A 72,089-nucleotide genomic window follows, 5' to 3' on the forward strand; every position below is an offset into this window, starting at 1 on the left:
TACCCCTTTTCTTTACATAACAGTTGCTAAAACTTTTTGTTCACTTCCTGTTCACAATTTATTCACAATAAACTCCATAAGTAATCACAATAAAAATAAATAAATAAATAATAGTAATAATTTAATAATAATAATTGGTGAAGTAAGTCATATTTCATATGATGAGATAAGTAAGATTACTTTAAGAATGAATGAATGAATGGATGAAATAAATTGAGAATGTTTGTCATGGTTCTTCTTCTTTGTACTTTGTAAACACTTTAAGTTTGAAGAGTTTCTTGAAGTGGATCATATTAGTACATTGTTTGATTGCTTTGCTTAATCCATTCCATAATTTAATTCCACATACTGATATACTGAAGGTCTTAAGTGTTGTACGTGCATACAAATGTTTTAAATTACGTTTTTCTCCCAAGATTATATTTCTCCTCTTTTTTTGAGAAGAATTGTTGTATATTCTTGGGTAGCAGGTTATAGTTTGCTTTGTGCATAATTTTAGCTGTTTGCAAATTCACTATGTCATGGAATTTCAGTATCTTTGATTCAATAAATAAAGGGTTTGTATGTTCTCTATATCCAACATTATGTATTATTCTAACTGATCTTTTTTGTAACACCGTTAGTGAATGAAGTGTACTTTTGTAGTTATTTCCCCATATTTCTATACAGTAACTCAGATATGGTAACACTAGCGAGCAGAAGAAAATATGAAGTGAACATGTTTTGCTTTATTCATTATTGATGTGTTTCTCGCTACTTTATGTTGTATATTTTTTACATGAGATTTCCAGTTCAATTTATCATCAATCATTATACCTAGAAATGTAGTTTCATTTACTCTTTCAATTTCTACTCCATCTATTTGTATTTGTGTTTGACTTTCTCTTCTACTGTTACCAAATAGCACTATCTTAGTTTTACTGAGATTCAACGATAATCTATTTTTGTCAAATCTTTTTAATTTGTTAATTTCTTCTGTTATTATTTGTATTAGCTTCTGTGTGTTCTCTCCTGAGCAAAACGCTGTTGTATCATCCGCAAATAATACTAACTTTAAATCTTTTGTAAGTAAACTAGATAAGTAAACTATATAGGTGAACTAAGAAACTATGTAAGTAACTATAAGTAAACTATGTAGGTAAACTAAGTAGGTAAACTAGGTAAGTAAACTAGGTAAACTATGTAAGTAAACAATTGAGGTAAACTACTGTAAGTAAAATATGTAAGCAAACTACTGTAAGTAAACTAGTTAAGTAAACTATGTAGACACTAAGTAAACTAGGTAAAAAAAACATATAGGTAATCAATGTAAGACAACTACGGTAAGTAAACTATGTAGGAAAATAATGTAAGTAAAACTATAGACAAACTTTGAAAAGCCATGTGGTGTGAAGACTGTATTATACAATCCATTAGGTGATTATTTTGTGAAAAAAAAAAAAAAAACAGTTAAAAGAAAAAAAAGAACTAAAATAACAAGCCAGTCTTTTGAACGGCTCTTTTAAAAGAACGACTCAAGATCTGGCTCCCTTCAAAGACCCAGAAATCCAATGAGCTTTGTCAACAGAAAACACAGGAATGCATTATTAAAGCAGGGAAGGAAGTTCACAGGATGTACATCTTAACAAAATAAAATGCCAACATAGCTAGAAAAGAAGACAACAAACGCTTGTATGTGACACTACTTACAGGTTGTTAGGGACAGGACACTGGGATGCACAATATCCAATAGATGCATAAAACATTGCTTGAATTTAATACAACTAAAATAATGTTATTTGGGAAAACAATAGATACTACAACACAAATACAAATAAGGTACAAGAAAACAAATTCTTAGGAGTTATAATATGTCATTTAAAAAAGCTGTAAACCCCACATCAGGTACTGTATGTACAACATAAAGTGGGATTAAATATTTTAATATTGAATAAGGCAAACTATATTTTGAATCAAAAGTCACTCCGTTCTGACGTTAGTATGTCTGAGTTACTGTGAAGAGATATGGGGAAATAAATATTATATTACCTTTTGTTCTATAACACTCTGCAGCAGAGATGTGACATTCGCGAACTGATCAAATCTTTTAAAAAGGCAAATTTAGGTGCAAATTGAGAACCGATTCGCAGTTGCAAGCCGTTGGTTCGGGAGACATTTTTCTTGCACATGCATGTGCTACAAAGATTTTTATGTGAGGGGAAACATTAAAGAGTTCTCACAGCACTTCCCCACATGTTATGTTACAGCCCTGTTCCAAAATCAAATACATTCATTTTTGTCCTGAAAAGTCCGCAGACAATACCCGTTTTATGTTTTCTATTTTTTGCATATTTATTAAAAATGTAAACAATTAAAAAGTCACATGTACATTAGTATTCATAGGCTTTACTCAATACTATGTTGATGCAGCCTCAAGTCTTTTTGAATACGATGCCACCAATTGGGTACACCTACCTTTGGGCAGTTCGGCCCATTCCTCTTTGCAACACCTCTCAAGCTCCATCGGGTTGGATGGGAAGCATTTTCATCCAGGATGTCTTTGTACATTGCTGCATTCATCTTTTCCTCTATGCTGACTAGTCTCCCAGTTCCTGCCACTGAAAAACACCCCCAGACCATGATGCTGCCACCACCTTACTTCACTGTAGGGATGGTATTGGCCTTGTTTCCTCCAAACATGACGCCTGGCATTCACGCCAAAGACTTCAATCTTTGTCTCATCAGACCTGATCATTTTGTTTCTCAGAGTCTGAGAGTCTTTCAGGTGCATTTTGGCAAACTTTTACTAAGAAATGGCTTCCGTCTGGCCACTCTACCATACAAGCCTTATTGGTGGATTGCTGCAGAGATGGTTGTTCTTCTGAAAGGTTCTCCTCTCTCCACAGAGGAATGTTGTAGCTCTGACAGAGTGACCATCAGGTTCTCTGTCACCTCCCTGACTAGACTAAGATGGATGTAGCAATGTACAGAGATAACCTGCATGAAAACCAACACTTCTCATCCAACCTGATGGAGCTTGAGAGGTGCTACAAAGGGAAATGGGCCAAACTGCCCAAAGATAGGTGTGCCAAGTTTGTGGCATCGTATTCAAAACAATTGAGACTGTAATTGCTGCCAAAGGTGCATCAACAAAGTATTGAGCAAAGGCTGTGAATACTTTAGAAATGTGGTTTTTAATTTGTTTAATAGATTTGCAAAAAATAAGAAAATATATATATTTTCACATTGTCATTATGGGGTATTGTCTGTAGAAGTTCAAGGAATACTTCCCGGTTGCACTTTACGTCACCTTATGGAATGTTTATAAAGAAATTGCGACAAAAATAAAGTTATAGTAAATATTTCAGACTAAATTAAATACAGTAATATTGGTAAAAAATGTTAATTATTTTGATCCACACCTTATCTCATGACTACTACCCGTGATTATTTCCTTGATTGAAAAAAAAAAAAGTGATAATATTTAAGTTACCGCAAGTTAAGTTAAAGTTCCAATGATTGTCATTTCAGATTGTAGGTGTTTTTTTACCCTTTGCGTTCTTCTTTTGCCGTGTTTGTTGCATGTTTATTGACTTTTGCTTAATTGTAAAAGGTGTTGATGGAGGAGGTGGTCTGAATAGCAAAAGAGGAGTGACGTTAATATGTTGTTAATATTCAGTATTTTATCAGTCATAGTTAATATTGTAAATCCCACAATCTTTATTGAAATGTACGTTCTGGGTGTCTGATTCAGTAAAAAAATCAAAATTCCATTCCGCTTTTTGAGGTTGTCTGTCATAACGTTTTTAGCATTTTATCTGACTATATTGTGAGGTTTTGTATTAGGGTTCTTCAAAAAAGGGACCCAAGCGCACATACTGTAAAGCATATTTTTTTACAGGTATATACAGTCGCGATCAAAAGTTTACATACACTTGTAAAGAACATAATGTAATGGCTGTCTTGAGTTTCCAATAATTTCTACAACTCTTATTTTTTTTGTGATAGAGTGATTGGAGCACATACTTGTTTGTCACAAAATACATTCATGAAGTTTTTTGTTTTTTTTTATGAATTTATTATGGGTCTACCGAAAATGTGACCAAATCTGCTGGGTCAAAAGTATACATACAGCAATGTTAATATTTGGTTACATGTCCTTTGGCAAGTTTCACTGCATTAAGGCGCTTTTGGTAGCCATCCACAAGCTTCTGGCAAGCTTCTGGTTGAATTTTTGACCAATCCTCTTGACAAAATTGGTGCAGTTCAGCTAAATTTGTTGGTTTTCTGACATCAATCAATCAATCAATAAAAGTGTACTTATATAGCCCTTAATCACGAGTGTCTCAAAGGGCTGCACAAGCCACAACGATATCCTCGGCTCAGATCCCACATCAGGGCAAGAAAAAACTCAACCCAATGGGATGACAATTAAAAACTTTGGAGGGGACCCCCCCCCCCCCCCCCTCCTTCGTGGAGAGGGGGGCAGAGCAGAAAAGAAACATGGACTTGTTTCTTCAGCATTGTCCACACGTTTAAGTCAGGACTTTGGAAAAGCCATTCTAAAACCTTAATTGAAGCCTGATTTAGCCATTCCTTTACCACTTTTTATGTGTGTTTGGGGTCATTGTCCTGTTGGAACACCCAACTGCGCCCAAGACCCAACCTCCAGGCTGATGATTTTAGGTTGTCCTGAAGAATTTGGAGGTAATCCTCCTTTTTCATTGTCCCATTTAAAGCACCAGTTCCATTGGCAGCAAAACAAGCCCAGAGCCTTTTCTCCTCCAAACATATTGCTGGGTATTGTGGCCAAACAGCTCAATTTTTGTTTCATCTGTCACATGGACACAGGTAAGACCTTCTTGAGGAAAGTTTTGTGGTCAGATGAAACAAAAATGTAGCTGTTTGGCCACAATACCCAGCAATATGTTTGGAAGAGAAAAGGTGAGGTCTTTAATCCCAGGAACACCATTCCTACCGTCAAGCATGGTGGTGGTAGTAATATGCTCTGGGCCTGTTTTGCTGCCAATAGAACTGGTCCAGAAACAAGAAACAAGTCCATGTCAGAAAACCAACACATTTAGCTGAAGTGCACCAATTTTGTCAAGAGGAGTGGTCAAAAATTCAACCAGAAGCTTGCCAGAAGCTTGTGGATGGCTACCAAAAGCGCCTTAATGCAGTGAAACTTGCCAAAGGACATGTAACCAAATATTAACATTGCTGTATGTATACTTTTGACCCAGCAGATTTGGTCACATTTTCAGTAGGCCCATAATAAATTCATAAAAGAACCAAACTTCATGAATGTTTTTTGTGACCAACAAGTATGTTCTCCAATCACTCTATCACAAAAAAATAAGAGCTGTAGAAAGTTTTGGATACTCAGGACAGTTATGACATTATGTTCTTTACAAGTGTATGTAAATTTTTGATCGTGACTGTACATACAATTATTTATATATTTTTTTTATACACACCGGCCCCCAGGCACATTTTTTTCTCTCAATGTGGCCCCCAAGTCAAAATAATTGCCCTGCTCTGTTATAGAGTGTGCAGCATTGCTTCGTGATAGAAGGAGCATGCAACAGGAGATTTGGTTTGCTCTGTTAGCAGAAAACAGGATGTGGTTCAACTTTTTTTCCTTTCACAGTTTTTAAAAAAGTGCATTTTTCAATACATTATCAACAACTTTATGTTTTTTCATACATTAATTTCATTGTAAATATTATTTATATGTATATATTTCTGCATATAATAATAGGCTTTCTCTTTATGTAAAATACAGAGGATTCCATGCATTCTATTTTATTCCCCACCCCTCTCTGTGCGGGTGTGGTTGTGACCTCTTTGTATCAATTGCATGTTGCAGCTGAAACAACGTCACAAAGTGAATTCTCCCCTAGATCCTTGTGGTTTTATGGTATTTTTCATAACTGATCCTGAGAGAAGCACCTCCTGGCAAGGTTAGGTAAGTTTTATTTTTTATTTTTTACTTTTCTACTTAGTTTTTCATGTAATTTGATGATATGTTGTTGTAGTTCACATGTTTTATAGCCATTGTTTCATTATAGTGTAAAGTTAGTCTGATTTTGAGGAAGTGATAAGCTATTTATTTATTTAGTTGTTTGAGAGCTGACTTAACGTCATTGCGACCGGAAACCAACAATATCTGCAAATACTGCTCACTTCCTGTGCATCTACACAATGTATTTTTACTCTTTAGAATAGTGAAACTAAACAGTTAAAGATATATAATTATTATAAATGAAAATATTACTGTGAACAAAGTCGTAATTACGACAATAGTTATTTTTCAGAAAACTATCTTACAAAAACAAATGAGTCATTTTACAAGTATAAGAAAATGTAAAATGTTACAAAAAAAGACGTAATAAGATGAGCTTTTTTTGTTTACGTTTTTTAACAGATCGTACAAAAATGATGTTAAGTTTTACATAAAAAATACTTTTCTGAAAAATTCATAATCTCAGAAGAACAAATTCATATTTTTAGAGCTGTCAAAATTAACCCGATAATGACATGTTAACACTATTCTTCTTTCATGGCGCTCTTTTTTGACACGTGCGAGTAATATGTGACCGTCATGGGGAAAACGCACTTGCGCCGCGGCCGCAAAGTTCAAGTTAAAGTACCAATGATTGTCACACACACACTAGGTGTGGCGAAATTATTCTCTGCATTTGACCCATCACCCTTGATCAACCCCTGCGAGGTGAGGGGAGCAGTGGGCAGCAGCGGTGGCTGCGCCCGGGAATCTTTTTTGGTGATTTAACCCCCAATTCCAACCCTTGATGCTGAGTGCCAAGCAGGGAGGTAATTGGTCCCATTTTTATAGTCTTTGGTATGACTCGGCCGGGGTTTGAACTCACAACCTACTGATCTCAGGACGGACACTCTAACCACTAGGCCACTGAGCAGGTTAAGCGTCAGCACTGAGCAGAAATGGACAAAAAAAAGGTCCCTAGACCCGCAGGTGGCATCCGCCACAAGCAGAGTCATCACCAGAGTAAGTCAAGTCCCAAATGCTCCCCAACACAGGTAGACCTCGTCGGAGAGCCCACAATGAACAACTACAACCAGCAAACTTTCCACGGCAATTTCCAAATGATTGTCAAGGGTCTTAACAAAACTTAAAAATGATCTGTCTAAAGTACACTTACTAAAGATAAAGGAACGTCTATCTGTAATTATTTGCGATTACTTACAAGCAGTGTTGGGTTAGTTACTGAAAACCAGTAACTAGTTACAGTTACTAATTACTTTATTTCAAAAGTAACTCAGTTACTTACTCAGTTACTTACACCAAAAAGTAATGTGTTACTGTGAAAAGTAACTATTTAGTTACTTCTTTTTTTTTTTTTTAAGGCTCCCAATAATGCCCCTTTAGCTTTCATTTCAGTACTGTTATTGCACTGGAGAATAATACAATCTGTTGATCAACTTGACATGCATTTGCATCACTGAACTCAGAAAGCAATGTGGTCTGCATACAACACACAAAGACAAAGATATGTTTCAAAGGGCCAATTTATTTCAGGCCAGAACAAATTGACAAAACTATTTCAAATAGCTGCAACATAATGGCACTTTAACTTTAACTTTAAGTAGATAGGATCTTTGATCCAAGACACAACTTACATTTAACTAAAAAGTTATGTTCTTTGTGCTCGACAAAAGAAAAGTATTGAGAATGTCTCCATGTTAAGAAACTCGACTTCTGGCTTCGCCATGATGTCTTGTTAGTTGTTATGAGAGTAGCGTATGTGTGTGTGTGGCCCTTTAAGATATGACAGCATGTGAGGTGAGTGACGTCAGTGAGTGAGTGGGCGAGAGCGGTGAGGGAACGGTGACAGTGAGTGCATGCAGCCTGCAGGTGCTCTAGCCTGGTGGATGGCTGCGTCCAATAAAGTCACAAAGTTGCAACAAACCGCCGGCCTCGTCATTCACCCTCAGCTGTAAAGACCCACTTCCGGGTAAAGTGAAGATTGTTTGCCCCGAAGTACATAGGCCCTGGAGCATGGGTGTCAAACTCTGGCCCGCGGGCCAAATTTGGCCCACCGTGTAATTTCCCTTGGCCCTTGAGGCGATATCAAATTAACACTAAAGCTGGCCCGCCGATCTTCCTGGGAGTCTTCCAAACGCCAGCCAGCCAGCCGGCCAGCCGGCCAGCCAGCCAGACGAGTGCTGGCCCAGTCACATAACATGTGCGGCTTATGCACGCACACACATTAGAATGCAACGCATACTTCATCAACAGCAATACAGGTTACACTGAGGGTAGCCGAATAAAAAAACTTTAACACTGTTAGAAATATACGCTACACTGTGAATCCACACCAAACCAGAACCCTTTGCAGCACTAACTCTTCCGGGACGCTACAAGGTGTGTGTGTGAGGGGGGGGGTTGATGGTAGCGGGGGTTTATATTGTAGCGTCCCGGAAGAGTTAGTGCTGCAAAGGATTCTGGATATATGTTCTGTTGTGTTTATGTTGTGTTACGGTGCGGATGTTCTCCCGAAATGTGTTTGTCATTCTTGTTTTGTGTGGATTCACAGTGTGGCGTATATTTCTAACAGTGTTAAAGTTTTTTTATACTGGCACCCTCAGTGTAACCTGTCTCGCTGTTGATGAAGTATGCGTTGCATTCGCTCGTGTGTGAATACAGAAGCCGCACATATCTTGTGACTGGGTCTGAACGATGTTAGAATGGATGAAAAGCGGACGTGACGATAGATCGTAGAGTACATTGAAGATTAATTTGTTCAACCTTGGCCCGTGGCTTTGTTCAGTTTTAAATTTTGGCCCACTCTGTATTTGAGTATGACACCCCTGCCCTGGAGGAACGTCTCCCCTGCGCCCCTGTACTACGGTCTGGGAGCGACCCCCGCCCCCACCCACACAAAGCACGCCTTTTCTTTTACAAAGTAACGCGTTAGTCCCAACACTGTTTACAAGTGAACTATGCACAAAATGCGCCTAATTGTAATGTCATAATTTAAATTGTTTGACAGCCCTAATTTCTTTACAAGAACCGTACTTTTTTTTAAATTTATTTATTTTTTTAAAAAGTTGTACTCTAATGAGAATTAAGTTTTAATTTTCGAACAAAATGTTTTGAGAATAAAAATGGACTTTTACAATGAATCTCATTTTGTAGGAGAAACAAAGCGTACACTTTTGGAAATACATTTAAATTTTTCAAGAAATGTCTTAAAAAAAGAAAAAAGTTGTATTTTTTTCAACTAAAAATGGAAATTTGAATAAAAAAGTCATTTTTTAAAACTCATGAGATTACAGTGTGGTGATATGAGCATTCACACATTTGGTTTTCTACACCAAAATTCATCTATTTCTTCTTCTTCTCCAGATTTTGGCGCGCTCTACCTTCCATATTTTTTATCCGATTCAAACCGTTCCAACTTCAAACTATTCAGCCTATTCGGGAATCGCGGGCTTTCCCTTGACCAATTCCAAAGATTCCCAGATTTCCAGGTTTTCCGGGACATTTTTCCCATTCAAAATGAATTGGCCATTTTTTAAACTTCCACCATTTCCACAGTTTTTAACCGATTCAAACCATTCCACCTATCCTGGAAATTCAATCTATAATTTTTCCAGGTTCAAAAAAATTCCAGGAATCCCCTTTTTTCAAACCCTTTTTTACCCTTTCTTCTGGCGACTACTCCTTCCACATTTTTCAACCCACTTTAACTGTTCCACCGCCCAAACATTCCTCTTAACCAGGATAAAAGTTCCCGGTTTTCCCGAAATTCCCAGATTTCCATGAAATTCCCATTGAAATGAATGGGCCATTTTTCAAAGTTGCACAATTCCCACATTTTTCATAAGATTCAAACCGTTCCAACTCCAAACTTTTCAGCCTGTTCAAAATTGTGTGCTCTCCTTCAACATTTAAAAAAAAATCCCGGATTTCCAAAAATTCCCAGTTTTCAGGAACATTTTCCCCATTTAAAATGAACTGTCCATTTTTTAAACTTCCACAATTCTCACAGTTTTCAGCCTATTCAAACCATTCCAACATCAACACATTCCACTCATTCAACTAATACTTCCCTAAGTTCTAAATAAAATTCAGTTTTTCCTGGAAATTAAAACTCTTCAGCATTCAAACTATTCTTACATTTATACTATTGAATTGAATTATATTTATATAGCGCTTTTCTCTAGTGACTCAAAGCGCTTTTACATAGTGAAACCCAATATCTAAGGTACATTTAAACCAGTGTGGTTGGTACTGGGAGCAGGTATGTCTTGCTCAAGGACACAACAGCAGTGACTAGGATTCCTTTAGGAATTGCCTCATCGAGTTCTATTTAATTTTTCATAAGAAAGGAATTAGGGGGGAAAAAAGTTATGCCTTTTTTTTTTAGACAAATTTCCCCAGATAGTCGTCGGAATCTTGGATGAATAAATACTTTTAAAAGAAATAAAATTTTTCGGGTAAAAAATTGTCTTGCGAGGACAAAAAAGTTTAAATTTTTAGGAAAAAAAGTAACAGGGAAAAGTTGTTTAAGGGCAAAAAGTTTAAAAAAAAAAAAAAAAAAGCAACATTTGTATTCTTGGTGAAAAAACGTGTATTTTTTCCAGAATAAGGACTGGCTTTTCTGAAAAAAAAAAAAAAAGAGTCATGTAATCAGAGCAAAGTTGTATTCTTCGAAGAAAGTAACGTGGCTTGCTGAAGAAAATAATTTAAAAAAAAAGAAGTTATAGTCTAACATAAATACAATTTAAATTCCACAAGAATTATGCAATTTTAGGAAAATCACATTTTTATCTTGAAAAAAGTTGTATTTTTTTGGTCAAAAAACTCTGACACAAAGTTTTATGAGTACAAGGTTGGGTTGTACAGTATACCGGTATTGGTATAGTACCGCGATACTAATGAATCATATTCGGTACTATACCGCCTCCAAAAAGTACCGGTTCCCGGTACAAGTAGATTAATAATTCATTTTCTACCACTTGTCCTTAATAATTTTGACAAAATAATAGAATGATAAATGACACAATATGTTACTGCATATGTCAGCAGCTAAATTAGGAGCCTTTGTTTGTTTACTTACTACTAAAAGACAAGTTGTCTTGCATGTTCACTATTTTATTTAGGGACACTCTTGCAATAAGAAGTATTATGTTTAATGTACCGTAAGATTTTTTTCTTAAAATAAAGCCAATAATGCAATTTTTCGTGGTCCCATTTATTTAGAATAGTATCGAAAAGCAACCGCTACCAATATTTTGGTACCGGTTGCGACAACACTAGTACAAGGTAATGCTAAGAAAAAAAAGTTGAAATCTGAGAAAAAAAATCATACTATTCCAGAGTAAGATTTTGGCACTTATTGCTTTTGCGATTCCTGACTCTAATTGATATTCGGTAGCAAACCTCAAATAACTTGCCATCTCTCCAAAGACTTAGGCAAAAATGTTTCTTGATGTTGTCTTATACTTTCAGGCATGTCTCTCTCCACCACCACCATCTTCATCCTCCTCCTCCTCCTGCTTGTCCTGGTCTTCTTACTCGTCATGTCCTACAAGAAACTGAACCGTGACACGGACGGTAAATACAAGATCCGGCACGTCATCTACAAGAAAGGAGGTATCCGGGACCAGCTGAGAAACACCGTGGCGGTCCTGCAGTCCCGCCTAGGAGTCAGACTGGGTTCTCACAGCGTTAGTTCTGACAAGGACGATCAGGAAATGCAGGTTTTTCCCGCCGTTGAAAGACAGGAAGTGGAGGACCGGAGCGAAAACAGCCGTGAAGAAGCAGAGGACAAAGAATCGGAAAAAAGTATTGGAAAAACTGAATGGTTCGTCAAATTGAATCAGCTCTCCGGGAGTGTTGTCTGTTGTGAGGAGAATGCTAACCAGATATCTGCATTATAGCCCTTGAAAATATCATATTTCTCCAAATACTAGATAGAAACATTCGCTTGAAAAAATAAATGCCGCACCTGAAATAATGCCTCTGTAACTACATGCATTTCAGAAATGTGGTTTTCATCGGAAATATACAGTATATGCATTTTCTAAAAAATAATTGATGTTGCCTTGAATAAATAAATGACACAGCTCAAATAAATGCATGAATAACAGATTGTTACAAATATTGATAAAAGGGGCTGTTTGCAGTCCATCTTTGATGAGCTCGGGCCCAGCGAGGCCGGCGGCGTTTCTGGGTGTTGTTGATAAATGGCTTTTGCTTTGCATAGTAGAGTTTTAGCTCGTAGCGATGAACTGTAGTTACTGACAGGGTTTTTTTTAAGTGTTCCTGAGCCCATGTGGTGATATCCTTTACGCACTGATCTCGCTTTTTGATGCAGTACCGCCTGAGGGATCGAAGGTCACGGGCATTCAATGTTGGTTTCTCCAGATTCTCTGAACCTTTTGATTATATTAAAGACCATAGATGGTGAAATCCCAAAATTCCTTGCTATAGCTCGTTGAGAAATTTTGTTCTTAAACTTTTCAACAATTTGCTCACACATTTATTTATAAAGTGGTGACCCTCGCCCCATTCTTGTTTTTGAATGACTGAGCATTTCATGGAAGCTGCTTTTATACCCAATTATAGCACTCACCTGTTCCCAATTAGCTTGTTCACCTGTTGGATGTTCCAAATAAGTGTTTGATGAGCATTCCTCAACTTTCTCAATCTTTTCTGCCACTTGTGCCAGCATGAATATAATTTTTTTTGCCATACCTGACACGCTTGCAAAATTTGGGGAGTCTCCGTAAATATAAACATGTTCACCATACCTGAAACGCTTGCAACATTTGGGGAGTTTTCGTGAATATAAAATTGTTTGCCATACCTGACACGCTTGCAAAATTTGGGGAATTTTCGTTAATAAAGAATTTTTCACCATACATGACACGCTTGCAAACTTTGGGGAGTTTTCTTGAATATAAAATTTTTTGCCATACATGACACGCTTGCAAAATTTTGGGAGTTTTATGAATATGAAAGTTTCCGCGATAACTGACATGCTTACAAAATTTGGGGAGTTTTCGTGTGTATACATGTTTTCGGCACACCTGACACGCTTGCAAACTTTGGGGAGCTTTCGTGAATATAAATGTTTTCGCCATACCTGACATGCTTGCAAAATTTGGGGAGTTTTTGTGAATAAAAATGTTTTCGCCATACCTGACCCGCTTGCAAAATTTGGGGGGTTTTCGTGAATATAAACTTTTTCGACATATCTGACACGCTTGCAAAATTTGGGGGTTTTTCAGAAAATATAAACTTTTTCGACATATCTGACACGCTTGCAAAATTTGGGGAGTTTTTGTGAATATACATTTTTTTGCCATACCTGACACGCTTGCAAAATTTGGGGAGTTTTCGTGAATATAAAATGTTTCCCCATACCTGACATGCTTGCAAAATTAGGGAATTTTCGTGAGCAAACATTTTTTTGCCATACCTGAAACGCTTGCAAAATTTGGGGAGTTTCCGTGGATATGATAACATTTTTCACCATACCTGACATGCTTGCAAAATTTGGGGAGTTTTCGTGAATATAAATGTTTTCGCCGTACCTGACCTGCTTGCAAAATTTTGGGGGTTTTCGTGAATATAAACTTTTTCGACATATCTGACACGCTTGCAAAATTTGGGGAGTTTTCGTGAATATACAATTTTTTGAAATACCTGACACACTTGCAAAATTAGGGAGTTTTCGTGAATATAACATCTTTTGCCATACCTGAAACGCTTGCAAAATTAAGGGGGTTTTCGTGAATATAAAATGTTTCGCCATACCTGAAACGCTCGCGAAATTTAGGGAATTTTCATGAATATACAATTTTTTGCCATACCTGACGCGCTTGCAAAATTTGGGAAGTTTTCGTGAATATAAAATGTTTCGCCATACCTGACACGCTTGCAAAATTAGGGAGTTTTCGTGAGTATACATTTTTTGCCATACCTGAACACTTGCAAAATTTGGGGAGTTTTCATGGATATAATAAAAATGTTCACCATACCTGACATGCTTGCAAAGTTTGGGGAGTTTTCGTGAATATAAAATGTTTCACCATACCTGACACGCTTGCAAAATTAGGGCGTTTTCGTGAGTATACATTTTTTTTTTGCCATACCTGAAACGCTTGCAAAATTTGGGGAGTTTTCATGGATATAATAACATTTTTCACCATACCTGACATGCTTGCAAAATTGTGGGAGTTTTTGTGAATATAAATGTTTTCGCCATACCTGACCTGCTTGCAAAATTTTGGGGGTTTTCGTGAATATAAACTTTTTAGACATATCTGACACGCTTGCAAAATTTGGGGGAGTTTTCGTGAATATAAAATGTTTTGCCATACCTGATACGCTTGCAAAATTTGGGGAGTTTTCGTGAATATAAATTTTTTCCCCGTACCTGACACACTTGCAAAATTAGGGAGTTTTCGTGAATATAACATCTTTCGCCATACCTGAAACGCTTGCAAAATTTAGGGAATTTTCGTGAATATAACATTTTTCCCCATACCTGACACGCTTGCAAAATTAGTGGGTTTTCGTGAATATAACATTTTTCGCCATACCTGAAATGCTTGCAAAATTTAGGGAGTTTTCGTGAATATAAAATTTTTCGCCATACCTGAAACACTCGCAAAATTTTGGGGGTTTTCGTGAATATAAACTTTTTCGACATATCTGACACGCTTGCAAAATTTGGGGAGTTTTCGTGAATATACAATTTTTTGCCTTACCTGACACGCTTGCAAAATTTGGGGAGTTTTCGTGAATATAAAATGTTTCCCCATACCTGACATGCTTGCAAAATTAGGGAGTTTTCATGAATATAAAATGTTTCGCCATACATGAAACGCTCGCAAAATTTAGGGAATTTTCATGAATATACAATTTTTTGCCATACCTGACACGCTTGCAAAATTAGGGAGTTTTCGTGAGTATACATTTTTTTGCCATACCTGAAACGCTTGCAAAATTTGGGGAGTTTTCATGGATATAATAACATTTTTCACCATACCTTACATGCTTGCAAAATTTGGGGAGTTTTCGTGAATATAACATTTTTCGCCATACCTGAAACGCTTGCAAAATTTAGGGAGTTTTTGTGAATATAAAATTTTTTGCCATACATGAAACGCTCGCAAAATTTAGGGAATTTTTGTGAATATACAATTTTTTGCCATACCTGACACGCTTGCAAAATTTGGGGAGTTTTCTTGAGTATACATTTTTTGCCATACCTGAAATGCTTGCAAAATTTGGGGAGTTTTCGTGGCTATAATAAAAATGTTCCCATACCTGACATCCTGGCAAAATTTGGGGAGTTTTCGTGAATATAAATGTTTTCGCCATACTTAACCCGCTTGCAAAATTTGGGGGGTTTTCGTGGATATAAACTTTTTCTACATATATGACACGCTTGCAAAATTTAGGTAGTTTTCGTGAATATACAAGTTTTTGCCATACCTGACACGCTTGCAAAATTAGGGAGTTTTCGTGAATACAACATTTTTTGCCATACCTGAAACGCTTGCAAAATTTAGGGAGTTTTCGTGAATATAAAATTTTTCGTCATACCTGACACACTCGCAAAATTTAGGGAGTTTTTGTGAATATACAATTTTTTTGCCATACCTGACACGCTTGCAAAATTTGGGGAGTTTTCGTGAATATAAAATGTTTAGCCATTACTGACACACTTGCAAAATTAGGGAGTTTTCGTGAGTAAACATTTTTTTGCCATACCTGAAATGCTTGCAAAATTTGGGGAGTTTTCCTGAATATACAGCCCTTTGAGACACTTGTGATTTAGGGCTATATAAATAAACATTCATTGATTGATTGATTGATACTATTTTTCGCCATACGTGACACGCTTGCAAAATTTGGGGAATTTTCGTGAATATAAATTTTTTTGCCTTACCTGACAAATTTACAAAATTTGGGAAGTTTTGTGAACATAAACATTTTCGCCATACCTGGCAGGCTTGCAAAACTTGGGGGGTTTCTTTTCATACAACATTTTTCACCATACCTGACATGCTTGCAAAATTTGGGGAATAATCGTGAATATAACAATTTTCGCCATACCTGACATGCTTGCAAAATTTGGGGAGTTTTCGTGAATATAACATTTTTCCCCATACCTGACACGCTTGCAAAATTTAGGGCGTTTTCGTGAATATAACATTTTTTGCCATACGTAAAACGCTCGCAAAATTTTGGGAATTTTTGTGAATATGCAATTTTTTTGCCATACCTGACACGCTTGCAAAATTTGGGGAGTTTTCGTGAATATAAGATGTTTCGCCATACTTGACACGCTTGCAAAATTAGGGAGTTTTTGTGAGTATAAATTTTTTTGCCACACCTGAAACGCTTGCAAAATTTGAGGAGTTTTCGTGAATATAGAATTTTTCGCCATACGTGACACGCTTTCAAAATTTGGGGAATTTTCGTGAATATAACATTTTTTGCCTTACCTGACATGCTTGCAAAATTTGGGAAGTTTTTGTGAACATAAACATTTTCGCCATACCTGACAGGCTTGCAAAACTTGGGGGGTTTCTTTTCATATAACATGTTTCGCCATACCTAACATGCTTGCAAAATTTGGGGAATTTTCGTGAATATAACAATTTTCGCCATACCTGAAACGCTTGCAAAATTTGGGGTGTTTTCGTGAGTATAACAATTTTCGCCATACCTGAAACGCTTGCAAAATTTGGGGATTTCGTGCATGTTAAGGGCCCCAAAATGGCGTCCAAACCGGTGGAATAATAATAATAATAATAATATTAATAATAATAATGATAAACAGAGCAATTTCAATAGGGCCCTTGCGGTGCTCTGCATCGCATCTGCGGTGCTTGCTGCGCTGCTCGGGCCCTAAATATCAAGACAATACCAAAATGGGAAAGATCCAAACGTTAAGAGTATATCAAACAAACATTTAACAAAGTGATCACCACAAACTCATGTATTCTGGAGTGTGCGTTTTCTCGTCGTCTTTCGTAAAATCTTGTAGTCTTTAGTCCTTCTTGACAACGTATATCCTTTTCACGATTAAACGGTTCCAACAGCCTGAAACAACGCAAGCTTAGGGCATTTTTCTTTGAGAAAAGCAAAAATGCCGTCCAGAAACGCTATGGCGACAGACTGTCGCTGGCCCACCAAGTCAAGGCTTGCATAGTTAATGAGCCTGACGTGACGTCAGGTGAATACAACCTCATGAAAGTCAGTGTCAAAACCTACCGTTCAAAAGTTTGGGGTCACATTGAAATGTCCTTATTTTTTAAGGAAAAGCACTGTACTTTTCAATGAAGATAACTTTAAACTATTATCGGCCGATAAATGCGTTAAAATGTAATATCGGAAATTATCGGTATCGTTTTTTTTATTATCTGTATCGTTTTTTAAATTTTTTATTTATTATTATTTTTTATTAAATCAACATAAAATTAGTGCACCAACCCAAAAAACCTCCCTCCCCCCATTTCTTTCTGTTATCAATATTCTGGTTCCTACATTATATATCAATACAGTCTGCAAGGGATACAGTCTGTAAGTACACATGATTGTGCGTGCTGCTGGTCCACTAATAGTACTAACCTTTAACAGTTAATTTTACTCATTTTCATTAATTACTAGTTTCTATGTAACTGTTTTTATATTGTTTTACTTTATTTTTTATTCAAGAAAATGTTTTTAATTTAGTTATCTTATTTTATTATTTTTTTTAAAAAGTACCTTATCTTCACCATACATGGTTGTCCAAATTAGGCATAATAATGTGTTAATTCCACGACTGCATATATCGGTTGATATCGGTATCGGTTGATATCGGTATCGGTAATTAAAGAGTTGGACAATATCGGAATATCGGATATCGGCAAAAAGCCATTATCGGACATCCCTACTTTAAACTAGTCTTAACTTTACTAATGTGGTAAATGACTATTCTAGCTGCAAATGTCTGTTTTTTGGTGCAATATCTACATAGGTGTATAGAGGCCCATTTCCAGCAACTATCACTCCAGTGTTCTAATGGTACAATGTGTTTGCTCATTGGCTCAGAAGGCTAATTGATGATTAGAAAACCCTCGTGCAATCATGTTCGCACATCTGAAAACAGTTTAGCTCGTTACAGAAGCTACAAAACTGACCTTCCTTTGAGCAGATTGAGTTTCTGGAGCATCACATTTGTGGGGTCAATTAAACGCTCAAAATGGCCAGAAAAAGAGAACTTTCATCTGAAACTCGACAGTCTATTCTTGTTCTTAGAAATGAAGGCTGTTCCATGCGAGAAATTGCGTGACCCCAAACTTTTGAACGGTAGTGTCACCTCCCGGTATCGGAGGTCTCAAGGTTGGCAAGTATGCGTATTGTACTTTCTTCATGTTTGCAATATTGGAAGGAAACAGGCTTATGGGGATGTAGCTCAGTGGTAGAGCGCGTGCTTCGCATGTATGAGGTCCCGGGTTCAATCCCCGGCATCTCCAAATGCTACTATTATGTTACATAATGCAAGCAGTCAATGTTTTCTAAGAGTTTTAAGTCACATACGTTTATGAGAGCATCTTTTTGATTGGCTAGAACAAGGAAGGGTTTGGATTGGCTATTTTCGTAGGCAAAACAACCCAAAACACACCAGAACTACAAACATGGAAGATTTGCCTCAAAATATGTTAATAACAACATGATTGCAAGATGGATGCAGCACAAGCAACTCTGTGCTATCTGAAATTATAATAACCACTATTATTATTACCAATCACCGCCATGTTGATGGCTTTTGCATTGAGCGACGTTTTTTTTTGTTATTATTATGCCGCCGCCATCATTGCAGGAGGATGCTACTAGCCTCCGCCGTGGTCGTCTGGGAATGGCTGAACGAGCACGGCCGCTGGCGGCCATACAGTCCGGCCGTGTGTCACCACATCGAGGCGGTCATCCGGAGCGACCCTCGGTGTGCTAGTGTGGTCGTCCTCGGCCAAGTGGACTCTCGCCTCTCGCCCTACATTATCGATTTGCAGTCCATGCACCAGTTCCGCCAAGACACAGGTAAAAAGACACCGCGGTGTTGTTATTATTGCTCAGCTTTTTTGAAAGGGGCTGTAAAAACCAAATGACGTCGTTTTGTGCAGTCGTTTTCATTGTAAGCCAGTGTCATTACATGCACAGTCACAATAGATGCACACTTAGTGCACTGAACACGCCCCTGTTTGGAAATACTAGTCAGGTTTTGCTCATGCAAAATCACAATCCTCCCTAAAACTGTTGTTTTACCTCTTAAAAATATGCATCAATGGACAAGTTTGTTTGACCAATACAAACCTTGTTTGTTTCTATAGGCAGCAACCAGAGATGCAAGACAATACACTCAAATTATTTATGCATTATTTTAAATGTATACATTTTCATTTTTTATTGTTATTTCTTTGCAGGAGCGCTTAAAATGTATTAAATATTAGTAGGTTGCATTCAAATATAAAATAAGTACAAAAATGTGCAATAAGATAGGTGTATTTATTTCAATTCAATAGTTCTAATTGATTTATTATAATGCAGGTGTCCCCAAATTACGCCAGCGTCCAAAATCCGGCCCGCGGGAGGTCCAAAGTTTTTGTAATTTTTTTTTTTTACAAATCTGTCCTTTCTAATCAATTTTCTAGTGTCTCCTAGCCGCTCAGGCAAATCATATTGTCTAAAAAAGCATTTTCCCATCGATAACGTGACGTCATCGGTAAGTGCGCGCTCTTTCAGTCCATTAGTGCACGAGGAATATATATATATATATATATATATATATATATATATATATATATATATATATATATATATATATATATATATATATATATATATATATATATATATATATATATATATATATATATATATATATATATATATATATATATATATATATATATATATGTATATATATATATATATATATATACACATACATACATATATATGTATATACACACATATCTGTATGTATATATATATATGTATGTATATATATATATATATATATATATATATATATATACATATATATATATATATATATATACTAGGGCTGCTACTAACGATTAATTTGATAATCGATTAATCTGTCGATTATTACTTCGATTAATTGATTAATAATCGGATAAAAGAGACAAACTACATTTCTATCCTTTCCAGTATTTTATTGGAAAAAAAACAGCATACTGGCACCATATTTATTTTGATTATTGTTTCTCAGCTGTTTGTACATATTGCAGTTTATAAATAAAGGTTTATAAAAAATAAATAAAAACAAAATAAAAAAAATGCCTCTGCGCATGCGCATAGCATAGATCCAACGAATCGATGACTAAATTAATCACCAACTATTTTTATAATTTTGATCGATTAGTTGTTGCAGCCCTAATATATATATATATATATACATATATATATATATATATATATATATATATATATATATATATATATATATATATATATATATATATATATATATATATATATATATACATATATATATGTATATATATATATATATATATACACGTGTGTATCTATCTATCTATCTATCTATCTATCTATCTATCTATCTATCTATCTATCTATCTATCTATCTATCTATCCATCTATCTATCTATCTATCTATCTATCTATCTATCTATCTATATATATATATATATATATATATATATATATATATATATATATATATATATATATATATATATATATATATATATATATATATATATATATATATATATATATATATATATATATATATATATATATATATATATATATATTTATATATACATATATATATATATAATGTATATGTGAATACATGAATACAGTCCGGCCCACGGCCAAATTGTTTTAACCCAATGGGACCCCTGTTATAATGCATTTTACTTGCCCAGTCGTCCTTGCAGGTGTGCTCCAAACGTGTCAGATGGCGAGGGCACTTCTCGTGCGCAGCCTCCCTTTAGGTCACCCCACAGTAGGACTGCAGCTATGGATCATTTTAGTAATTGAGTAATCTATCGATTAGTTTGTTCAATTGATTGAGTAATCGAATAAAACAGATTTTGTTGGTCAATGCGTAGTTTAGGGTAAAAAGTTGGAATAAACAAAAATGTTTCTGCTTTCCGTAACAATTTATTACAACTTTTTTCCTAATAGATGTACACCATAAACATTGAAATTGCAATTTTAACATTTGTGCATTAATCAAAATAAATATAAAAAATGGAGACTACTCTATACTGTTCGCCACCAGACAGATCACAGCCCCCCCGAAACTATGTCTACCTATTTAAAGTTCCCGGCGCTCCATGCGATCTTGATTTTATCCATTTTTATTAGTTACTCATTAAAAGATTAATCGAAGCAATGGAATATAAATCAAAGCTTTTTTTTCTAATCGAATCAATCTATTAATTGTTGCAGCTCTACCCCACAGATTTTTAATTGGATGTTTTGCAGTAAGCAGTCCTATACAAAAGTTCAGACTTACTAATAAGAGAGAAAACGTCAACCAATCACAATTTGGAATTTTGTAGCTAGTCAGACCAAAAAAGAAGATATGTTAAATTTCTTCACATTTTCACTCTACTGGTCACTTGTTGCTAGGCAGGCTTTATAATGTTCAACAATTACAAGAAAGAAGAGCATACAGTAAAACTGTAATATCACTATACAGTGTTTCCCATAAACTGCCAAGATACCTGTGGCGGTGGGGGAGGGGCTATGGGCGTGGCTATGGGCGTGGTCACCATGACATCATCGAGTAATTTGCATAATTTACTACAATGATATGATTTTCTCTAAAAAGGCTCAAAAAATGTATACTTACTAATTAATAATAACAGTTTTGTTTTAAACGTCCATCCATCCATCCATCCATCCATCCATCCATCCATTTTACAATATAATTACAACACTTTATGTACATATTTATATACAGATTTGAACAATAAGTTATTCACTGAAATATATTTATTAATTGTGGTTCTTACAAAAAATATATCTTATAAAAATATGAAAGCTAAAATGTCTCTTAAAGCTCTGCCCCTTTAATTAGTGCATACTAAATAATGTAACTTTAACCTACTACTACAACCATATTATTTACCAGCAACATAAAGTGAAACAGAGGCAGAGGTGTCCTGCCACAGTCAGTAACAAATAAACAGAAAACAGTAGTGGTGGTAGATAGACACAAAGCTTCATCAAACATCTGATCCACTGAACAAAGAGCTCCAAAAATCTTGATCCTACACTTCTCTTTTGTAAAGTAAATCTAAACAGCCGATATGGGCATCTACATCAACTATATGATTTGCCTGAGAAGCTGGACAGGACAAAAAAAAAATAAAAAATTAAAAAATCTTTGCCACAAATAAATGAATGTGTGGGAAACACTGCTATAATGTAGGTATGTAACTGGATCAACATCTCACTATACGATATTATCACGGTATTAAGGCCACAGTACTTTATTATTGTGGTGTACTGTATGTCCCAAAGAAGACTTAAAAATGCCATAGTGTGTCAAATAAAGTGGCAGTCAAGTTTAGGGTCAAAACACTTGCTGTAATTGAACACAAACATGATGCTCGAATGTTCTAGTCATATTTATTGCAATAAACAAATATTTTAAGTGCAGAGAATAGTCTGTCGGTAACTGCTACCCATCGATGTCTGCTGCCCAACGCTACTGAGTGTTCGTGCGAATGCGCACAACCGCAAATATTTCAATTATTTGCCTCGAGCAAAATACTCATCGAAACAGCTGCCGCGTGTGCCTCGTGTACTAGTTAGCAGTGGTTTTAAAGTATGTTTTTTTCATTGCATCTTCTGACCAGCAAGCATATAGACAATGATACCGTGAGGAAGTTCACTTTGACGCAAGCAATGCTAGCTTACATTTTTGTTTTAATCACCGTTTTACGCCACTGCTAGCTTTTTTCGAGGAAGCTGCAAAATTCGACAGAACTCTAGAACATCCATTGTTTCAAGCAAGTATTTAAAAAAAAAACTATTTACAGTTTAGGTGTCTTTAAAGTAACAATGTCAACATCCAGTGTAACAAGTGTGAAACAATAATGTACAGTTTAGTGTCTTTCAACTTTTACCTTCTGACAAGCACTGTCCTCCGCAGTGGACATTTTTACATCAGTTTAGAAGATGCTGTTTCTCAGAAAATTTTACGAACAATTTAACTTTTAATCATGTAAATAACTGACGGTTTATAAAGTGGCGACTTGTCCAGGGTGTACCCTGCCTTCCGCCCGAGTGCAGCTGAGATAGGCTCCTGCCCCCTTTGCGACATCAAGAGAGACAAGCGGTAGAAATTGGATGGATGAATTGAGGATTCATCAAGTAGCTTTCAGTTTGCTCTTATTTCCCGTTAATGTCTAAAAAAATGATTCCTTTTATCTAGGAAACGTTCCAAGCCCCCACCTTGCCGATCCCGTGCTGGGCAGAGTATTCTGGGAGAAGTAGTTCCTTTTCAGACCCGGCCACCGCAAAAGCACCAGAGGAAAAAATACACACCAAGTTATTGTTTGATATACTGTTGTCCCGATACAAATATTTTGGTACCGGTACCAAAATGTATTTCGATACTTTTCAATACTTTTCTAAATAAAGGGGACCACAAAAAATGGCATTATTGGCTTTATTTTAACAACAAATCTTGCAGTACATTAAACATATGTTTCTTATTGCAATTTTGTCCTTAAATGAAATAGTGAACATACGAGACAACTTTTCTTTTATTAGTAAGTAAGCAAACGAAGGCTCCTAATTTGACTGCTGACATATGCAGTAACATATTGTGTCATTTTACATTCTATTATTTTGTCAAAATTATTAAGGACAAGTGGTAGAAAATGAATTATTAATATACTTGTTTATTTACTGTTAATATCTTGTTATTTTCCGTTTCAACATGTTCTATCTACACTTCTGTTAAAATGTAATAGTTACTTATTCTTCTGTTGTTTGGATGCTTTACATTAGTTTTGGATGATGCCACAAATTTGGGTATCAATCCGATACCAAGTCGTTACAGGATCATACATTGGTCATATTCAAAGTTTATAAGCATAATACAAATTTTAAAAAAATGAAAAAAGATTTTGTGATGCTAAAATATCAATGTGATCATAGTAGTATCGACTAGATACACTCTTGTACTTGGTATCATTACAGTGGATGTTAGGTGTAGATCCACCCATGGCATTGTTTATATTGTGATGCCGGTGAGCTACGGTGTGTAGTTAAGCATGTTTAGCTATTCCTTGTCCTGCAGGGATGATACTTGTAAAAAAACATACTTTATTTGTCGCCATGGAGGCGAGGATTAGTCATTTAGAAGAAGCCAAAACACCGCAGACTGCGGCTGGACGTTAGCCGCTAGCTAGCTAGCCATGTTTTAAAGCACCTCTTCCTGAGGGCGTTTCAGTGTTATAGCTTCACCTTTATCTTTAGTTTTTAAGCCAAAATGCGTCCATTCTCCCTTTTCTGTCTACACACTATGTCTGCTTGTAAGTACTCCGTGATTGTGCGTTGCCGAACATGCTCCTCTGCTCGTAAAACCAGCAATGGTGGGGCCGGGGGTACTTTTTAGAGGTGGTATAGTACCGAATATGATTTATTACTATTGCGGTACTATACTAGTACCAGTATACTGTACAACCCTAGTTTGATACCATCACATGCAACATTGTGAAGACTTAGAAAACCGCAATACCATGGTGTTTAAAATACCGTTATGTTTTCTGTAGGCCAATGAAAATGTGGTATCTGCAAGCCACGCCCACTAGGCAGAGTTACAAGGACAGGACTTGTAATATAACTTCTGTTTTTCCTCAGGTACTCTCCGACCGGTACGACGGAGCTTCTATGACCCAACGTCGGCTCCCGGTCAGGGTTGGCTGTGGGAGTGGGAAAACGACGTGGGTAGCTGGACGGCGTACGACACAGAGGTGGGGATCGCGATACAGGCAGCACGTGACCGCCACCAACCCTGGCTGGACCTGGCGCCGCTGGGTTTCTGCTACCTCATCGACTTCGGAAGCATGACCCAAATCAACGAACAGACGCAACGCTGCAGGCGGATCCAGCGCCGCTCCGATCTGGCATACCCGTTAGTGTCTGGGCCCCTACCGAAATCGCACCACTTGTGGGGGTCTGTGCATCAGAGTGGAGGACCAATGGGGGTGGATGTACCCGGAGGGAGCGTGGGCATCAGGATGGGCAGTGCGGGCACAGGGAACGGGAGCGCCTACCCCAGTGGGGCACTCCCTGCTTCAGCGATCACCTCCTTGGGGCCGCCCTGTGCCTGTCAGCAATGCATGCTTCTCTTGAGTGTTAAAGCGGGTACCGTGTCAAATGCTCAAACTCTAGGGCGGAGACCAGCCCCACAGACTAAACCGCCCAGTCCCAAACTTAGCAGCCACCTACCCTACTCCCTGACCCTACCACGGTTGCCGTCCCTTTCGCGGTCCCCACACAGGACGTCCATGGTTGGAGCAACAGGTGGCCCCAGTGTAGTGGGTGGTATGGCGGGTGGTAGTGGTCTCGGAAGTCTTGGCATGGGCGGAGGATTTGCTCACTCTTTGTCCCTGTTGGGCTCAGCCACCGCTGCCATGTCCCTTAACTCCTATCGCCCCCCACCCCCGACTCTACCCCCTCCGCCGCTTCCCCCCTTGCCTCCGCCACCCTCCTCCACCGCTGCCTCAGGCCAGCCTCTCATCTCCACCTGTACGCCTTCACCTTCCGCCCGCGTCCTAGGGCCGTTGTCTTTATCATCCGGCTCCGCCCCTGTGCCACCTCGGTCCAGCCTGGCAGGTTTGAGTCGACCAGCATTACAGCGTATCGCCATGGCACAGTCCCGGGCCCTCATTGCGTCAGGGTGAGTAGACCCTAACCCTCCAGTATGACCCTATCTGTCATTAGCTAGCAAGCTAACAGGTATTTTGTGACATGTGAATTTACTATTCACGGTGACACCCTGCATCATTCTCCACGAACCATTCTCCATGCTAACTTACAAATTTGTTTCCTTTTTAGTAGTTTGAACTTATTAAGTCTTGACAGTGCAAGATGGATGGAGAGAAAGTTGTCTATTTATGCAATATATATATATATATGTATATATATATACATACAGCACTGTATATGACACTGCATTAATCTCACATAGACAAAAAAATATATATTTATTCAGGTAAAATTTCCTAAAGAATTTGTCATCTAGGTGTCATTAAATTATATATACAAATTGCAAATAAAACAGCCAGTGAACTTTATTTGTTTATTTAAGAAAGAACTGGCAATTAAAATGAGTCACTCAATATTATGAAACAGCAAGTGTACGTATGTATTCTTTTATTGTAGGCTATTTGGAGACAATACATACAGAGTTGAATACTGTATAAATAAGATACCGTATTTTCCGGACCATAGGGCGCACCGGATTATTATGCGCATTAAAGGAGTCATATTATTATTATTTTTTTTCTAAATTGAAAACACTTCCTTGTGGTCTACATAACATGGAATGGTGGTTCTTTGGTGAAAGTGTTGCATAAATTATGTTTTACAGATCATCTTCAAGTTGCTATCTGACAGTCGCTTCTGGATGCGCCATTTTGTGGGCAGTCTTATTTACGTGGCTCACGTTCGGCAACTTCTTCCCCTCGTCATCTTTGTTGTAGCGGTGTAGCGTGCAAGGACGGGGGTGGAAGAAGTGTCAAAAGATGGAGCTAACTGTTTTAATGACATTCAGACTTTACTTAAATCAATAACAGAGCAGCATCTCCTAATCCGGAAACAACAACACCGGAAATGTGTCCCGTGAAAAAACATCTGACCGGAACTCTCCTTGGGTGAATAATGTAAACTCACTACACCGGTATGTTTTAGCGCTTTCATGGCGAGTTTACTGACAGATATAAGTAAAAACTTTACACTACTTTGTATTAGAAATGGCAACAGCGGAGGATGAATGTCCCGTAACAAGAAGAAGCTTATCGACTTGATTTATGCAGATCCCGAATACAGATCAGCAGGTACCGGAAGGTAAGAAAAGTTGCTTTTGCATAATATTGCGAAACAAAACCCCAGCTAATATGTCTTACCTTATACACACACCATAATAATACTTGTATGTTGAAGCACATCAAGCGGTGCGGCTTCATAGCTTACCAAAGTCGTACTAAAACATTTTTGATAGATTTGAGCGCCGTGTGTAATGTTCTATATTTTCAATGGAACATATAAAATGTTGGTGTTGTTTACTTGAGTCATATTGTCATCATAGTGCAGTCTACACGTATATATTATGTTTGACTGCCATCTACTGGTCACACTTATCATTACACCATGTACCAAATAAAATTGCTTCGAGGTCGGTAAGCAAAAGCAGAATTATTCTGTGCATTAGGCGCACCGGGTTATAAGGCGCGCTGTGAAATTTTGAGGAAAAAAAAGGGTTTTAAGTGCGCCTTATAGTCCGGAAAATACGGTAATATATTCATTGCAGAACTACGCATCATTTGTTGATGAAACGAAGGGAATGCTATCTATAATTTCAGGACGTTTTAGTTAGTTTTGTAAACACACAAGACAGTTTCAGTTAGTTTAAGTAGTTTTCTTTTAATTATAGTTTTTATATATTTCAGTTAACAAATATGTTTTTTCAATTCTAGTTTTCACCGTTTTTTTTTTTCCGTTTTTGTCAACGATAATAACCTTGGCTCAGGTGCAGAAGTCGATTGTTGGTAGGCAGATGTGCTCCTACTGCTGCAGAAGCCGATCCTCCTCTTGGACGCTGAGACGACGCTCAATGCACACCGCGAGGGCGATGAGGGTCGTCGTCAAGCTTTTTTCAGAGTCTCCAGGGGAATCATCTGGATGTGGTCCGTGAGACCCAGGAAATATGCGTCCAATAGCGAAAGAAAGTGGGCAGAGTTTAAATAAATTACACTTTGCCCTGTTGGTTAACTTTCTTACAGTGCAACCAAAAAAAAGGGGAGGAGGAGGCAGTCTCGACAACGCTGTGGATACTTCCTAAATGTTTCACATTAGCGGCATGGCGAAGTTGGTAGAGTGGCCGGGCCAGCAATCGGAGGGTTGCTGGTTACTGGGGTTCAATCCCCACCTTCTACCATCCTAGTTACGTCCGTTGTGTCCTTGGGCAAGACACTTCACCCTTGCTCCTGATGGCTGCTGGTTAGCGCCTTGCATGGCAGCTCCCGCCATGTGTGTGTGAATGGGTGAATGTGGAAATACTGTCAAAGCGCTTTGAGTACCTTGAAGGTAGAAAAGCGCTATACAAGTATAACCCATTTATTATTATTTAATTGCTTTATTTGCACTCATTTTAAACTAGCAAAACTAGAAAAATGCTATAAAAAAGTATAACACCTAAAAAGCACACAAAGTAGCTTACAGCAGCACTGCATCAGTAGTGCGCACCATATAACGATCAGCCACCCACAATGGATGTGCTGCCTGGCACAAAATGGCTGCAGTGCAGACACACAATGGTTGGATGAAACGTTCGTACACAGACACAAGCTTCGTACAACAAAGCATTTTTATATTCGGCCTGTGGTTTGTCAATTCTAAAGTTTGTTTAATGAGCTGATCGTAATTTGAGGTTTCACTGTATTGCATACTATGACGTAATCTTCAAATGTATCCTGGATAAAGAGAAATCAAAGAAGAGATCCTGGGTAACTCTAATTTGATTCAAAGTACAAAACATAGAAGGGACAATACTCTCCTCATCTTGTGAGAGCGGAAGTAATCAGTCGTCTCGTCATCATACAAGACTTCTAACATATTGCTGAGAGCGGGCCTCGCCCACAAGATTGAAGCTGATTTTCAACCCAAAAAATTATTTATTTGCAATTAAAACTTAATGAAACTTATACAAAATTGTGAATGAAAAAATATGTTTTCATGAGAATCTTTTTTAAATGTAAACAAAACAAGTATATATATATATATATATATATATATATATATATATATATATATATATATATATATATATATATATATATATATATATATATATATATATATATATATATATATATATATATATATATATACAACAAAATAGTTTTGTTCGCCATTCTTTTTTTTTTTTAAATATCCGACCCTCTATTTTTGTTTATGAATCTATTTTCTTTTTTGTTTTTGCAAATCAATATTTTCTTTGCTTCCATGATAAGACACACACATTTCTTTTAAAAAACATTCTGCTATATGACTAGTGATGACTTGTAGCAGGTATTGTCCAAATCAGGATTCACTTGTTTTTCATGAAAATGTGCAAACATTCGCAAAAAAGAAACGTTTTTTCTGCTTCTTCTTTGTTTTTCTTAACAATTGGAATAGTCCCGAGATACAACAGTACTTGATATGCTGCAGTGTTTCTCAAAAAGGACTGTATTTTTAAATACAATTTTAACAGAAACATTTTCAGAAAAATATGGACACCATGCATGCAAATAAGCTTCATTATCATTGCAGTTTGCAGTATTAAAATAGACTAGTCTTGGCAGTTTATGATATGCTGCTGTGCCTCTATTTAAAGATAGTTTTTGCCAATTTTAAATCCAAAATTAGGGTTGTCAAACAAATAAAATATTTAATTGAGATTAATTGCTGTTTGTTCATATTTATGTTATGTACAGAGAAGGTAAGGAGGCGCAACCAAGGCAGAACTGCGGTTTACAAGGTTTATTTAAACCTTTGATGATTACATGGCATGTGTATGCTACCCTAAGTGAATGGGTGTAGGCTATGTGTATAAATAATAGTGTAAATGTTACCAGGGGTTGTTGTCTGTGAGTGTTGGATGTATCCTTCGTCGAATCAAGGGGGGGGGGGGGGGGGGCAAGGCGAAGAAGCAGTCCGTAAACAGGCAAGGGGTCGAGGGTAGGAGCGAGGCAGCGTAGTCCGTGTCCGAGCAGGGATCGAGGAAGGCAGTCAGGAATCCGGATGGTTATCGAGAGGCAAAACACAATCACGGATGCAGGAGACACAAGGAACATGAACAAGGGAGACACGGAGAGACCAAAGAGAAGGCGAGCAAAGCAGAGGGGAGGGAATGCCAGACGTGATGCTTACTGGGAAGATGAGCGACGTTCTGGCAAAGGTTCCTCGGGTCCGCTGGTCTTTATGCCGCTCCCTCTCATCAGGTCCAGGTGCGCTGATTAGTGATTGTCTGCAGGCTTGTTGCTGCGTGGGCGTGCTGCGCTCAGCGCGAGCAGGAGTGTGTCTGAGCGCGCTGCCAGCGGAGATGCCGGCAGCTCCAGCTGCCGAGGAAATGCAGGTTCGAGTCCGCGCCGTGACAATTTAACTCAAAATGAATCACGATTAATCACAGATCAATATAATTCTTCGTCATTAATACATATACCCTAGACAGATAATTATAAAGTTTTATCACCATAACTGGACAAGTAATTTGCTTTTAATGAAATGCATGTAAACATGCTTTTTTAAACAGCCCAACATAAAAAGGACATAAACAGCTTTTAATGAGAATTAGAAAAAAACATTGGTGTCTTGCTAGCTCTTGTACTTTATAGGAATACATCATTTGTATTCCTGCTGTAGGAGCACTTGCATTCAGAGGAGGAGCTACACTGCCATGTTTAGATACCAGTTTCTCGCAATAATAACACAAAATGTGGATTGTTAAATTCATGCTTTGATTGTCAAAGATATTTGGGAATGTAGTCTCGGATATTTCTACCTGAATAAATGCTTCTGATATTCTGTACATTACATGTTCTACAAGTTACTGGTCTTCATATTTCTGCATGACAATGTTTGAACCTTCTCTATTTATTAATAAAATGTAATATTCAACCTGCTAAACATTCCTTAATTGAGGACTATCAATCAGAACATGTTGTAAAAGAATATACACTGCATTTCAATATGCCAGAAAACATTTATTTAGTTAGAAATATTACAGATTACACCCCCCGCGACCCCAAAAAGGACAAGCGGTAGAAAATGGATGGGATGGATATTACAGATTACATTTCAAACCATCTTTGACAAAGCATGATCGTAATGTAAAACAATTTTTCATTTTGTTATGGTGGTAAACTGGATGCGACGCACTATTATTGTGAAGCCAGAAGTGTGTGATTGGAATGACAAGAGGTGTCTTGACATTTTTTTGACGGAGGTCTCCAATAAAAGTGACTCTAGACTTTTTTCTCTACCATATTTTTTTTGCTGAGCTTTTATTCCATCTTACTACAGCAGTTAGAGTAACAATCTTCATTTTCTATTTTTCAATGCACTCAACTGTAACATAAACACGGACATGAAGCTCTCTCTCTCTATACAACAGAGAATTGGAGCGTTCGCTCCAATTATGTCGTCTCACGGCGATCAAAGATAAAATGGTCTTGGCTTTTTTTTTTTAGCATTTGTTTCTTGGATTTTTGGCAATTACAGTTCAGAAATACCATCAAACGCATGTCAAATTATTTTTTTTCTCCCCCAAACAAGTGACCCACAGAAATTGTATGTAAAATTAACTAGGAAAAAAAAACATGCGTCAGGCAAATATTGACACCGAGCCACAGACAACTGCACTCCTAAATGTCCCCAACACGGTGCAGAGACACACAAAATTAGACAAAAGGCTCATCAATTATCTATCTTTCAATTACTTTTTAATCGGGGTTAAATTAGAGATCAGCCTCTTTTACATATTTTAGGAAACCACCCCATACTTCCTGAATTTTCACACAACAACCGTTCATTGTCAGCCTAAATTGATCCATTTTGAGAAAATACAGAACATCTTTAATCCAGCGGGTGTGGCATGAGGCGCTGTTGCCTTCCCATTTAACACAATGAGTCTTCTCGCCAACAAAGTAGTGAATGCTACAAGATTATTTTTAGATTTGCTAAGAGTAGACGACTGAGGTGCTAGCCCAAATCGTCCACTTACAGAATTTGGCTTAATCTTTTTGCCAAATACCAAAGACAAAGTATTAAAGGGCAATGGCAGTTTTTTTATTTTTTTATTTTACCTATCGTTCACAATCATTGTGAGAGACATGACGATGGATGTTATATTTTTTTAATGCATTCTAAATATTAACTAAATTCGATAAAAGTCTGCTTACAATTCTGCTTATAAACCATTAGGTTTTATATACATAATGTAAGTATATACTGTATGTAACGTAGTAATGGGCACATTTATAATAACATTTATTTTTACGTATTTTGATCATTTTAAGCGTACGCAGCGCATTAATTTCAAAAACGCATCACGATTGCTTTTTTTTCAACTACATCACTGATTATTACTCACTGCAGACTTCATGAGAGCCAACAAACATAATAAAACATCACTTACCATGCAATGTCTGCTGACATTCGAATGGCGCCTGCCAGGATGTTCATATATTCCCATTTAGATGAAAAATGACGGATTACATTCTCAGCCATCTTCTTTCCAGGTGAGAAGCATGATTTATGATCTACAAAACACAAAACCAGTGAAGTTGGCACCTTGTGTAAATCGTAAATAAAAACAGAATACAATGATTTGCAAATCCTTTTCAACTTATATTCAATTGAATAGACTGCAAAGACAAGATATTTAATGTTCGAACTGAGAAACAACTTTTTTTTTTTTTGCAAATAATCATTAACATAGAATTTAATGGCAGCAACACATTGCAACAAGTTGGCAAGGGGGCATTTTTACCACTGTGTTACATGGCCTTTCCTTTTAACAAAACTCAGTAGACATTTGGGAACTAAGGAGACCAATTGTTGAAGATTTTTAGGTGGAATTCTTTCCCATTCTTGCTTGATGTACAGCTTAAGTTGTTCAACAGTCCGGGGTCTCCGTTGTTGTGTTTTACGCTTCGTAATGCGCCACACATTTTCAATTGTAGACAGGTCTGGACTACAGGCAGGCCAGTCTAGTACCCGCACTCTTTTACTATGAAGCCACGCTGTTGTAACACATGGCTTGGCATTGTCTTGCTGAAATAAGCAGGGGCGTCCATGAAAAAGACGTTGCTTAGATGGCAACATATGTTGCTCCAAAACCTGTATGTACCGTTTAGCATTAATGGTGCCTTCACAGATGTGTAAGTTACCCATGCCTTGGGCACTAATACACCACCATACCATCACAGATGCTGGCTTTTGAATTTTGCGCCTATAACAGTCCGGATGGTTCTTTTCCTCTTTGGTCCGGAGGACACGATGTCCACATGTTCCAAAAACAATTTGAATTGTAGACACAGAACTCTTTTCCGCTTTGCATCAGTCCATCTTAGATGAGCTCGGGCCCAGCGAAGCCGGCTGCGTTTCTGGGTGTTGTTGATAAATGACTTTCGCTTTGCAAAGTAGAGTTTTAACTTGCACTTACAGATGTTGCGACGAACTGTAGTTACTGACAGTGGTTTTCTGAAGTGATTTCCTTTACACACTGATGTCGCTTTTTGATGCCTGAGGGATCGAAGCTCCGTAATATCATCGCTTACGTGCAGTAATTTCTCCAGATTCTCTGAACCTTTGGATGATATTAAAGACCGTAGATGGTGGAATCCCGAAATTCCCTGTAATAATAGCTTGTTGAGAAATATTGTACTTAAACTGTTTGACAATTTGTTCACGCATTTGTTCACAAAGTGGTGACCATCGCTCCATCCTTGTTTGTGTATGACTGAGCATTTCATGGAAGATGCTTTTATACCCAATCATGGCACCCACCTGTTCCCAATTAGCCTGTTTACGTGTGGGATGTTCCAAATAAGTGTTTGATGAGTATTCCTCAACTTTCTCAGTCTTTTTTGCCACTTGTGCCAGCTTTTTTTAAACATGTTGCATGCATCACATTCCAAATGAGCTAATATTTGCAAAAAAATAACAGTTTTCCAGATCGAACGTTAAATATCTTGTCTTTGAAGTCTATTTAAACTGAATATAGGTTGAAAAGGATTTGCAAATCATTGTATTCTGTTTTTATTCATGATTTACACAACGAGCCAACTTCACTGGTTTTGGGTTTTGCATATAGGAGCTTAATCCATGAAATAAAACTGTTACTAAAGCTGAATCTCTCCACATAAAACAGATAATTCCACTCCACTCGATCTAATGCCTTTTCAGCATCCATAGATATAACTGCCTCTTCTTAAGAGCAGGCACATCATACAATATATTGCAAAGACGTCAAAGATTAGAAAAGAAGTGCCTATTCCGATTGAACCCAGTTTGATCCGCATTCATAATAGAAGGAAGAATAGTATTCAGACGTGAAGCCAGCAGTTTGGATAATAATTTAAAGTCCACATTTAGTGGACGACAAAGGGAAAATTAAGCTTGGTTGAGCGTTTGCGGGAGGCGGCCAGATACAAGCAATTCATTGTACATGTCCAATGATTGGGGATCTAGCTTTTACCAACATGTTTTGAAAAATTCGGGAGGATAGCCATCGGGTCCCGGGGATTTTTAGTTTTGTAATGATAACGCTGCAACATTTAATTCCGCAACAGTAATTGGTCTCTCTAACTCTACCGCGGCGGACTGATCAACTAAGGGCATCCCCCAGATTGGCAACAAATTATCAAGCTCAGGAGTAGAACAATGAGAAGATGAGTAGAGGGACACAGAAATTCTTGAATACATTATTGATCTCAAAATCATCTTAACTACAGCTGAATCGGATTGAATCTGCGGAATATAATGGGATGCTGATATCTGGTGTAGTTGATTAGCTGATAGTTTACAAGCTTTAATGGCATTTTCATAAAACGGAGATCTTGAACGGAGCATTTGTTCAGTAACACAGTCTGTCGTAAGGACATCAAGTTTTGCCTTTAGAGAGAGCCTTTCCCTATAAGTGTCTGGGTTTTGAGAGGTGGAGTACAAATGATCTAACAGAGAGGGATATGCGTTGTGTCAAACTAGTATATTTATAGTTCCTGAGTTTTCTCTTATAATTTGTATAGGATATTATCTCCCTCCTAATGTATGCCTTCAGCGCAACATACTGGGAGTCTTGTTCAAGAGCACAAAAAAAATCTATTTCACGCAAAATAAATAAAAGTCCTCATTTAAAAGTAATCCTATTTAGACGCCATGGTGCACCTGTGATTGTCAGGTTTTTAAAGAGTAAATCCATTGAAATTGGAGCATGATCAGAGATGGCGTGGCGAAGTTGGTAGAGTGGCTGTGCCAGCAATCGGAGTGTTGCTGGTTACTGGGGTTCAATCCCCACCTTCTACCATCCAAGTCATGTCCGTTGTGTCCTTGGGCAAGACACTTCACCCTTGCTCCTGATGGCTGCTGGTTAGCGCCTTGCATGGCAGCTCCCGCCATCAGTGTGTGAATGTGTGTGTGAATGGGTGAATGTGGAAATACTGTCAAAGTGCTTTGAGTACCTTGAAGGTAGAAAAGCACTATACAAGTATAACCCATTTATCATTTATTTATAGATAACAATTGCATCATATTTGCATATGAATATAAATGAAAGTAATTATCAACTAGAAAGTAGTCAATGTGGGTGAAAGTATGATAACCTTTAGGGAAGAAGGAGTATTGCGGGATTAAAAAAACGCCAGACATCTGAAACGGAGTATTTCTCCATAAAAGACTGAATTACCTTAGCGGCTCTTGAAGGTGGGCCAGTTTTTGGGGATGAACGATCAAGGTGGGGGTCGAGCCAACAGTTAAAGTCTCCTCCTCGTATTAAACACATTGACAAGTCAGGGAAATTCAGAAAAAGACGTTTGAAAAAGGTGTCATTGTCACATTAACGAGGGCTACTGGGGTGTTGGAGATCTGGCTTGTGACAATCGGGAATCAGAAATACTATTCGAGTGTTGCAACAGATTTTTGTTCCAAAAAAGCAGCTCCCCTTGATTTGCCCCAAAATTAAGAGTGGTAAGTCTGTCCTATTCGTCATGTCCTCAGCCTAAGTGGTCAGAAGGTTTAAGATGAGTCTCCTGCAAGATTACCTGGGCGCCCATATGACGAAGATGATTTAATATATGACTTTGTTTTACTGGATTATTAATACCTTTAAAACTGGTAAACCTAATGCCACACCCGTCAGACGTCGCTGTTAGATTAGGTTGCAAATATATGCAAACATCAAATAAACAGTATACAAAAATGCAAGTCTGTGGTAAAACTAAGAAAATAATCTTGAGTGATGCAAAGAAAAGAAAAACAAAACAGTAGTCCCCAACACAAAGCTCTTGCTGAAGCATCTCTCTAAGCAGGGCAGCACCCCCCCCCCCCCCCCAACAAAAAAAAACAACCAGCATCACACCTGTTCTACACAAATTGCACTATGGTATAGGTTAGAATAAGATGAAAAAATGCCGTTTAATTGCAGCTTACTATAAAGAAAGAAAGGCAAGGTATATCACGCTTCTGGTATTTATAGACTTAGACTTCCTTTTTATTGTCATTCCAAATGTGAACTTTACAGCACAGATAAGAACGAAATTTCGTTACATAAGCTCATGGTAGTGCAGGATAAAAAAGCAATTAGGTACATATATAAATAAATAAATATATATATAAATAATATATATATATATATATATATATATATATATATATATACAATAAATAAATATATATAAATATATATAAATAAATAAATAGATTACTGTACAGATAAATATATTGCACTTTTCACATGCGTCCACGTTTATGGATATATGTTATATTGTCTTTTTTATTCCAGCGAGTTATATTATATTATATATATATATATATATATATATATATATATATATATATATATATATATATATATATATATATATATATATATATATATATATATATATATATGTCTTAATTAGATTATCCAAAAAATAGTGCTCGATACCGTGGTAGAGCGTAATATGTATGTGTGGGGAAAAAATCACAAGACTATTTCATCTCTACAGGCCTGTTTCATGAGGGATTTCCTCAATCCTCAGGAGAAATCTCCTGAGGATTGAGGAAATCCCTCATGAAACAGGCCTGTAGAGATGAAATAGTCTTGTGATTTTTTCCCCACACATACATATATATATATGTATATATATATATATATATATATATATATATATATATATATATATATATATATATATATATATATATATATATATATATATATATATATATATAGTTTCGTCCACTTCCTTTGTTGGATTATTAAAACCTGGGCGTCTGTCCGTTGGATAAAGTGATCCGCAACGTCGCCGGAAAGAGAAGTTTTCACTTCACCGCAGCAAATTTAATCCTCTTGCCCATATTTGTAGAAACTGGTTCCGGACTTGAAATAAATTCACTCGCACAACCAGCAGCCGAGGAGGTTCGCTATCTTAGCCTAGCGCAGAGGGTCCGGTGAGCACGGTCCAGCATTGGCTTGACGTCAAATTTCAGCCGTGTGAACTCAGTTGGACAGGGGCTCCCACAGACCTCAGGGAAGCCCACTACTTGGACATGATTCTACAGATCATCACATGTTTTAGAGACGAGATCCACGGTGGCAGTTAGCTTGTTGATGCTAATACGTAATTCGGTTTGCGCATTGTCATTAGCAGCGAGCTCCAGGCTCATGATGGGACTAGAGATTGATCTCAAATGGTTCCATAACAGCCGCTATCTCTCCACTGACAGAGGATTTAAGATTGTCGAGGACGTCGGCTCGCATTTTGTCCATCTTCCGACTTATCCTCTCAAAAAAGCCAGAGTTCACAACCGATGCTTCCATTATATCTGGATCCGGAGACGGAGCGGACTGGCTTGTCGGATTTCCCTCGGCCAGACATCGTGGAACTTACAGGCGCAATCCACAAAAAAGAAGCTGCACACGAGAGGCCAGTGAAAAATATGGTAGAGTTGACGGCTGGAGTTGGTAGAAGTGCCAATAAAATATAAAAAAGGTCACATTTCCATGGAGCCCCCGCTAAGCTCACCTTACACCGAATAGCCCTGTCTTGTCAGGAGAACAACTTGCCATGGCTTTGGATCTGAGATTTCCCTTTCTTTGTCCATTTCTGCTCACTATTTTCCAGCTTGTGGCTCAAAAGTAACTGAACGCCATCACATTTCCCCATGCTACGGAATGGGCCGCGGGTGAAAAAGGAGTCCGAACGCATGTGTGTTGATCGCACATTAAAAAAACTGATCGCTGTTAAAGGGGAACTGCACTGGAATTATCGTTCACAATCATTATGAGAGACAAGAAGACAAAAGGGTTTGGTTTTTTTTTGCATTCTAACATGTAAAAAATGGCTCGTTCTTGGGGGCTAGCAATGCTGCTAATGGGAGCAATTAATTCTACCTCTAAATCACTTCATTTATGTTCCGTAACCTGTGTAATAACCAAACTGTAGCAACATTGTTTTTTTAAGAGCAAACACTGAGAAACTCTTTTTGTAGCGTACTAACACATCGGCACAGAACAGATTTTCAACTTGAGAATCATTTGTGAGAGACACCTGCAGCATCAACAACACCTTTACCATGTAGTCTTTAAGAAAGCCTTTGACCGGGTATGGCATGCTGCACTGTGGGCAACCATGAGGAAATACAACATCAGTCCTAACCTTGTCAGAGTCATTCAACATCTGTACAATAAAGCTACCAGCGCAGTTCTCTACAACGGCGCTATCGGAGACTGGTTCAGGACAACAATTGGAGTGCGCCAAGGATGCCTTCTCTCTCCCATTCTCTTCAACATCTTTCTGGAGCGTATCATGACGGATGCCCTAGCAGATCATGAAGGAACTGTCAGCATTGGAGGCAGACCAATCACCAAACTCCGTTTTGCAGATGATATCGATGGGCTAGCTGGAGAAGAAAGAGAACTCGCCAGTCTAGTTGAAAGGCTTGATACAACCTCCCGAGCCTACGGAATGGAAATCCATGCTGAAAAGACCAAAATGATGACCAACAACAAAAATGGCATCCGCTCAGACATCAAAGTCAATGGACAGGCACTGGACACGGTGTCAAGCTTCAAGTACCTCGGTGCAATCGTGTCCGATGAAGGATCCAAACGGGAAGTCCTTGCCAGAAGTGCTCAAACAACTGCTGCCCTGGCAAAACTCAAACCCATATGGAAAGACACAAACATCAGTCTGGCATCAAAGGTGAGATTACAGCGCTCACTTGTAATGTCGATCTTCTTTTACGCCTGTGAAACATGGACCCTTACAGCAGAGCTGCAGAAAAGAATTCAGAACATGGAGATGAGATGCTACAGAAGACTCATGGGTATCTCCTACACCCAACATGTCACAAACGAAGAAGTCCGGCAAAAGATCAGCCAAGCCATCGGCCCACATGATGACCTGCTCACCACGGTCATAAAGCGGAAACTGAGGTGGTACGGACACATCACCAGATCCTCAGGCCTTGCAAAAACAATCCTGCAAGGCACCGTACAAGGTGGCAGGAGACGAGGGAGACAAAAGAAAAGATGGGAAGATAACATCGGAGAATGGACTCACCTGAAACTCACCGAGGCAATGAGAGCTGCTGAGGACAGAGAGGGATGGAGAGAGCTGGTCAACAGATCGTCTGTGGTGCCCCAACGACCCTTTGGGGTTATGGGATAGGTTAGGTTAGGGTTAGGTTAACACATCGGCATGCTTCGGTTTTAGCCGTAAAAGCTAACTATGGCGAGAAACTAGCTAGCTTCTACGACAACACAAAAAGCGTTTGAGTTTGTAATGCACAACACAATGCGATAGCACGCCAATCGGTACTGAGTGGTAAACATGAACAATCGTATTACAGTATCTGTAAAGTATCTCACACTTCATGTTTTGTTTGTACACAGCTAGCCAAACAGTGTATGATGTCTGGCATGATACACGCATGACGTGCTGAATGTATGATGTTCAATATAAAGTGTGACTCACTCGATGGTCCAGCTGGTTTATTTGGGTGAGCACTCCATTTATGTTGAAATAGCTTGGCTTCACATTCCACATTTTGCAGCTTCACTCTCTCGGTTTCAGTCTGCTCCGATGTCTCACTCTTCCTTTGTGCTCGCTTCGAGAAGCAGCAGTTCATCCTTCGTATATTCATCTTCAAAAGGAATAAGGTTGTGAATGCTCACTTGTCCAAAAAATAGTCGTCTTTGTTGTCTGTTGCCTAATCTGCCATGATTAGAAACACTTGCCTTTGTTTCCAGAAGTAGAAACACACATTTGTTGCCAGAAGTCGGAAGTACTCTGCAATGGAAACGCAAATCAAATCGCTGAAAAAAATTATTAAAATGATCAAAATACAGTAAATATTTTACATATTACATATATTTATGAAGGTGTATGTTACTACATTATATATATACTTGCAGTGTGCATATAAAACATATGACATTTTGTTATGAACGTTGTCTGTTACTATATTATATATATACTTGCAGTGTGTATATAAAACATATTACATATTGTTAAGAATGTGTCTGTTACTACATTATAAATATACATTAAGTGTGTATACAAAATGTTAATGGAGGGTTTTGAAGTTGTTTTCGAGGGCTTTGAAGGCTACAAGCTGACACTCATTAGCCGCATTTACCAAGCGTTTAAAAAAAATTATGTTTAAGAGTTTGTAAACCATATACAAAATTCCAAAAAAAGTGCAGTTCCTCTTTTAAAGGAAGTTATTATTAACGCATTAACTTTGACAGTCCTTATAGTAATAATATACAAATATAATATATAAAATAATAATAATATAATATATTAGTATATATTATATACTGTATATATAATATGTAAATATTATATATATGTTATATTTTATATTGCTGCTATGGTACATTTTTAGTCTACTTAATACCTGCATTATCCTTTCCATCCTTTGAAAAGGAGCTACTGTGTGGAACAATTGCCCTTGTGGATCAATAAAGTTTGTCTAAGTTTATCAAAATAAGTAAAAACCTGCAGAGGGGATGAAATCAGTTTCACAAATGGTTCAGTCCACTCTTTACAAGAAGACTAAAATGATGTAATTATTGCTTCCGGTTCCGGCACAGTCCAATCTAACTACCTGTGACTGACATTGGTTTGTTTTCTAACAAATTAGGCTATGTAAGGGTTATAGCCTTAAGCTTTAGCTTTAGGCGTACGTGACAAGACAAAAAGGGCTTAAACGCGTGCGGGTGACGATTACAAACACAAGCTAGATCACGTTTCTCTTGGATTACGGTTAATCTGCTAAAATTAGAAAAGGCATCCATCTGCAACTGGAAATGGAAAAAGCACAGCAGGTAAAGCATTTGGACACATTCTTAGATCTTAAATTCTGATTTCGTTTCAAAAGCAAAAAAAAACCCCACATACTAAACATGTATTTTTCAGTTTGTTGGGAAGTGATACGAAGGGGTTGCGAAGTGAAAGGGCAGCAACAGGTGGGCATCTCTTGTCAGCGCTAATCTGTGACCTTTCTAGAGTTGAACTTTTCATCCTAGAAGCCATCTGCCAGATAATTCTGCCTTTACAGTCGCCTACGTGTTTAGCAATGACTTTGCAGCAGTGCAATGTTAATATTCGGGATATGTAGCAGCATATCACGCACTGTCATGACTATGGATTTGTTTTTCTTTACTTGGACACAGACCCAAACAAAACAAGTGATATACAATGTAAAAATAAAATGTATGTGCAGGAAAGGTTTAGAAGACTCTTGTAAAGTAACTTCCTCGAAAAAATCACAATTGTCACAGCACAGACAAATGCAAAACAGCACAGACAAATGCAAAACAGATACAATATATGTTCACAATACATATTGTCATAATGTGGTCTTTTATAAAAAGAGGAGCAGATGAAGATATTTAAAGTCTTTGAAGAGAGTCAAGTCTTATGCATCGTAGTACTGCAAAATGCGAAGAAGAAGCATAATTTTCAAGTTTTTGAGTAAAAAAAATCAACCCATATTTGAGGCACAGCAGCATATATGACTCATGTATCATTACAACTATTGTGTCTTGAAATGGCTAACTGTGAAGAGAAGAATGTATATACATATATACGGTACACTACCGTTCAAAAGTTTGGGGTCACCCAAACAATTTTGTGGAATAGCCTTCATTTCTAAGAACAAGAATAGACTGTCGAGTTTCAGATGAAAGTTCTCTTTTTCTGGCCATTTTGAGCGTTTAATTGACCCCACAAATGTGATGCTCCAGAAACTCAATCTGCTTAAAGGAAGGTCAGTTTTGTAGCTTCTGTAACGAGCTAAACTGTTTTCAGATGTGTGAACATGATTGCACAAGGGTTTTCTAATCATCAACTAGCCTTCTGAGCCAATGAGCAAACACATTGTACCATTAGAACACTGGAGTGATAGTTGCTGGAAATGGGCCTCTATACACCTATGTAGATATTGCACCAAAAACCAGACATTTGCAGCTAGAATAGTCATTTACCACATTAGCAATGTATAGAGTGTATTTCTTTAAAGTTAAGACTAGTTTAAAGTTATCTTCATTGAAAAGTACAGTGCTTTTCCTTCAAAAATAAGGACATTTCAATGTGACCCCAAACTTTTGAACGGTAGTATATATATATATATATATATATATATATATATATATATATATATATATATATATATATATATATATATATATATATATATATATATATATATATATATATATATATATATATATATGTGTATATATATATATATATATATATGTGTATATGTATGTATGTATGTATGTATGTATGTATATGTGTATATATATATATATATATATATATATATATATATATATATATATATGTGTCTGTATGTATGTATGTATGTATATGTGTATATATATATATATATATATATATATATATATATATATATATATATATATATATATATATATATATATATATATATTATATATATATATATATTAGAGATGCGCGGTTTGCGGACACAACCGCGGACTCCGCGGATCGGTCGGGCGGATGCATGACGAAAAAAATAGATTTTAAATAGATTCGGGCGGGTGGCGGTTGAACCAATTCAGAAAAAAAAAAAACATAGTTAAATGTTGTTACCCACATACGAAAAACGAGCAGCACTCTTTGAAACAGACAATTATTCATCAGGCACTGCTGCAGCTGTCACGCCAAATGTCTTCCCCCTACAAAAGCCTTCCCCCCCATTTACTTCCGGGGCTGCGTCCAATAAAGTCACAAAGTTGCCGAGGGTCCTTAACCCGCACGCGACTGTCCTGTTTCGCGCCTGTACAAAAAAAAACAATAATCGATTTCTTCAGATTCCAGCAGCTGTCAAAGACGAAGTATCCTTCCAGCGACGGGCAGTCAAAGCCGAAGTGCTATCGATCGCTGTCAATGACCACGGAAGTAAATGGGGGCGGAGGGAGGTTTTTGTAGGGGGAAGAAATTTGGCGTGACAGCTGCAGCAGTGCCTGATGAATAATTGCCTGTTTCAAAGAGTGCTGCTCGTTTTTCGTATGTGGGTAACAACATTTAACTATGTATTTTTTGGCACGCATTGAATGTCTCTGCTGCATTGGACCAGTCTCCTTTCTTTAACAGGAATGCCTTGCATCGTCTATAGCACATATGTCAGAGTCAAGGCCCGCGGGCCATATCCGGCCCGCGAGAAGGTTTTTTACGGCCCTTGGGATGATCTTGATTTATTATTAGAACCGGCCCGCAGACCGCAGATCTTTTACACGCACCAAGCGGATGCCGGTCCAAGGTTCCGAAAGGGGGCGAGCGGCCCGCCGGGACGCGCCTGCCGGCCGAAGGGCTGCAGCCCGGCCGTCAGTCGCGGAGCCCGCCGTGCCACGCGCGCCAAGGGGGCGGGCCGAAACCCGGCCCCGAGGCCCTGAGACTTCTGCTTTGTTTCCCCAAACCGCGCGTCACCGCCGGGCCCGCACCACCGTCGGGCTGCAGCCCGAGCGTCGGTGGCGGAACCCGTCATGTGCCGCGCGCGCCAAGCGGAGCGGGGGGGTCAAGCGGGCCGAAACCCGCAGGCCACCCCCTCACCACGAGGCCCTGAGACTTCTGCGTTTGACCCCTACGCGCGGCCCGTCGGGACGCGCCCGCCGTCAAGCCACGAGGGCCAGCCGTCGGGTCGCGGAGCCCGCCGTGCCACGCGCGCCAAGGGGCGGGCCGAAACCAGCGGGGGGTTTCGGGCACCCAACTCGCCTCCCTCCCACGGAGGGAGGAGGGGGGTTTAATGTGAACATTACTGTGCAATCACATATTTAGAGTTTTTACTCAATTCAAGTTTAAAAGTTAAAGTTTAATATTTGTTTTCACTGCATGTTACTTCTCCTTAAACAAAGTGTTGTTTTTGATTTATAGATTTTTGCACTTTATTTTATTGTATTTCAATTTAATTATATTTTAAAAATATTTCAGTTGAGTGGATGATAGAAAATTGCTATTATTGTTTTTTTCTTTGAAGTAAATTTAGCCCACTTTTGCTAAAATAGAAAATATAGGCTACTGATGGTGCCTTGAATACCGGTTTCTTTCATTTAATGTTCATGTTATGGGGATTTTTATATAAAGGAAATTTGTCTTTTGTGTCTGTTGAAAATTAAAGATTACTGACAGAGCCATAAGAAAATATTGCTTTATTTATCTGATCATATTGGAATATATTTGTTAGGTTTTCAGTAGGTTCAATTAGGTTCACTAGACTATATGCGTCATTTAAAAATTTTTCAATGAACATTCGAACAGTCCGGCCCTCGGCTTGTAGCTAAATTTTTTATTTGGCCCTCCGTCCATTTGACTTTGACACCCCTGGTCTATAGATTAGATATCTAACAACGTCGTAACAAGGGGTCACTCCACGCGCAGTGGGCTCACGCAGGGGCTCACCCTGGGTGGGTGGCGGGTGGCGGGCGGTTGTGGTTTTGATAAAATGTTAGTTCGGGTGGATGGCGGGTGGATGACGACTTTTGTGATGCGGTTGCGGATGAAATAATTGCCTATCCGCGCATCTCTAATATATATATATATATATATATATATATATATATGTATATATATATATATATATATATATATATATATATATATATATATATATATATATATATATATATATATATATATATATATATATATATATATATATATATATACAAACGTTTGTATATATATATATATATATATATACAGTGTGTAATATATATATATACTGTATATATATATATATATATACATATATATATATATACTGTATATATATATATATATATATATATATATATATACATATATATATATATATATATATATATATATATATATATATATATATATATATATATATATATATATATATATATATATATATATATATATATATATATATATATATATATATATATATATATAATATTAATTAATTAATGAGTAATTTTAAAAAATTTATGAAATTCAAACCACATTGTTTTTTCCAATTCTTATTAAAGCACACTTGTCAAAAGTGCAATTTCAACGTTGATGATGTGCAATCATTTATGGGGGAAAAAAACAACACTTATAGCAAGCAGAAAAAATGCTGTTTATTTCAACTATTTCCCCTAAAATACACATTGAGGCTATAAAGTCAATTAATACTTATTTTTACATCAGGACTATGTATACTGAATGAATACGTGTTAATTAAGGGACTACGTATACTAAACTAACCTAATACTAGGGCTGCCGGTATCGATAATTTTAGTAATCGAGTAATCTATCGATTAGTTTGTTCGATTAATCAAGTAATCTGACTTTGTAGCCTCAATGTGTATTTTAGGAGAAATAGTTGAAATAAACAGCAATTTTTCTGCTTGTTATAACTGTCGTTATTTTTTTCCCCATAAATGATTGCACATCATTAACATTGAAATTGCACTTCTGACATGTGTGCTTTGATAAAAATTGGGAAAAAAACAATGTTGATGGAATTTGATACATTTTTATTAGTTACAGTCATGTCTTTTGATCATGTTTTGTTTGGCTATGTTCTGTTGGTTTTTGGACACTTTTAGTTTCTGTTTTTTACTCCCTTGTTTTGTTTCCATGACAATTTATTAGTTTCACCTGTTATGCATTTGGACTCATGCACTTGTCCCTAATCATGTCTTTATTATTTAAGCTTGTTGTTGCCAGGCAGTCGGCCTGGCGACATTACCCCTGCTATTCTGTACCATGCTCTGTGCTAACTTGTTTTCATGCGATTGTTTGTTTCATGCCATGCCACGTAAGTTTTGTTTTGTTTCATGTCATGTCCATAGTTTCTGTCTTAGTGTTAGTTTTGTTTTCATTCGCTAAGTTTGTGTCTCCGCCTTGCGGGCGCCTTTCGTTTGTTCTTTTTATAGTATAATTAAACATGTATTTACCTTCAAGCCATGTCCAGTCAAGTCGTTCTGCACCACAGGAAAACAATCCACGCAGTAATTTGCGTTACCATAGTCCACGTCCTGACAGTTACGCTCATGAAAGGTGCTCTTTGTTACATTTTTCAAACCGAAAATATAACAAGAACACCTCTGGCTAGTGTATGTTATCATTAGTGGTTTAACAGAACAGATTCGATAGACAAAAGTCTATAGTTTCCACAATTAGAAGTTCAACTTTGTAAAACTCTTGCGTGGTCCAAATGCAAGGTTGGCTAGGTTTGGCTTTAATTTTTTTGTGTCCGTACACATGTGCATTGCCACCAACAGGAGAAATGTTCAGGTACGAAAAGATTAGAAAGGGAATATTATGTAGAAAATGTGGAAATTATGTGGTTGCAGTGCAGATAAAAAAAGTCCACAAAATGATGTAAAAACACAAGAAAACAAAAGGGAAACATCAAAGGGCATAAAAGACATTAAAAAGAACGGAGCTGATGAAACCAGCTGACACTTCAGCGGAGTCATTTCTACATACAGCTACAAAAGTAAAACAGAGCGAAAAAACCCCAAAATAGCTATAAATATTACATATTGCGCACATACGATTGTGTTTTACATAGACAAACAACAAAGCAAAAACATAATTCTAAAACCCACATACTGTACACCGTGGTGGCCTCTGCCATGCTCTATGTTATCGTCTGCTTGGGTGAGGGGTCAGCACAGCCAGAGACAGGAACAGAACCAACAAAGCAACCAAGAGAGCCCGTCAACCCCCAGCCTTTGTCCAGTCCGCACGGATGAGCGCGAAGCCGTCCAGAGAGACCGGAGTTTTTGATACGTGCTCATTGAAGCTCGTGAAGCTCGTCCATCCCGACGCTCAACGCCAGCTCCAACGGTCTCTCCACACAGTGACAGAGAGCCTGCAGTTGGTCTACGGTGCAATCATGGTCATGGCCAAAAGGCTCCCCCAGGCAAATCCAAAAGCTGTTTTCTACTCGAATTAACTGATTTGAGTTGCAGCCCAACTTAATACTCAAAACTGTGGAGACAGTCCTTATTTTTCCGCACTTTTGCACCAGTAAGACTAAGACCATCCTGATTTGTCATAACTATTCAAACTTGAAACAGCATAGATGAAGAAGCGTATTTTTCCAAGAGAGCGCCACTATTTTTTCCTAGTAATAATAATAATAATAATGGACTAGATTTATATAAAACATTTTCCCACATTTTGGGTAAGAATTGTTGAAAATAATCCTCATTAGAGGCACAGTAGAATACTGTTTAGTTTAGTACCCATGTATGTTGAGTTTAATCACAATTTTTTTTTATTCTTGAAATTTTGTTTAAAGAAAAATGCTGTATATCACGTACGATTGTATGCTTAACTAGAAACTTCCCGCGGAAATTTTGATGGGCCTGCTATCTGTGCCCTGGTGTAACTGTACAAATTGAGCTTACTAGCCTAAAATGCTAGCATGCTCACATGAAAATGCTAACATTTAGCTGGTGTACTAAATGCTAACAGTTAGCATGTTTCATATAACAATTTATATGACTGTAAGGTGTACGGCTGCGGAAATAGAGAAAAAAATGTTATATTAGCTAGAAACGTTGCCATGTTTAAGTGAGCTTGCTAGCATGCTAACGTTTGCATGCTAACAGTTAACAAATGTCACGTACCAAGTTATATGACTCTAAGGTGTATGGCCAAACATTGGACGTCAAAAACCTTTTAGACAGGGTTAAAGTAAACAAGTATGTGAACAAAATGAGACGTTTAGCACTGAGCTACGTGAAAGTATGGCTGAGCTACAAGAGGAGGTAATCTTGCAGGTTGGTGAGTTTGCTGGAGATATCCGCCATTATAACAGTTGCGTACCTATTCAATGGGCCCATAGCGATTAGTTTTGGGTAACACAAAATGTTCCCACCTTAAAGTACCCTCGTCGGCACGAACAAGACCTTTCCGACGGTACATATGTGGGGGTTCGTCTCGTATTAGACGTAAGAGAAACGTGCGGAACTATAAAAAGAATAAAAAGAATAAACTGTGAAGTATGAGCAATAATAATATGGGCTGCTTGCAACGCAGCAGGCCCATAATTATTAAAAATTGTTACGGAAAATATAGAAATTAGGAGGTGTGTATGTTCTTGAAAAAATATGTTTTGCCATTTATTATTAATGCAGGTTTCTGGATATATTAGGAAAGTACATTATTATATTTAAAATACATTATTTAATAAAAAAATGTGTCAATAAAACATTTTAAATATGAATAATAATTAAAACTAACAATTATAACAATGACTTTCTCTGTTGTCGATGAAAGGAATTTATTGTACCAATTGTTATAATGATATAATAATAAGAATTCAAGAGGATTCGGTCTACTTCTGTATGTCATTGTGTCAACCTTACGGCCGGCTGGCTAATCCCCGAGCCCTACAAGAGTTAAATCAACAGATGGGAACCAGGTGGATTAGGCCTATAAAAGGTAGAGAGAAAGGCCACCCAGTCACACTGCTGTTAAAACCTGAATCAGGGGAGCCAAACGAGGAATTGCTGGAATATCTAGTTTGCGGCGATGACTGTCATCAAAAGTGGTCGACTGTAAGTACAGCACACATTTATTGACACAAAAGTGTAGAAACTTAGAGAACATCGTGAAAAACAAACATGGACGGTGTATGATTTGCTGTATGTCGGCTTCTTTTGTGCAATGGTTTGGTTTTCCCCAAAATGTGCCAACAATTCTCCCAGTTTGCAGGACAGTGTTGTGTTGGAATGTCAGGACAATGCATTATAAGGAGATGTTTATCTGTGGTGATTCATTGACGTATTATTGCTGTTCTTATTGGAAAAAGGGAAGATAAATGTTCAGGTTAAACTTCCCCACTTGAATACTACGTTTCATTGTTATATTCTTGAAGAAAAAGTCATGTTGGCGCGGGCTGTCAAAACAATTAACATTATGGACAGAATACGCACAATAGATACTTTTGATCCACACATCAGCACACTGCGACGTTACGGCAATTAGTATATTATATTGCGGTATAAAATCAGTGTGAACCTCACTGTTCCATAACCATAATCAATGAATTTAATTTTGTACATCAAATCTGTTAAAAATAAGTAATGTTATCGTAGTGTGTTGTTTGCTTAACAATTAGCATTTTCTGTTATAAAATCACATAAGTGTGAATGCTTAACTCTTCCTTATTTGCTTATTTGATATAAGGTAATCTACTTTTGTTTTTGATTCTGTTACCTCGTAGCGTTGCTATAATGTGTCGGTATGATACTTTCCATACAGACTTTTCATCCTGGAATAACACTTATGGCATTCACATTATAGACCAGACCTGGGCAAATTAGTTTAGCTTTTCAATCTGGTCCGCCGGACATTCCCAAACAATTGTTTTAGATCTTTAAGACGGAAACTGTAGCTGCCATTATGATGTGCAGTGATTTTTTTGTAATTACCGTAAGTCTTGAATTATACAAAGTCTAATGGTTGAAATCTGCGCTTTTGCATGATATACTAGTTACTATGGTAATCGGGACGGTGTGGCAAAGTGGCCGTGCCAGCAATCTGAGGGTTACTGGTTCAATCCCCACCTTCTACCATCCTAGTCACGTCCGTTGTGTCCTTGAGCAAGACACTTCACCCTTGCTCCTGATGGGTGCTGGTTAGCGCCTTGCCATCAGTGTGTGAATGTGTGTGTGAATGGGTGAATGTGGAAAAAGTGTCAAAGCGCTTTGAGTTCCTTAAAAAAAAAAGGCAGAAAAGCGCTATACAAGTACAACCCATTTACCATTAAATCTACGTCGCAGCAGCTCAGACGAGGCATCAAGCAGTGTGGGTGGGGAGCGTTTCCACAGTGTTACCAGAGCAACCAGCCTGAAATGCGGGTGTCAGTGTGTGTTGCATTTTTGTTGCGTTTCACTTGATTGTAAAATGTCGACGTTCATAAATGTGTGACGTTCATATGTTGTCAATATTCATTGTTTTATCGTTCATAGTTAATATTGTAAATCCCACATTTTTTATTTTCATGTACATTCTGGGTGTCACATTCAGTAAAAAAAATTAAAATCCCACAACGTTTTTTAAGGTGGTCTATCATAACGTTTTTAGCATTCAATCAGACATTATTGTGAGGTTTTGTATCAGTGTTCCTAAAAATAATATACCGGCCCCCAGACACATTTTTTTCTCTAAATTTGGCCCCCCAAATCAAAATAATTGCCCAGGCCTGTTATAGACAAACTTTAGTGTCCAGACTTATCTTGTTCTTTGAGTCAGTTAAGACATTCCAAAACAAATCTAATTAAAACAAACAACATTAATGATAGTAAAGGTCTTGAGAATGACAATTTTCCATATTGGTATTTAGTCAATATACTGTACAGTCAAGGGATGACGAAAACAGTGAAAATTATAACTATTGAGAACATTTTGAAATCTAGCACATTGAGTCATACGTTTATTAAAGATCTTGAGGAGTACCACATTGTGTCTCATCTCACACTGATGGTCTTAGCTGTAATTGTTGTGCCAATATGTCCTGGTGTAGCTGTAAAACAGCAAAGTAAAACATGTAAAATCAACAAAACACTCCCGTTTTTCCTCAAATCAAACTTCTGCAAACCACATTGTGTTACACCTCATATTAACGGTCTTAATGAATGGCTTCCACGTGTACAATTATTTTGTCAGCACACCCTTATGTTTCGAGCACGTGTTTTGCATCGGAACCTTTATGTCCATATGCTACAGTAAAGCTCCTCTAACCTTCTGACTTGGGTTGAACGTGACAGATGCTACTGCCACCTGTGCACGTCTCATCCTTATTGGATTTGGTTACTTTAAGACTCAGCCACGTGCCTGAAACAATTATTTGTTTTGTAGGGTGCCTACGGTTCCAGTGAAGAATCTCAATGGTTCCAGTCCCGTGCACCCTGCCCTGGCAGGTAAATGTAGTATATCTATATTATTATGTATTTTATAACAGCGTATTAAACAGGAGTAATACAAAATTATTCTGTTTTGTAGGTATTACTGGCATCCTAATGAGCGCCGCAGGACTTCCTGTCTGCTTGACCCGCCCCCCCAAGCTGGTGCTTCATCCACCGCCTGTCAGCAAAAGTGAGATCAAACCTGTGCCCGGTTTGGGCCAATGCTGTCGCAAAACAACTAAGAAGCAAGCCCGGAAAGGTAATAATAAAAAATAATGATGTAAGAACATTTAAAAAATTAAAAATAAAAATATTTTGTATCATGTCAATGCTAATGTTTTTTTTCCTCTAATAATAGGGAGGACCCCTGAGGAGGTGGTGAAGAGGTACCTTCATAAAGTCCGTAACCCCCCAGAGGAGGTAACAATCCTCATGCAATTATTAAAAATGTATTTATTATGTTATATATTTTTTAAATTATTCAATATTTAACTATGTATTTATTTCTAAATTGTTTTCTAAGTTTCAGAAAGTATTGGAGCAAATAATATTGTTCAAATTTCAGACATTTTTTTTTAGATTAAATTACATTTTACTTATTTTTTCAAGTCAATAAAATACTAGAAAATTTCATAGTTGATATTTTATGCTCTATATATATATAACTATATTTGTCTTAATTTTGTGTTTTTTATGTATGTATATATGTATGTATGTATGTATGTATGTGTGTGTATATATATATATATATATATATATATATATATATATATATATATATATATATATATATATATATATATATATATATATATATATATATATATATATGTATATATATGTATATATGTTTATATATATGTATGTATATATGTACACGTGTATATGTGTGTGTATACACTTAAATAAAGGTATCTATTTATATACATTAATTACAATTCTAGAAAGCAAAAAAAAAAAAAGTTTATAAATTTGATTTGTACGTTTCCAAACTTTTTACGGAAAATATTATTGAAAACTGCATTTTTGGGGGAATTTTTCCTATCATTCACAATCCGTATGCTTTCTAATTTGTACAAGGTGGCTAACAATGAAGCTCATGGGAGTACACTATTGCACCCATAAAGAACTCAACAACAACAAACCGCCAACAATACTCCATTTAGATGACTTGAATATTAACCAAATATTAGTGATATTGTTATTAAAAGTGCTAAGGCCGAGGATCTACTTTAAGCAGCGCCGTGATCACAGAGAGCTAACTAGCTTATACAGCTATTGACATACTGAGCCAGTGAGCTGCTTCATCGCCTGTGAGTTGGTGAAAGTCTAGAACATAATCATGCCTCTCACTTTTATAGTAGAAGGTTGTGGCCATAAACCGCGAAGTTGGTCAACTTTGGCATCCAACTTAGACCCGGATATGGCAAGAAAGACACAAAAAGACGCTTGTTTGCATCACCTTTTTTTCCCATGCATGATAATGAATAATTCTTCATCTAATCGCGAAGATAAAAACACCCCATCAGTCGGCATCCCAGTGAGAGCAGACATTGTACATTAAGAGATTAGTTTATTATGTTTGTAGTTTGTACTGCTTGTTTAGCACTTATCAATACTGCTACTTGCTGGATCTGCTTATCACTCAGCTTCTAAAACCTGTAGCTCATCTTCTGAATATTCAGGCTCAAAAATTTAAGTTTCTGGATCATTTGTCCTAAAGTAGTCATTGTTGGCTCTCATGAAGTCTGTGGTTATTAGTAGTGTTGTTGTTGAATGAAATAAAGAATGTTGTGATGCATCTTAATATATGACATATACACTTACAAAACATTGATGGAGGTTTTTAAAGGTTTTTTTAGAGGTTTTTTTAGAGCGCTTTTTAGGCGGAATAGAGCGACTTCCACTGGCTCCATTGTTTTCTGACTTTTGCTAGCGTTTATTTATTAGTTAGAATCTAGTAAAAAAAGGAAAACATATGTCTTCCTGCGTCGCATAAGGATTATGAATGATAGGCAAATTACCCCAAAAAGTGGAGTTACCTTTTAATATTGTTTATCAGAAAATGTTTTTTTTTTTTTTTCATAATTTTATGTCAACTCCAGGACTGCACCATTTGCATGGAGGTCCTGGCCGGTCCGTCGGGCTACAAAGGTCCTGGGGTGGGCGGCATCTCCAGGGCAGAGTTGGTGGGGCGCTTGGCCCAGTGTGGCCACCAGTACCACCTGCAATGCCTGGTGGCGATGTACAACAATGGCAACAAAGATGGAAGCCTGCAGTGTCCCACCTGTAAGACCATCTACGGCGTCAAGACTGGAAACCAGCCCCCCGGCAAGATGGAGTACCACGTCATACCACACTCACTACCTGGACACCCCGACTGCAAAACCATACGAATTATTTACAACATTCCGCCTGGCATTCAGGTACAGTGCCACCTATTTTGCTTGTATCAAACAAAGCATTATAGTAAAAACATTAAAAACCAACCTCATATTTGAGCACCACAATGTCTCTGAAATGCGAAATATACACACAAACATAACGTGGACAATTGAGAAAGACACCTTTGAGCAACGCTTTCATTGCAACCCACAAGACCATCAGATTGACAACGATCAACATGACATAACATAAAATGACAGCGTTACTCTTGTAAAAAAATTATGGCAGTGCTGTGGTAGCAGCGTTTAGTAGCCAAATGACTTAATTTCTCATAAACATTTGCATATCAGGCATATTGTTCCTAGAATAAATGTCACAATCATTACAATAGTAGTTGTGTAAATAACTAAGAGAAAAGTGTGTCGTTATGATACTTTGCATACAGACTATTTCATCCTGGAATAACACTTTCGGCATTCACTTTATAGACCAGACCTTAGCAAATAGGGATGAAATAGCCTCTGTGTTTTAAAAAAAAAAAAGGTGAAATAACTGAAAACATGTTTTATATTGTAGTTTCTTCAAAATGCTCTGATTACTGCTTTGCACACTCTTAGCATTCTCTCAATGAGCTTCAAGCACACCTGTGAAGTGAAAACCATTTCAGGTGACTACCTCTCACCACTCATCGAGAGAATGCCAAGAGTGTGCAAAGCAGTAATCAGGGCAAAGGGTGGCTATTTTGAAGAAACTGCACGAAAGCGCTCTCTGAAAACCTACCATCAATAATTGCTGACTTACATGAAGCTGGAAAGGGTTACACAAGTATCTCTAAAAGCCTTGATGTTCATGTGTATATGGTAAGACTGATTGTCCACACATGGAAAAGCTGACGTGGTTGTCCTGTAAAGATGGCCGCAATCCTAGAGTGTCAATTTTAAGATTTACAAAAATCTCTGGCACATGCTAACACTTTTGTTGACCAATCAACAATAGGGAAAACATTAAACAAGAATGGTTCATGAGGGGACACCAAGGAGGAAGCCACCGCTGTCAGAGAAAAACATTGCAGCACGTTTGGAGTTTGCAAAAGAGCACCTAAATCTTCCACAGCACTAGTGGCAAAAATTATTCTGTGGAACAATTAAACCAAAATTGTGTTTGGAAGAAAGTGTAGATAAAAAAAGGCATAGCAAACCAACATCAAAACGTATTCCCAACTGTGAAATGTGGTGGAGGTGGCATCATGGTTTGGGACGTCTTTGCTGTCTGAGGGTCTGGACGGATTGCAATAATCAACGTAAAAAAGAATTCCCAATTGTATCAAGATATTTTACAGGAAAACTTAGGACCATATGTCCGCCAACTTAAGCTCAACAGAGGATGATTGCAACAGGACAGCGACTCAAAGCATAAAAGTAAATCAACAACAGAATGGCTGAAACAAAAGAAAATACACATTCTGGAGTGGCCCAGTCAGATTCCTGACCTCAACCCGATTGAGATGATGTGGCATGACCTCAAGAAAGCAATTCACACCAGATATCCCAAGAATATTGCTCAACTGAATAAAATAATATTACATTAAAAAAAACAGGTCATTGTTGTTTGAGCTTTTGAGTTGGGATTGTGGGTTTTCATTCCCTATGGAGTCATGTAAACATGTTTTGACTTTATCGTTTGTACCTCCTAAAACCCAAAAAACACACTGTGTTTTCCTAACCCTTTAACTGTTCATATCTTTTGGTCCAATTCAGACCATTAGATTCTTTGTCAAAATAATTGCATTTTCATACAAATTGGTTCTGCTAGCTCACGATAATGAAACTTTTGTTTATTCCAGGGTCTGGAACACCCAAACCCAGGCAAACCCTTCACCGCCCGCGGGTTCCCCAGACACTGCTACCTCCCAGACAGCGACAAAGGCCGAAAGGTACTTTCCAAAACGGGAAAAACATTTAGTAAAATAGTACTTGCTTCGTAACATTGCCTTGCTTTGCTTTATTTTGTAGTTTTGATGTTAATAATAATGATAGTGTATTAATTATATTGTTATATTGGCTATGGTGTGTGAATGTGAGTGTGAATGTTGTCTGTGTTGGCCCTGCGATGAGGTGGACACTTGTCCAGGGTCGAATGCAGCTGGGATAGGCTCCAGCCCCCGTGTACTCGATAGGAACAAAGCGGTAGAAAATGGATGGATGGATGGAAATTAATTAATTAAAGTCAATACAAACACAATTCGATTAATACTGTATATCAAAATAATTGCAAATGAATGATGAAATGAAACAAAAATGTTGTACTTCAAGGTGCTGAGGCTGCTTCTGGTGGCGTGGGACCGTCGTCTCATATTCTCTGTGGGAACGTCCAGCACCACGGGCGAGTCGGACACGGTCATTTGGAACGAGGTGCACCACAAGACGGAGTTTGGCTCCAACCTGACAGGACACGGATACCCGGATCCTGGGCACCTGGACAATGTCCTGGAGGAGCTGAAGGCTCAGGGCATCACTGAGGAAGAATGTCTTCCCAGAGAATGAAGAAAACAGGACTGCATGTGTCTGGAATTCTTGTTTTTTCTCTGAAAGTCATTCCATGATTCCTACTGTGAGACTAGAATGTAAACACAATGGCCGCGATCATGGATAAGCATGGATGTTTGCTGCCTTCCAGTGTCATATATGGGTAACTACATTAATTTATTTTTTAAATGTGCTGTAAAATCCTTAATCTTACAATATGATGTGCTAATATTGTTTATTATTTTTAATCTATTTGCATTTAACCCAGTAACATTTTTACAAACTAATCTGTAATAAATGTAGCTTTTTTTCCCATTATTATTATTGTTTTTGCCAATCAGTTTGCCTTCAGTTCCATATGGACTGTTTTTGTAGAGGCATTTCTTTTGTACTGTATGTATGTGTTATCTATGTGGGCACATTTGCATTAAACATTCGTTTTTTTATATTATTTGGTGTTGTTTGTTCTTTTCTGTTTTTAACAATTTCTAACACATTTGTTGACTTCTTGTGCTCAGTCTGTAACACAAACAAACAAATGCATGAATGAATAAGCAGTATATGTCGTGAGGCCTGCCTGGACAGGTCGGACTTTGTATATTATTTTCCTGTGTCTTTGAGTTTAATTGGCCTCAGTGTTCTTTCTTTCTTGTTTTTTTTCCACTTCCTGTGCTCTTCCCCTTCCTTATCAGTCAGTATGGAGCACTGATTGAGTGCACCTGCTTCTTAATAGTGATCACAGGGCTTGATATGCCGGCCTTCCTAGTATGGGTTGGATCATTTTAACTGTTGTTTGCTGTATTGTCACGGCCAGGGCACATTCGTCTTTGCGCTCTGCTGGTTGCGCCTCTGGGAGCGTGCCTCGGGACACGCCCACGGTCGGCACAGCCAGGGGCGCGCTGGGCATGTGTTTGCCCTGCGGCAGCCGGCAGCTACAATCATTCACCGGCAATCTACGCACATGGCGCTAATGAGAGGGCCTTCTTTCAAAAGCCTGCTCAACCTGCTATCCGGCGCGAGAACGTTATCATCTGTTATGTAGTAAGCATCCCGTGTCTGGCTTCCTTCCCACATACTTGATCTCTGTCCGTGTCTTCCCAGTTCCCGTGTTTGATCTCCCTTGTGTCTTCCCCTAGTGCTTCCCGTGTCTTCTGTGATCAAGCTATGTGCCTCGACTCCCCCTTTGGACTTTGGACTGCCTCCCTCAATCCTCGACCCCCGCTTTGGACACGGACCTCTTGACGCCTCTCTCAGCCCCATGGACCTCCCGCTTGTCTCACTGACCTTCTTCTGCCTATCCCCTTTGGACTTGTCTGCTTCCTCACTCAACACTCAGGGTTAAACATTCAACAAGTAATTCCCACACATAGTCTCACACCACACACCCCTTTTGGATTAGTCACACTCCATTCTCTTGTTTAGTTTATATTCATAGTATGGTTTGTTATTATATATATATATATATATATATATATATATATATATATATATATATATATATATATATATATATATATATATATATATATATATATATATATAATAAATACATAGAGCAATGTTTCCCCCTTGTGGTTCTGTGCTGTCAACTCGCTCCTCTAAACATAACATGTATGCTGAATTGCCTTGTTTTACTCATGCGTTCTCTCAAGTGTTTGGGCTTCCTGTGCACTTCCCTGCTGCACTAATCTTTCGTTTGTGAGTATTAAACCTAATTTTTCCTGCACGCCTTCTCCTGTCTCCGTATCTTGGGGACACAACAACGGCAACCGTGCGGCGCGTTCTGTTCTGTTCCGGCTGAGCCAAGCCAAGCAGGAGAAGTGGAATTGGAGGGTTTTGAAGATGATGATGTGGGGGCCAGATAGCGGTCTGGTCCAGATAAATTTATTGCCTTCCAGTGCCGCATATCCAGCACGTCCTGGTCCTAAGTGAAATCAGACTTCTCCACGCAGACCTACACAACGCCAGCTTCAGGTGCGGACATCCGCCTCTCTCGCCGTCACAGCCTGAGTACGGTAATCCAATTAAAACACTTCACCTCACTTTTCACAGAAGCACCAGCGGCCAGTGCCCGAGTCCGCTCACCCACGTGGCAACTGCATGGACTCTCTCACTCTGGAGCACATGTTTCAAACTCAAGGACCAGGGGCCAGATTTGGCCTGCCACTTCATTTCATGGGGTCTGCAAAAGGCTGGAAAATATGCGTTCAAGTACTTTAGCATTTCTTACTTTTTTTTCGCTTTATCGAACTCTGCCTGCATGTGAGTTGGGGCCACATTGGGGGCTGTGCGCGTTTACACTGGAGCCGTATAAAGATCACATTTTACTTGCAGTGTAAACATCCATCCATCCATCCATTTTCTATCGCTTGTCCCTTTTGGGATCGCGGGGGGTCGCTGGAGCCTATCTCAGCTACAATCGGGCGGAAGGCGGGGTACACCCTGGACAAGTCGCCACCTCATCACAGGGCCAACACAGATAGACAACATTCACACTCCAGGGCCAATTTAGTGTTGCCAATCAACCTATCCCCAGGTACATGTCTTTGGAGGTGGGAGGAAGCCGGAGTACCCGGAAGGAACCCACACAGTCACGGGGAGAACATGCAAACTCCACACAGAAAGATCCCGAGCCCGGGATTGAACTCAGGACTACTCAGGACCTTCGTGTTGTGAGGCAGATGCACTAACCCCTCTCCCACCGTGCTGCCCGCAGTGTAAACAGTCAACTGAAAATCAATCAGATTTAGAAAAAATCTGATTTGGGCCACTTTGGCCTGCAGCGTAAACGTTACCACAAGTGGTGAAAGAATGTATTACGACTAAGTACCATTGCGGCTAGGGTTGGGTATCGCTTGAATTCGAACGATTCCAATTCCGATTCCGATTCTTTGTTTCGATTCCGATTCCTGACGATTCTCGATTCCGATTCTTTTAAGAGGCAGGGTCAAAAAAAAGTTTAGGATATTTTAAATGAGCTAGCTAACCTACAGTCTTTCTGAATGAAATAGTCTGACATTCTCCATTAATTTTAATTCTATTAACTTTTTATGAACTTTACTATAAATTCCTCACAGGGCTGTTTTCAACTAGAATATAAATATCAAATCTATGAACTTGAATATAAATATTATAAGTTATGAATACATTTTCCCAGGGGTACACTTTCCTCAAGAGAGCTTTATTTTTGAAAACCTCATGAAAACACATTTACACATAAGTGTATCATGCTGCAGGAAACCTCATGAAAATACATTTACACACACAAGTGTATGATGCTTCAGGTACTTAAAAATGTTACCGTGCTCCCACTGATGGGCTAACCTGGTGCAGAAAAGCAAAGAAACAATAAGAAACAACTTGCAAAACCCAGTCCAGATTAGCAGCAGGTACAGTATAAAATCAGAGACAGTTCTTGTTTAGGAAAATGACCATATCCGCCTTCTCAGGCAGGATGCGTGAGCGTTCTGGACAGATAGTGTCTCCTGCTGTGGAAAATACACATTCGCTGGGTGTGGAAGAAGCTTGAACGCATAAATAGGAGAAAGCGAGATATGACAGCAGAGGATAAGTCTTTTGTTGGTTCCACCACCATGCAGCAGGGTCGTCAGACATAAGTATCGGTGGAACGTCCTGGTACATCTGCAGCTCTCTCTCCACTCGTTTTTTGATGGACATGGAGCTCTGTTATTTCGCGGTTATTTAATTTTTTTTTCTAAAGTAAAGCCACACTTTCGACCGCCGACGCCCGCTATCCATGCTTGAGCTTGACTGACTCGCTCGGCTATGCTAACACTTCCGGCGGTGGGCGCTTCTTCGTTGGTTTTCAGCGGCTTCTTCTTCCGGTTCGGCTGACATATTTTTTTCCGGTCGGCGGACTGGTATCGAAAATAGGAATCGAAATTTAAACTTTTGAACGATTCCGGGAGAATCGGAAAGTTAGTCCCGGTTCCAATCGATACTCGATACTCGATACCCAACCCTAATTGCGGCCTATACGGACCACAGCTGAGAAACAGATATTTTTTAGCAGCCCTCTACGGGGCACTCACGGCCCAACAAAGTATTTAAAAAATTTCCATATGCATCATCTACAATCATCTCCACTGTACACATTGTCCCAACTTTGTTCTCTCAGATTATTCTTCAAAGTACTCATATCTTTCTCTGCGCATAGTGTTTTAAATGTCTTTATGGCTACGTTCACACTGCAGGGTAGGATGTCCAATTCGGATTTTTTTGGCATTTTTTTATATGGTCGTTCACGTTGCAAAAAAAAATGGGATGTAAAATTGTCTAACCCACATACAGACACGACGTCACACATAATGCAGTGTTTAGGGACGTAATAATGGCTCCAATTCTAGTCGGTCTTGGTACTGGCGCATTTTGTGGCAATTGCTAGGATTTTGTGCAATCAAAGTCAACATTTTCTCAACAGAATTATTGCGTGTAGAAGATTATCAAAATGGCGGCGCATTGAAATGCAGCAGCTTGAAGACGCTCTTGGGAGTGTAGAGCGATTTGGCAAAAAACACCCGTCATTTCTGTCAATTTCATGGCTGGCTCAAAGCGTGAACACTCTGTGATCACATACGACCGACAGACAATTTTGGATGTGGATAGATCGGGTCGTTATAAACTGAAAGATGCATGTACGGTGGACCTCCTCGCTAGCATGGGAATACCTCGCGGGCTACATTGAGCGGCCTTTGTAGCAGCGGAGTCAAGTACTAGCGGGGACCGTCAATGGAGGAGACGTAAGCGGTGTGAGCGGAAGCAGAAGCGGGGATGCCGAGCGGGGCTAACAACAAAGGGAAAGGCTAATCCCCAAAGAAGCGTGGAGTGTCCGGGTAAGGAGTCATTTAAACTAGAACTAGCCGGCGCCAGGCTGGATAATCCCTGCACACATAGGAATTCTCTTAGAATAAAACACAACTCACATAATGTTTTTTCTTTTGTGACCGTGTCAGAGGCAGACATACATTGTACTGAGGTGGCTAACTATGATATGTTCAGTTTATCGCAGCATCAAGCAAACAATCTGAAAATTCCCGTCGTATCAATTCCTAGATATGGTCGAAACTATTTAAAGTGCACTACGCATAATAAACGCAACATTATTAATATTGCTACCTCGGATAATTTCAACAATCAATCCTCAAAACAGCCCACTACCTATAATATGGGCTTTTTAAACATAAGATCATTATCTTCCAAAAACGTTATTAGTTAATGAGGTCATTAGAGACAACAAACTTGACGTCGTTGGTCTCGCCGAGACCTGGCTCAAACCAGACGATTTTTTTGCGCTAAATGAGGCATCTCCTCCTAACTATATGAATGCACATGTTGCCCGTCCTCTTAAAAGGGGAGGGGGTGTCGCACTAATATACAATGAAAACTATAATTTTACACCTAACCTAAATAATAAATATAACTCGTTTGAGGTGCTCACTATGAGGTTTGTCACACCGCTACCTCTCGACCTGGCTGTTATCTACCGCCCCCCTGGGCCCTATGCGGACTTCATCAGTGAATTCTCAGAGTTTGTTGCTGATCTAGTGATGCACGCCGACAATATAATCATAATGGGGGACTTTAATATCCATATGAATACCCCATCGGACCCTCCATGCGTGGCGCTCCAGACTATAATTGATAGCTGTGGTCTTACACAAATAATAAATGAACCCACGCATCGCAACGGTAATACGATAGATCTAGTGCTTGTCAGGGGTGTCACCACCTCTAAAGTTACGATACTCCCGTACACTAAAGTAATGTCCGATCATTACCTTATAAGATTCGAAGTTCTGACTCATTGTCAACAAACATTAATGCTGCCACAACGACGACTCTTACTGACCTACTGCCTTCGGTAATGGCACCATACCCAAATTATGTGGGCTCTATTGATAACCTCACTAACAACTTTAACGACGCCCTGCGCGACACCATTGATAGTGTAGCACCGCTAAAGCTAAAAAGGGCCCCTAAAAGGCGTACCACATGGTTTACAGAAGAAACTAAAGCCCAGAAATTATCATGTAGAAAGCTGGAACGCAAATGGCGTGCGACTAAACTTGAGGTTTTCCATCAAGCATGGAGTGATAGTTTAATAACTTATAAACGCATGCTTACCTCAGCTAAAGCTAAATATTACTCAAATCTCATCCACCTCAACAAAAATGATCCTAAATTTTTGTTTAGTACAGTAGCATCGCTAACCCAACAAGGGACTCCTCCCAGTAGCTCCACCCACTCAGCAGATGACTTTATGAATTTCTTTAATAAGAAAATTGAAGTCATTAGAAAAGAGATTAAAGACAATGCATCTCAGCTACAACTGGGTTCTATTAACACAGATACGACTGTATATACGACGGACACTGCCCTCCAAAATAGTTTCTCTCTCTTTGATGAAATAACATTGGAGGAATTGTTAAAATGTGTAAATGGGACAAAACAAACAACATGTTTACTTGACCCAATTCCTGGGAAACTTATCAAGGAGCTTTTTGTATTATTAGGTCCATCAGTGTTAAATATTATAAACTTATCACTTTCCTCTGGCACTGTTCCCCTAGCATTCAAAAAAGTGGTTAGCATTCAAAAAAGCGGTTATTCATCCTCTACTCAAAAGACCTAACCTCGATCCTGATCTCTTGGTAAACTACTGCGAAAGTAGTTATGCAGGGAAAAATGTTTCTTATTAATCATACAAGGACAAAAAAGGAACGTTTATTAGAGCAGGAACCTGAAAATAAAATCAAAATATTAGAAATGGCTTACGCTAACTCACAAAACGAACACATTCTGAAAAAATTGAGAAAACTCAAATTAGACTGAAGAGAAATAATTGATGAGAAAACTAAATTCTGGCTGAAGAGATTACGCTTGGAGAAGATTGAACATCAATAAACCAAGCAAATATTTGGTTAACCACCTAAAACTAAACAAAAGAAAGCTCTATACAATCCATTAAGGGTTCAGCTGGGAACATTGCGCATGTTCCTGAGGAAAATAACTCCATCTTTAGAGACTTTTACAGGAACCTATATACACCAAGATTGACCCATCTCTTTCAGATATCAATACATTTCTTAATGATATAGACTTACCTAAATTTAAATACAAGGCAGGTATCAAATTTAGAACTTGCTATTTCAGTAGCTGAAATTCATGATGCTCTTCAACAGATGCCAAAAATAAAGCACCAGGGCCTGATGGGTTCCTTGTAGAGTTCTACAAAACATCCTGGTCACTGCTAGCTCCGATATTTACAAAATCGGCTTTTTAGAGGTTAAAGAAAACTAATTTTTTTCCCTCCAAATATGAACTCTGCCATGATCAGTCTCTTGCTAAAACCTGGTAAAGACCCAAGACTTCCATCCAGTTATCGGCCAATCTCCCTGATTAATTTTGATCTTAAAATTATTCGCAAAGTTTTAGCTCAAAGATTAGAAAAAGTCACTCCATATATACTACATCCTGATCAAACAGGTTTCATCAAAGGGAGACACAATTTTCGCCGTTTACTCAATCTGATCGACTATTCTGTTATTCATCATATAAAAACCGCTGTTTCATTAGATGCTGAAAAAGCGTTTGATAGAGTGAATTAGAATTTTCTTCTAACTACTGAAATTTGGATTCGGAGACTCATTTATAGCATGGTTAAAGGTTCTATATAGTTTCCCTACAGCTTTGGTTAGAATGAACAGCCAAATCTCTCAAAGGTTTCATCTTATGAGGGGCACTAGGCAAGGTTGTCCACTTTCTCTGTCACAGTTTGCTATATTTATTGAACCTCTTGCAACCACAATTCGACAGCAAGCAAATATTAAAGGCATCCATACTGCAACCGTTCATCATAAAACAAGCCTTTATGCTGATGTATTACTTGTTTACAAAATCCACATTCTTCTCTTCAAGATACAATCTCACTCATTGATAAATTCAGTTCTATTTCAGATTACTCCAACTGTTCCAAATGTATTGTTACCTATTCATTTTGACTTTCAGAGCACCTCATCGATTCCACTGCACAAAGGGAACATTAAATACCTGGGTATCAATGTTTCCTCCACATTGTCAGATCTGAATCACTTGAATTACTCCCCAATCCTAAAATTGGAGGACAATCTAGTGCGTTGAAAGACACTGCCCATTTCACTCATGGGAAGGATTTCTACCATGAAAATGATGGTCTTGCCTCGGGCTAATGATCTCTTTTCAATGATTCCCATCACACCATCTCCATCCATCTACCGCTTATTCCCTTCGGGGTCACAGGGGGCGCTGGAGCCTATATCAGCTACATTTGGGCGGACAAGTCTCCACCTCATCGCAGGGCCAACACAGATAACAAATTTGGTTAAAGTCACTGGACTCACACATCAATCAAGTTTCTTTGGAAAAATAAACCAGCATAAATCAGCCTTAAAACATTACAAAAACCCAAGGAATATGGGGGTCTAGAACTCCCAAATGTTTCCAATTACTTCCTTGCAAATAAACTATAATACATATTAAAATGGATCAATCCCAGTTTATTAGTTATGGTTAGATATTGAACAATCACTCAGCCAGGAGATCCCAATTTCTAACTTGCCCTTTATTAGCCAAATTCACCGAAAACACAACTGCTTTAAAATTATTTATGTACGCACTACCTCACAGCTAGGTGGGAATGTTTTCAATTAACTTGGTCCCCGCTCACTCCCTGCCAATTTACGCCTATTTGGAATAATCCTGATTTTCTGCTTAACAAGGAACAATTGAACTTTCCAACATGGTATGATAAGGGAGTCAGGTGCCTTAGATATATCATCAATGGAAACAGTTTTATCTCTTTTAAAGGTTTAATGCAATAAATCCTAACAAATTCCTAGAATATATACTGTACAAATCAAATCTGCAATCAGCGCAAGATTTAACAAAACATGGGAAAGTAATCCTACTACCGTTAAATTCTTCAAAATATCTGCCCCCATAGCTTAATCCAAATTATATGCTTTATTATTAAGAATAGATAACACGATAGGAATCCCAATTTCCAAATGGCACTCAGATGTATCCACAAGCTACGACCAAAGATTTTTGGAAACAATTATGCCTTAATACTTCTAGTTTGATTAAGAATCCAAATTTACGGCTGATTCAGCTCAAAATACATTACACCGATCAAAGAATGTATAAAATGGGTTTAGCTGACTCTCCATTTGTGTACACTGCTCAGATAATAAGATATATAATTACTTGCACTCAATGTGCTCCTGTGAATAACTTCTGGCATGGAGTGTGCGAGAACCTGTCATTAGCCTTAGAGATTCCCATTCCCATCTCCCCCTCACTCTGCCTGTTGGGTTATCTCCCCGCAACTGATTTTGATATACATCAAACATACCTCCTTAACGCGTTAGGCATCACCAATAAAACTATTCTCATGAATTGGGGAAAAAAATATGTATAAACCTTTTATAAATACACTTTATTAAATTATGTAGTTGTGGAAAAATGTCTGCTGAATCAAAACAACAATTGACAGAATTCTGATCTCTTTGGGCATCGCTAATTAATGTCCTGACCTGACTCCTATAGGGGCCAGGGGAGTGGCTCTGCCCCACAGGGTCTTGCTCCATGGATGGGGGGGTCCTAGGTGCCGGGGGGCCGGCTGTGTGTTCCCTGGTTTCGGCCTGGCAGGCTGATCCTTAGGTGGTCTAGCGGTTGTTGGTGGATGGGGGTGCCTGGGCGGGGTTTGGGGTGTGGGAGGGGCGGTTGCCTTGGGTTGGTTGGGGGATGTCCTCTCGTGGGGGCTATCCGCTGTCGGGCGGGGGCTGGCCCATGCCCCTCTGGCTTCGGGTCTCCTTGGGCTTCCTCCTTCCCCCTTGGGGGGAGGGGCGGGTCTGTCCTAGGTTGCCCTGTGCTGCGGCCGTGCGGGCCTGTCCGTTATTTAATTTTTTTATGTATTTAATTAATTTTTATCTTACTTTTTTTTTTCATGTATTTATTTTATGTATTTGATTATTTTTTCATTAATTGTTTTGTATTTTTATTATGTTTTTTATTTTTGTTCTGTTATTTTGTATGTACAGTATGTATGTACACAGAGCACACGCACATATGAAACTTCAAGGGATTGTCCTGCAGGGAGGCATGGCAGGGGGATGAGGATGCCTTATGTGGGGACCCAGTCCTCCTGTCTTGTCCCTCAATTTTAGCTGCATATTAGACACTTAGGCTTTGGGGGGGCTCTGCATGGCTGGGACCCACCATGGCCTTGATGTCCCCCAATTTTAATCGCATTATTAGTTCCCACAAGCATACATATCTCCCTCACGCTACAGTACACACATCAATAGGAACTGGAGGTTGGCTGTAACGGTTGACCTCTTAATTTTGACTACACAGACACTCTGGGGGGCCTTATACACAAGCATGGGTGGGTTGGGGTTTGGGAGTACGGCGTGCCCCTCATTGCCTCCTCATCCAGCCCGGGCTGCTGGGATGCGGTCTGGTGGCCTGCCGTTCCCAGGCAGAGACCTCGCTGAGGGTGCGAGGCTTGCGTTGGCAGTGCAGCCCTCTTATTTGGTGTTGGTGCTGTGTCTTGGTTCATAGTCATTCACATCGACGTCCCACTGGGGTGAGTTTTCCTTGCCCTTATGTGGGCTCTGTACCGAGGATGTCGTTGTGGCTTGTGCAGCCCTTTGAGACACTTGTGATTTAGGGCAATATAAATAAACATTGATTGATTGATTGACAGATACACACAATTATTCATACGCACACACGGGTACCTACGCTCCCACATACATACACAAATACAGTACAACCTACACACTCAAAGTACATACATCCACACGCACATTCACTTTACAAACATACATATACAAGCACATATGCGTACATACAGACATGCATATAATCGCGTTTCATCAATCATATATTAACGTTGTTCCCCTAGGGGAAACTGGGTAACCCACAGTACACTGACAAAGCTTAACCTATTGTTACTATAACAATCTACAAGGTTAATACTTTCTTCCCCTCCATTTATCTGCTTTCTTTGGTATTTCAAGTTATCATAACATACGTATATGTATTGTTGCATTCAAAACAATTGTATTGTTGAGGTAGAAAATGTATGTATAATAGAGATAATTATTATTATTCATTATCAATGGTGCTATTTCTATTGGTATTTTTACAGCTCAATTCGTAGTGTAATAATGTAAATTGTCATTTCTGTTAATATTTCCTTCACTAACTGCTTCTCTGCTATCACTTTTACTTAATCATATTTGTACATATAGTATTTGCTGATGCTGTTCTGTTGTTGTTGTTGTTGTTGTCTCTCTCTCTTATCATCCTCCTGTCCCTGCAATTTTCCCCTCTGTCTACCTTTGTTTTCAATTTCTATCCCCTCCTGCTCTGGCCCGGCTGCGCCAAATATTAATATAAATCCATTTAATAAAGTCAAATACAAATAAGGGAACAAGAGAAGTATCCCACACATCTCTTTTGTAAAGTAAATCTGTACAGCCCATATGGGCATGTACATCAACTATATGATTTGCCTGAGTTGCTGTACAGGACAAAAAAACTAACAAAAAAAAACATGCATTTTGATAACATAATTTGATGTAAAAAAATGTCCATATAGATAATTATCCAATTCCAGACTTTTATGGTCTAAAAAGGATTTCAGCTCCATATTCTCCTGTTCAGCAAACTTTTGTGTTGAATAAGTGTAGATTTATGTGCTCCTAAATCCAGGTCTTCCTGTTCAATGATTCAATGAACGCAGTAGTGTTGTTGAATGTGCATGTTTGTTTTTTAAGATGACTGCTTCATCTTTAGTTTGTCAAAGCGTTTTTTAAATATTTGTCCAAATCCTTGATGTCTTTGACGAAGTCATTTTGCTCGTGGACCTCCATTCAGCTAGATGTAGATTTTACAGTTGGCGCTCAAAGTTCCCTGAATTTTCCACTGCTTCCTCAGGTTGAATACTTTCTTCCCTGTGTTTATCAATGTTGCGTTTTATTTTGTTATTAGTAATAACAATATTTAAATAGTAATACGATGATTTAAATAAAAATTACTTTTTGAATGTATTCATAATTGTTAATAATAAAACAGAAATATTTAATACAAATAAATTGTTGAATAAAATAAAAATAAGATGATTGATTTAAAATCCTGCATACTAAATCTGCAGTATTTTATAATTTGCTCCTCTCTAATAACCTGACTTCTTCTATTTCTAAACCTGATCTGTGCCTGACTACTTTATCTGTGGATTAGTCTGTCTCCTGGATTACGGAGTATGGATTACCTCAACTCTAAAGAATGACCAATATCCAAAGGAAAAGCATGTATTGTAAGCAGGGGCGCCGAAAAGGGGGGGTAAAGGAGACGGATTCTAGGGGCCCATGATGGAGGGGGGGCCCAGAGAGGCCCCTAATGATGATGAAATTATAATACAGGGGGCCCTGTAAAGATTATTTTCATGGGGCCCAAAATCCCTAACGGCGCCCCTGATTGTAAATCCAAAGTTTGAGTTCTGAGGGTCTTTTTTGTCAGGAACACTTTTTAAATTAAAAAAAAAGGAAAACCCATACCTGTATTTTAGTCATTCAATTAAATAAAACACGTAGGCCTATCTCAAAAATGTTGTGAGTTGCAAAAAATAACTGCAATTTAAGAGTGCCCAACCTAAAAAATTTTTGAGAAAAGACCTGTCTCTCAGCTAATTGTTATACTTAAAAGGCCTACTGAAACCCACTACTACCGACCACACAGTCTGACAGTTTATATATATATGTCATATCATAACATTGCAACACATGCCAATACGGCCGGGTTAACTTATAAAGTACAATTTTAAATTTCCAAGGGAACTTCCGGCTGAAAACGTCTAGGTATGATGACGTTTGCGTGTGACGTCAAGGGTTGAAGCGGAAGTATTGGGACACATTGTATCCTAATACAAACAGCTCTGTTTTCATCCCAAAATTCCACAGTATTCTGGACATCTGTGTTGGTGAATCTTTTGCAATTTGTTCAATTAACAATGGAGACTGCAAAGAAGAAAGCTGTAGGTGGGATCAGTGTATTAGCGGCTGGCTACAGCAATACAACCAGGAGGACTTTGAGTTGGATAGCAGACGCGCTACCGTGAGTACAGCTTTTGCTTCCAAACATTTGATCGCTTGCCCGTACGTGCAGGGCGCTATGTGCATGCCACGTATGTAACTTTGGGGAAATATGTGTTTCTTGCCGACTGATGGCGGTCGGGGTGTCGTCGAAAGCTACAACGCGCGCCGCTGTTCTCACCTTGACTTCCTCAGTCTCCGGGCCGCCAACCGCATCGATGATTGGGTGAAGTCCTTCGTCGCGACGTCGTTCGCTGGAACGCAGGTGAGCACGGGTCGTGATGAGCAGATGAGAGCTGGCGTAGGTGGAGAGCTAATGTTTTTAGCATAGCTCTGTCGAGGTCCTGTAGCTAAGTTAGCTTCAATGGCGTCGTTAGCAACAGCATTGCTAGGCTTCGCCAGGCGGTACAGCATTACCCGTGTGGTTACAGGTCCAGAGTTTGGTAGTATTGTTGATTTTCTGTCTATCCTTCCAGTCAGGGGCTTATTTTGTCTGTTTCTATATGCAATTAAGCACAATGCTATCACGTTAGCTCCGTAGCTAAAGTGCTTCGCCGATGTATTGTCGTGGCGATAAAAGTCACTGTGAATGTCCATTTCGCGTTCTCGACTCTCATTTTCAAGAGGATATAGTTAGGATATAGGTGGTTTAAAATACAAATCCGTGATCCACAATAGAAAAAGGAGAAAGTTTGGAATCCAATGAGCCCTTTTACCTAAGTTACGGTCAGAGCGGAAAAATATACGTCCTGCACCGCACTCTAGTCCTTTACTCTCACGTTCCTCATCCACAAATCTTTCATCCTGGCTCAAATTAATGGGGTAATCGTCGCTTTCTCGGTCCGAATCGCTCTCGCTGCTGGTGTAAACAATGTGCAAATGTGAGGAGCCCTTCAACCTGCGACGTCACGCTACTTCCGGTACAGGCAAGGCTTTTTTAAAAGCGACCAAAACTTTATCGTCGATGTTCTCTACTAAATCCTTTCAGCAAAATATGGCAATATCGCGAAATTATCAAATATGACCCATAGAATGGATCTGCTATCCCCGTTTAAATAAGAAAATTTCATTTCAGTAGGCCTTTGAAGGGGACCTATTTTTCAAAACCAACTTTTTTTTACCTATTGCAACCTGTTTTGTGTATTTGAAAACTGCATAAGTCCCAGATATCTGAAATGAAACCATAGAGGCATGGCGGCGATATTTATAAACATTCTTGCTTTCCTTCGTACTTCCTCCAAACGAGCTGTTTGAAATGTGTCCAACTTGTGATGGTTTTCCAATTGGTGACGTCAGTGGATATCTCCATTCATGGTCAAGTTTTACCCGAAGATCTTTGCATGAGTTCACTATTGTAGTCCGATCAGTCAAAAGGTTCTTTGTTGTGGGGAAGACTGGCTTTTACAAGCACATGCACTGTTGCCATTTCTAATACAAAGAAGCATATAGATCTGACTGATCTGTCAGTAGAATCTACCAGCAAGTCGCTCCGTTGGAACAATTCTTCATATAGTAACCAGTCCATGGTCAACAAATCCTCACGAGGCTGGGCGTGACTCATGAACAGACCTGGCTGCAGAAAAATATTTAAGGGGGGCATCACATTTTTTCGAGGGGGCCCCTGCCAAAAATGTATTTCCGCTGCGCTAGTGCACACACTTGTTAAAGCTTTAATGCTGGCCTATGTCCGTCCACAAATGATTACTACATGCAAGACAAACACTTTATATTTGTGCTTATCACAAGGATATGTGTTTAAAATTCTTTAGGCCTTTATCGTGTCCAAAAAATTAAAGAGTTGGCCATTTCTATGGTATTAATTATAGAGAACTGTTGTAGATCTGATGTTGATGTGCTAAAACCTCTATCTTGTTTAGAAGCTACTTACAATATTAACTGTTATTTGTTCAAGTACATAATAAATAATAATAGTGTTTGGATGTATTTATTAAATCAATGTATTCTTGGTTGCCAAAAAGTGATGCAAAGTAATATTTTGATGGATGGATGGATGGATGGACATCTCATCTGTGCATACATTACTAAAATATCCCTAGTAGAAGTAAAGATGTCATGTGTCAATATCAAAATGTTATTTTGAATCACTAAGATGTTTAAGGTAGATTTTAGCTTTTTAAAGGGTACTTCAACAAGTGTACAGTACTGTAGGTACTTTATTATCATATGTAACTATTTTATGGGTATAAAACATGTAAACAGTACAGTGGGTGCTTTATTATCAAATGTTTAACTCTTAGGGTACTTTAAAATGTAAACAGTAGAGTATATGCACTTCATTATCATACATGTCTTGAATGAATACATTCAAACACTTGATTAATATTTTTGATGTGCATAAACAAAGATCAGTTAATATTGTATATAGCTTCAAAACAAGAAAGAGGTTTTAGTGCATTAAAATCGGATCAATAACAAAATATTACCATCTCATTATTAACACAGAAATGGCCAACTATGTTGCCTTTTGGACACGATAAAGGCTTGAATAATTTCAAACACATATCCTTATGATGACCACAACTATAAGTGTTTGTCCTACATATAGTTAG

At 38.2% G+C, this 72,089-nt stretch overlaps 1 protein-coding gene and 1 non-coding gene across 2 annotated transcripts; both read left to right on the plus strand.

Annotated features, from left to right (window-relative positions):
* The first annotated feature begins 18,438 nt into the window (after positions 1-18,438).
* Positions 18,439-18,510, plus strand: trnaa-cgc (transfer RNA alanine (anticodon CGC)). The gene has a single exon. It is a non-coding gene; the product is annotated as a tRNA-Ala (tRNA).
* Positions 18,511-18,689: 179 nt separating this feature from the next.
* dtx4a (deltex 4, E3 ubiquitin ligase a) lies at positions 18,690-56,810 on the plus strand. The gene is made up of 8 exons (XM_062066150.1): positions 18,690-19,072; positions 24,917-25,958; positions 51,403-51,464; positions 51,547-51,708; positions 51,808-51,869; positions 53,555-53,875; positions 55,678-55,767; positions 56,147-56,810. Exons 1-8 carry the CDS (start codon positions 18,862-18,864, stop codon positions 56,375-56,377), a joined length of 2,181 nt encoding a protein of 726 aa, XP_061922134.1. The 5' UTR covers positions 18,690-18,861; the 3' UTR covers positions 56,378-56,810.
* The last annotated feature ends 15,279 nt before the right edge of the window (positions 56,811-72,089 follow it).

This window comes from Entelurus aequoreus, linkage group LG12 (assembly GCF_033978785.1).
Source record: "Entelurus aequoreus isolate RoL-2023_Sb linkage group LG12, RoL_Eaeq_v1.1, whole genome shotgun sequence".
In the NCBI taxonomy this organism is placed as follows: Eukaryota; Metazoa; Chordata; class Actinopteri; order Syngnathiformes; family Syngnathidae; genus Entelurus; species Entelurus aequoreus.

Bases quoted from the DNA above. Each gene is read 5' to 3' on its own strand.
- dtx4a (XM_062066150.1), top strand. From the start codon at position 18,862: ATGCTACTAGCCTCCGCCGTGGTCGTCTGGGAATGGCTGAACGAGCAC. The intron at 19,073-24,916 runs GTAAAAAGACAC...GTTTTTCCTCAG, and splicing joins CCAGTTCCGCCAAGACACAG to GTACTCTCCGACCGGTACGA. The intron at 51,465-51,546 runs GTAAATGTAGTA...TCTGTTTTGTAG, and splicing joins CGTGCACCCTGCCCTGGCAG to GTATTACTGGCATCCTAATG.